The sequence below is a fragment of the Hirsutella rhossiliensis genome, assembly GCF_020360975.1.
Source record: "Hirsutella rhossiliensis strain HR02 chromosome Unknown scaffold00006, whole genome shotgun sequence".
NCBI lineage: Eukaryota > Fungi > Ascomycota > Sordariomycetes > Hypocreales > Ophiocordycipitaceae > Hirsutella > Hirsutella rhossiliensis.
In genome coordinates this window covers 1,077,971-1,150,059 of record NW_025408672.1, presented here as the reverse complement: position 1 = coordinate 1,150,059, position 72,089 = coordinate 1,077,971, and the positions used below count along the sequence as shown (strand labels likewise).

General features: G+C 39.5%; 4 protein-coding genes across 4 annotated transcripts; 3 read left to right on the top strand and 1 right to left on the bottom strand.

The window, feature by feature from the left end:
• Positions 1 to 28,468: 28,468 nt before the first annotated feature.
• On the bottom strand, positions 28,469 to 28,975 carry HRG_06324 (haloacid dehalogenase-like hydrolase domain-containing protein; the record flags this gene model as incomplete). The annotated part of the gene is made up of 1 exon (XM_044864795.1): positions 28,469 to 28,975. One exon carries the CDS (start codon positions 28,973 to 28,975, stop codon positions 28,469 to 28,471), a length of 507 nt encoding a protein of 168 aa, XP_044719735.1.
• Positions 28,976 to 35,246: 6,271 nt separating this feature from the next.
• On the top strand, positions 35,247 to 35,943 carry HRG_06323 (uncharacterized protein; the record flags this gene model as incomplete). Its single annotated transcript, XM_044864794.1, has 2 exons — positions 35,247 to 35,735; positions 35,785 to 35,943. 2 exons carry the CDS (start codon positions 35,247 to 35,249, stop codon positions 35,941 to 35,943), a joined length of 648 nt encoding a protein of 215 aa, XP_044719734.1.
• A 5,733-nt stretch (positions 35,944 to 41,676) lies between these two features.
• On the top strand, positions 41,677 to 42,626 carry HRG_06322 (tc5 transposase DNA-binding domain-containing protein; the record flags this gene model as incomplete). Its single annotated transcript, XM_044864793.1, has 5 exons — positions 41,677 to 42,219; positions 42,265 to 42,368; positions 42,411 to 42,449; positions 42,531 to 42,559; positions 42,619 to 42,626. The coding sequence occupies 5 exons, from the start codon at positions 41,677 to 41,679 to the stop codon at positions 42,624 to 42,626; spliced, it is 723 nt and encodes a 240-aa protein (XP_044719733.1).
• A 1,216-nt stretch (positions 42,627 to 43,842) lies between these two features.
• On the top strand, positions 43,843 to 45,734 carry HRG_06321 (FAD binding domain-containing protein; the record flags this gene model as incomplete). Its single annotated transcript, XM_044864792.1, has 5 exons — positions 43,843 to 44,069; positions 44,201 to 44,358; positions 44,417 to 44,521; positions 44,693 to 45,149; positions 45,233 to 45,734. 5 exons carry the CDS (start codon positions 43,843 to 43,845, stop codon positions 45,732 to 45,734), a joined length of 1,449 nt encoding a protein of 482 aa, XP_044719732.1.
• Positions 45,735 to 72,089: the final 26,355 nt, after the last annotated feature.

Here is a 72,089-nt window from a genome sequence, read left to right as displayed (position 1 = left end):
AATAAACCCTAAGGGGACGCTATCTAGGCCCGCTGCTTTCTAGCTTACTATCCTACTTAGCGCCGCTATAACGTTAGCTAGCTAGATCTATTAGTTAACTATAAAGGTCGCCTTAGCTATAGGCTAAGGTAGCCCTTAGGTCGTGCCGGCCTTTAGTAAGAAGAACTTAGCTATTAATATCTAGGCCTTTTTATTAAAGGTTTCTATTAGTCGGTCCTTACCATCCTTAACTAGCGGCGGGATATAGGTCGGTTTTAGTAGTAGCTTACTATAGAGTCTAGCCTACCTTTCTACGTTTTAAAGCTTAGTATTTTCGGCGCTAAATTCCTCTAAGAACTCGCGCTAGTAGGCCCTCCTTACCTCGCGGACGGTCTACTTTTAAGCCGCTATCGCTTTATATAGGTCTTCTTAGTTCGCCTCGCTCCTTTCCTACCTATACTTCCTCCTTACCTTCTTAGCTTCCCTCGTCGCCCTTTTTACCTTTAAGGTAAACTATACGTTGCCTTTAGGTAATACTCGCCCTTAGCGTAGAACTATAGCTATCGCGATCTACGCTAAAGTAGCGAAGATATAGTCTAGGTCTTAGTCGATATCCTTTAATATTTAAAGTATTAGCTAATATAGTCCTAGCTAAGATATAGTCTTAGCTTTAACTAGCTTAGCTATTACTTCTTTCTACCTTAAGGCTAGCTTAAGCGCTTAGGCCTAGGAGTCGACCTATAAGGTAATAGTCTAAGGGATATAGTCTAACCTAGTTAGGTCTAGGTCGGGCCTAGTATACTATATCTTAGTCTCTAGCGTTACTTAAGCTAGGTTAATAGTACTATCCTTTTAGCTATAAAAGAATCTTATATACTCCCCTTTTAAGGTAGTAAGTTTAAGTTATAGTTTTATTACCTCTTATATAAGTTATATTATACTATCTAAGGTTTTATTATATTTATCTTAGAGTAGGTAATAGATATTAAAGTCCCTTACTATTACTATAGGGTACTTTAGTTTAATTAAACTTAGGTCCTATAACGCTCTAGCCCTCGCGGCCCTTAGTAATAAGTAAATCGTTTATAGTTTAGTACTATCCCCGAAAATTACCTTACTTTAGTTTAGTCTAAACTAAGGCAACTAAGTCCTTAGCCTAAGCCTTTTATATATATATAGCGCATACCTTCCCTCCCTATAAACTAAGCTATAGGGCGCCGCTCTAAGGGGCAGGGCTATACCTCTTAGTATAGCTTTTACTTCCTATAATACTATTAAGTTAAAGCTAGCCTAGTAGTAAAGCGCTAACTAAGCTAGCTCGTATTTCTTTTATATATTCTAGAATAGTACTCTTAGTTATATATAGGTAAGGTTAAGGTAAAAGGGGTCGACTATATAAGGAGGGAGGCGCTTTATCTCCTAGTACTTTTCTATCTACTATACCTATTAATTATCGTTTATACTTAGTTCGGCCTCCCTAGCCCTACTAGCTAGCGGGTATCTTAAGCTCGACCTCTTATCTTAGCGCGGTTTACCTAGTCCCTATTTCTAGACCGCGGTTAAGTTAAGAACGCCTTAGGTTTCGATAGTAAGTAGCACCTATTACTTAGCGTAAGTCTAAGTATTCGCGAACTATTAAGGTTATTATAAGTAGTTTTCCCTTACCTTTTCCTAGGCTTTATTCGCTATAGGGTAAGTTTAGGTCTATAATAGGTAGTCCCTTTAGTATAAGATATAGTTATAAGGGATTTCGCCCTTCTTAGCCTTATAATCGTCCTTACCCTTATTATATATTATACTCCTATATTAGCTATAAAGTTACATTAATATATACCGCTTAGTAATATAGCTATACCTATAATAATTATAGTATCTCTATAGTTAAACTAACTTATTATAGGGTTTATATTAAAAGATTTATACTTTAAGGACTAAGCTTAGGTTATAAAGCTTATTAGCCTCCTTTAAGGTACCGACCTTAATAAGTATAGTTATCGCCGTTAATATCTTAGATTAAGGGTATAGCGCCTAAGCTTAAAGGACCTTAACTTTATTTACCTCTATAATCTTATAGAGTAATTGCTCCCTATCTACTATCGCTACCCTTAAGGGGATATTCTTAGCGACTACTATATACGCGCGGTAGGTAATCGTAGCCTTTAAACTAAATATAGCCTTAACCTAGCCTTAGTCCTTTTAATAGGCTCTCGCTAAGGTATTAAATATAACCGCGATATCTTTACTTTAAAGGCGCCTCGCTACTATAGCGCTTATAGCTTTTAGGGCTATATTTACCGCCTTTACTATATCCTTTAGTTTATAGCTTAGGATTTTAGGCGGTGCCCTAGTAAGGACTACGATAATCTCGCGTTTATAGCGCGGTAGGACCTATTTTACTATAGCTTTATATTAAGTTAGTCCCTTAGTCTTAGCTATAACCGCGGCCTAAGTTCGCTTTAGGCCCCCTAGGCCTAAAGTAATACTTAGGCGGAGTTCTTCCTTAATTGCCTCCTTAATTACTTCCTAGATTATTATCTTAAAGCTCTTATCTACGTAGAGCACCGCCGACGACGCGCTACTAACGCGGCTCTTTGCCTTAAAGAGCCGTTCGACTACTACCTATACCTTACCGAACTATATACTTAAGATAAAGCCTATAAGTTTATCGTATACTACTTTTTCTATAGGGTCGCTCGGCGCCTAGGTAGGTATTATATCGCTACTTTAGGTTTATTAACTCGCCTTATTAAGGTATATAAATTTAAGTAGCGTCTCTTCGCGCTACGCGCTCTAGTTAAGCTTAGTACGTTAAGGGCCGCTACTATATCTACCTACCCCTTAGCCTCGGCGTAGTATTATTACTAAGGGTAATTAATACCGCTAAATTAATTCCTAGTATTAGTTAGTATTTTAGTTACGATACGTACCTACTATAAGCGTTTATTAGTTTCGCGAGAAGTTTTTCTTAATAGAAGTATATAAAATAGTATATAGCTAGCTTTAGTAAGCTTATAGTATCCGCCCCCTTTATATTAGTATATAATAGTAGCTTTTAGTATTATAATATAAAGGATAGTACTTTAGTATATAAAGCTTAACTCCCTTTTATATAAGGCTATATAAGTACTTTCTTTCGCTATAGTTATATTATATTAATAGCCTTCTTATATCTTAGCTACCTTTTTAATTACTATAGGTATATATCCTATCTATATAGTAGCTACTATTATATATAAGGGAATACTAACGAAGCCTATAAAGGTATTACTAAGATTATATATTACTAAAGTCGCTATCGTTAAACCTAACCTCCTTTCTATCTTAGCGTATACGCCCCTCTATTACTTAAAGTATATTTACTTATACTTCTTAGCGTAGGTACTTTAAAAACTAATAGGATTTACTACTATAGCCTATATAGCGACCCTCTTCTTACTACCTCTTTCTATCCTTAGTCCTTAAAGTAAAGATAGAAATATCTATAGTATTACTAATATTATCCTCTTTTTATACTATAAAAGAAGATAAAAAAAGAAACTTATTACTACTAAGCTTATAAAGAAGGTAAACGAGATTAGTATATATATCTAATAATATAGATCTTTTACTTAAATAAGTATATTAATCTATATTAATTTATATTAAAGCTTATAATAAGGTAATTATTCTTTACTATATTAAGCTAGCTATATATATTTACTTAATATAGTACCTTTTTAAACTATATAAAGTAAGCTAGAATTACTTTACTTTACTTTTAATAAAGCGTTATAAGCTCTTAGCTTATTAACTTAGCTATATTAAGTTTACTATAATTAGTATAAAGTTTTATAAGGAGGTTAACTAGTTTATTTATATTAATATATATAAATAGTAAAAGATACCTTTATAAGTATAAGGATAGGCTTATATAAAGATAGTTAAATTAAGCGCGGATATCCCTTATTAGAGCGCTATTAATATAAAGTTTTACTTTTATATAAAGTAGCTATAGCTTAAGCTCTATAAAAGAGCTATTAAACTTACTAAAGTATAGTAGTACTACTCTTAGTTATATAGAGCCCTACTATTATAAGAGGCTCTTAATTACTTAAGCGAACTAAGTATCGCGTTCGCTTTAATTTTATAACTATAAGAGTATAGATATTTTATATATATATATACTAGCGCGGGCGGTTTAACTAAACTAAGTAATTAAATAAAGTACTACTATTTATATAATAGTATATTACTATTTATATACTTACCTTATTTTTAAGATATATACTAACGCTAGCCTACCTTACTTATTTATACCGCGCGCGCTTAGTAAGTACTTATACCGCTTAAATGCCCGCGCCTATATATATAACGTACTTTTAGTTATATAACCCCGACTTAATAATCCTTCTAACGCTTAACGAAGCTAGTAGCGCGCCCCTCCTACCGCGTTCTCCTCTTAATCTACTTCCCCTTATATTTCCTCGGGCTAACGATCCTTATTATAACGCTATAAGAGACCGCGGGCTATAGCTAAGTTTATCGATTACGGCGTTAGTAATAGCTTTAAATTTAGTATATATATTTATATAGGCGGGCGCGGGCGCGGGCATTTAGGCGGTATAGGTACTTACTAAGCGCGCGCGATATAAATAAATAGGGCGGGCTAGCATTAGTATATATCTTAAAAAATAAGGTAAGTATATAAATAAGAATATACTATTATATAAATAGTAATACTTATTAAATATTAACTTTAAAAGTAGCTAAAAATAGCTATTTTATATAAAGGGATATAAAGAGGATAAAATAAAAGGTAGATTATACTTTTATAAAGTAAATAAAGGTATAAGCTTAAGTATAGTTTATTAAAAGAAAGTTAATAATCTATAAATAAAAAAAGAAAAAGAAGTATAAGCTTAGCTTATATAAGTATAAAGGCCGCTTATATATAGACTTAGCCTAGACCTTAGTTTAGGCCTATATAAGGTAAAAGCCATTATAGACCTTAGCTAATAGCGTTATAAGGTAAGGTAGGCTATATATATAAATATATATTTAATAGTAGTAAGCGTAGTATAGAGTTAGATCCTATATAGCTTATTATTATAATATAATAAAAGATACTTATAGTAAGTCCCTTTACTTACTTTATAATAGTATAAGCTATTAATATATTAGACTTAATATTAAAACCTTAGTAGTATTAGCTATAAGGGCTTTTACCTTATATAGGCTTAAACTAAGGTTTAGGCTAAGTCTATATATAAGCGGCCTTTACGCTTATATAGGCTAAGACTATACTTCTCTTCTTTTTCCCTTTTATAGATTATTAACCTTCTTTTAATAGACTATACTTAAGCCTATATACCTACTTACTGTATAATAATATAATCTACTTTTTATTTTATCTTCTTTATATCCCTATATATAAAATAGCTATTTTTAGCTACCTTTAAAGCTAATATTTAATTACTTAGTTTAGTTAAACCGACTACGCTAATATTCTCGTATAAAGAGATATAAGAAGTATATATAAAATATATAAAGGTAAAAGTAAAAGTAAGGGGTTAGATAGGTAAGGGAGAGATATTTAATTCTTATAAGGGCAGTAATTATAGTAGGGGAGTAATTATTATATTACCTTAATTATCCTTCTTTCCTCTATTTAACGCCCCTTTTTATACCTATCTAGTATCTTAATTAATAAAGAAGATCCTACTTAAAGAAGCTACTAATATCCTCTTAACTACTAAGCTTTTTACTAGTTTTTCCCCTCCTTTCTAGCCGTTACTAGCTTATCCGTCTTATCTCTTACTACTTTTATAAGAAGCTATCGCTACTTATACTTCCCCTTATACCCCTACCCTCCTCTCTATACCTTATTTTAGCTCTTTCTTTTAAACCGGTTTTTTTAGCTTCCTAGGTCCCTTATACTAAGGGATATCTCTAAGAACTACGAAATTAAGCTATACTTCGCGATATACCCCCTTAGCTATAGCCTGCCCTTATAGAAAGAGTAAAGCTAAATAATTAGGCCGGTAAGCGTATAGAGGAGGTCTTAGTTTATACTTATCCCTTACTTAAGAAATCTAGGTTTTAGCCCTAGGATCCTTTAGGCCTACTTTAGGAAAAGGGGCCTAAAGAGGAAATTAAGTCTTATAAGAAAAGGGGTCTTCCTTTTTTAAGAAGAATAAGCCCTAATTAAGATAGGGGCCCTCCTTTAAGATAAGTCTTAGTTCCTTTCTTTAGCTATAGATATCTCCTTCCTCTTACGTACTATTAGCTCCTTTTATAGACTCTTAAGGCAAGCTTTTAAGATAGCTTCTCTTAAACGTCTTCTAGCCTAATTTACTATAAAAAGATAGCTAGCTTTTACTTTAGTAAGGGCTTTATAAGACTATCGGCTTTTATTATTGCTATTAAAACCTAATAGATAGAAATAAGTCCCCTTTAGACCTCTTAGCGTAACTAATACTAATAGATATCGATATACTATAGCTAGGTTAATAGCTTACTATTTTCCTATATAAGAATCTATATAGTCTATATATTATTATATTCTATAGCTAATAGGGTTAGAATTTATAGTTATAGAGATATTAGTAGCTAGCTAAGGAAAATCGCTTCTTTTAACGCTTTTAAAAAAGCTAGTAGCTCTACTTCTATACTTAAAGTCGTAATAGTAGCTAAATTTAAAGCTCTCTAAGTAATAGTTCCTTTAAAAAGGGATATAATATACCCCTATAAGCTCTTTCTATTTAAGGAATTATCTATAAAGGACGAATTACTTAAATAAAGGAAGATTTCGGTAGCTGGTTTCCTTCCCTGCCCTCCTAGGCGTAGACTATATAATCTCGTTAAATAGAGATAAAGGATAGCTTAGTCTACTACTTCTTAGTACCTAGGGCTAGGATTCTAGTTATGCCTAGCTAGCTAGGAGACTATAAAAGAGATATCCGGTCTAATAGAAATAGCTAAAAAAAGTAAGGAGCCTACCTTCTATTAATATCGGTGTTTCTCTTACTCCCTAGCTTAAAAGGACGGATTAAATAAAAGCTCTTTATCTAATATAGGCATAGAGGGTAGCTTCCTATCTAGGGAATTAAGGAGGAATTTATAAGCGACCTTATCGATATAGGCGTCCTAGGTAAGCTAGATAGTCTATTAGGACCTATTCTAAAGGATTCGAATCCCTAGGAGCTACTTTAGCTCCCCTAGCCTAGTTATCTTATACCTTTATTATAGGCCTTTTATAGCCTCCCTAATAGTTACTTCTTCCTCTTTTAGGTAGGCCTAGATAATATTATCGACCTAAAAGAAGACCGTAATTTTACCCTTCTATATTATATACGGTTCCTAAGGGACTTTCTTAAAGCCTAGGGCTTCGAGGGAACCTATTAAATACTATTACTAAAGAAGGGGTAATCTTCGTAGTCTATATAAAGCTTTCCTAAGCCATAGAAATTTTCCTAGCTATTAGAAGCCTAATAAAAGGCGTATATAGATAACTTCTTCTTCCTTAAGGGGGTAGTTAACGAAGGCGTTAACGGTATCTATTTAATTAAGTTCGAGGTCGAATTCTACTACTATAGCTATAAGGGTCCGAAAAGACATCCCTACTAAGGTAGTTGCCTTAGTAAGTAGATCCCCCTTTTCCTACTAGTTCCTATAAATAACTAGCTAGGCTTTATACTTCTAAAGGAAGCTATATTTATTAGTCTTATAGATAAAGACCTACTTATAGCTAAGGACTTATTTTCCTCTTACTTTTTCCTAAAGGACCTCTTCGAAAGACCCTATCTCCTTATATAAGGCTAGGTAGTTATTCTAGGCCTAGAAAAACTAGTCTTTAAAGGGGTGTTTTTCTAGCTACGTTTAGTTTACTAGTAGGTCTAGGAGGTCTCTTTTATATACCTTCCTTGCTAATAGAGGCTTAAAAAGCCGGCCTACTATAAATGCTCTATAGGAACCGTCTTCTATAAGCGTTAGATAGAAGTCGGAAAAACGATCGAAATAGGGGAGAGGTTAGTCTTCTTTAGTAACCGTATCGGGCCTTATACCTTCCTTTACTTCTCGAAGTAGGGATAAAAAGGTAGCCGGGTAATCCTTTAAGAGAGAAAGAGGTGCCTTTCCTACCCCCTTAAGGGTCGAGATAGGAAGACTAATAGAAAAAACTGCTTTTAGATCTTCTTCTTACGTAGGAGGAGGCATAGGGAGGTAGGCGTATTCTAGCTCTACCGCTTTCCTATAGTCTCCTTCTTCGTTTAGATTATCTAATTTAGTAGCTTCCTCTTTTTCTTTAAAGTTAGCGTTATCCTCGACTACTTCGACGTCGGTTTCTTCTTCCGTTTCCTTTTCTAGGACCTCTTCTTAAGACTATTAAGAAGGGGGGATTTAGATCTTCTAAATTATCTAACGTTAAGAGAGTAAGAGGGGCTATTAATTTCTCTTTCTATTAAAGAAGCTAGATTCGTCGAAAATTATATCCCTAGTCGAAATAACCTTCTATAAAAGAGGAATCTAGATCCGGAAGATATTAGTAGAATTATAACTAATAAGGTAACTAATAAAGGCTCTAGGATTAAGCTTTCTTTTCTTTTTCCTTTTTAGCTATATATCGGTAGTTATAGTATATACTTTATAGCTATAGGCATAAAGGTAGTCTAGTAAGGCCCTCTTTTTTATAAAGAGCTTAAGGGGGGATTTTTAGTTTATTCCTTAGTTTAGTTCCCTAGGGTCCTTAAGGTCCCTAGGGGTCTAGTTATAAAGGTAATAGGCGGTCTTAACGACTTCCCTTTAAAGGTTATAGGGAAGCCTTATAGTAAGTCTTATTATACAGGCCCTTTTTATTATAGCACCCCTTAATCTTTCTACCCCTCCGTTTTAGGCCTAGGTATTCGGTGCTAACGGGAGGGGTAAAATACCCCTTTTTCGAAGCTAATTTAAGATATCTTTTATAATTAGCTCTCTATTAGACTATATCTTCTTTACCTTATAGCCGAAGTAGGATTTTATTTAGTTAATAAAGTCTTAAAGGGTAGACTAGTTATACTTACTTAGGTAGGTCTATAAGAAATAGGGGAAAACTATCCCTAAAAAAGCGTCTATAAAAACATTACCCTAACGAAGCTTTCCTAGTCCCTAGAAACGTCGGTCTAGTCGACCTAAATTTCCTTATATAGCTAGTCCGGCCATAAAAGGGTTCGTTTAGAAATTTGTCTCCTAGTCTTTCCTTAGCTATAGTATTCGTATTCGACGGTCTTTAGGCCCCTTATTTATACGCCCTATTATTAGCCTAGCTTATATAAAGCTTAGGGGCCTAGGTAACTAAGTCGTGCGTACTAAAGAAGGCCGTCTCCTTAGGCTGCTAAAAGAGGGTCCTTTATAGTAGACCTATTCCTCCTAGTAAGGAAAGCTAACTTCTTAAGAGATTCCTTCTTAAGGATAGGTCGGAATTCGAGAATAAATTAAGCGAATTTCTCCTCGATAAGCCTAATCGTCTAATTCTTCTAGACTAGCCTCGTAGGCTTAGACGTTATATCCTAGAAGATTCCTTCCTCTTAAAGAAAGCGGAAGGAAATTAAGCTCGTTAAAAATCGAGGGCAAAAAGCTACCCTTTTTCGCCGTAGAATTTATATAGCTCCGTTAGGTAATTTTATCGTGAAATTCACCCTTCTATACCTCTTAATCCGTACGGTTAATTCCCCGGCTATAAGGTATTCCCTCTATACCTTCTTAAAGGACCGGAATTATAAGAGGGTATTATAGATATCGAGGGAAGTACTAGAGTTAAGGATAGCTGATTTTTATAGGGGGTAATCGGAGGGCTCTAACGGTTAGTCCTAGCCTTATTAATCCGTAGGGAAGACGAAGGCCGGATTTACTATACTAATAACTTTTCCTCGAATTTACGGCTCGAATAAGAGCAGCGGCGTTAGTTACTATTTCTTAGTAACCCGAATCTTATCTATCTTCTTCTATAATAAGGGGTCCTCCTTAAGAGACTATTATATCGTTTCTTATAGCCTCTTTAAAGGGTTAAATCCTTTAGGTCGGTTTTCCTTAAAGACCTACTAGTATTATAATAACCGATAGCCTAGGGATTTATAGGCTAGGTAGCTATTTTATTTAGTCTTTCGTTTCTTCGAGGAATCTTTGTCTTAGTCTAGAAGGTCTACTTAAAAACCCCCTCTTTTTACCTCTTATTACTAATTTTAACGAGGTTCGATTTCGACTAGTTTTTTAATTTTTCGACTAACGGACTAAAAGGTCTATTAGGGGACTAGTCGGGCCGGTCGGACTAACGGGACCGGGCCCGGAGCAGTAGGCGGAGCTAGGGCGGGGACCGGGGCAGCCGTTAAAGACGGGATCGAGGCTCTCGAGGGAGGAGGAGCCGGAGGGGCAGCTATAGCAGCAGTAGCAGCGGGGGCCGTAGTAAGAGGGGCTGCAGCATATTACGACCACGGTCAGCGGGCCGTAGGAGAGCCGGCCACGTTCACGTAATAAGGCGGCTCGGAATAATAGTCGGGACGAGAAGTTACTTAGGCTTAGCTTACCTAGAGTATACGTAAGCTAAGTAAGCCTTATATAGATAGATCACTACTTAGGAGCATAGCTTACGAGTAAGCTATAGTAAGCTACGAAGGGGATCACGGCTAGGACCGTAATCTAAGGATAGTCTCTACGGGTATATATAGCTACCTACTTTTACTCCTTTAGATAGATAGCTCGATAGCTTTTAATATAGATCTTTATTACGATCCTATCTCTAATTCTAATTACCTAGTTATAGTCTACGGTCTACGACCTCCGACTTATTACTAATATAATATACTTATTATTGCTTAGACCACGCCCTATTATATCTACTAATATAAACCCCTCGATAGGTTTATCCCTTAAGAATAACACCGGTCGTTATACGTTAAAAGCTCTTATTTAGTGCAATACCGCGTTACTCTAAGTAATATCGCAACTATTAATATACCTATATAGTAAGCTAGATTAACTAACTCTAGAGCTACTATATCGCCTTAGGATATAATACGCGAAATTATCGCCCTTTAATATAAGGTATAGTTACTTAGGAATAGAGGAGGCAACGGATAAGTTAGGGACCTCGGAGAAGCAGTTAAACTAAAATAGCTAGGACTATTCGACGGTACTTATAGCACGCTTCGAGACTTTCTTACCTAACTTAAGGCCTACTACCGGTTTTACCCTACTAAACTCTCGGACCCAGTCGAAAAGGTACTCCACGCAGGAAATTATTTATCTAGAACGGTACTCGCTTAGTTTAGACCTATTATAAGGGACTTTCTCGATAACTAACTAGCGCGACGAGATAACGAGATAGACGAAGTCTTTACTAGTTTCTAAGGATTCGAAGAAGCTATTATAAAGGTATTTAGAATAACTAACGAGGAATAAGAAGCTAAATAGAAACTTTAAGAACTCCGATAAAGGATCTTAGTATCGGATTATACTACGAAGTTCCGATAAGTTACCTTAAAGCTTAATTAGGACAACGAACCTCTTATATTACGATTCTACGACGGGCTTAAAGAAGAAGTTAAGGATGAACTTTATAAGGAAAATCGACTTAATAACCTCTTAGACTATATTACTATAGCGGTATAAATTAACGATAGATAGTATACGCGACGCTAAGAAAAGAAATAAGGAAGAGGAAACTAGAACCCTTCCTATAGGAATAACTTTAACTAACGCGCTAACTATAAAAAGAAGCGCGAAACTCTTATTACTTACGCCTATATAACTAACCTAGGTAAGATAGACCTAGATATAATATAAAAAAGTAAAGGAAAGTGTTTTAACTACGGGAAACTTAGATATTACTCTAAAAAATATAGATAACCTTATAAGGAGAAGAAAACCTACTAGGTACTAGCCCTAGAAGGTAAGAAACACCTAAACGCTACTAATAGATAGGAACTAAAGTATAAACTCCTTAGTTAGACTATATACTACGACAACGAATATATAGTATACTTAAGCGATAAGAACGGTACCGGATAGTTCTTAAAGCTACTAAAGAAAACCCTTATAATAATATAACGAAGGGACCTTAAAATATAGAAATAAGTTAAATTCGTAGAACCGGAATACCCTTATCTTAAAGGAGTCTCCTAAGACTAGATTAGGAAGAACGGCAAACGATTCTAGGAAGATATATAAAATAAAAATCGATAATAACGACGGGTAGTCTATAAATAATATAATAAAGAAGATATAGACGTAGCCCTTATACTTACGAAACTTAGATAATAACTTAAAGAGGAATAACGAAGTATCGACGATATAAGCTCTAAAGAATAAGAACTACCTAGAGAAACGGAAGACGAGAATAAACTTATACTACTACCCTTGCTACTAAGGGAAAACGCTACGATTAGAGAACACGCTCTATACTTCGAAGAATTTAAAGAAATACTTAAAATTAGAACCTAATAGATACCTTAAATTCTCACGGAAAACTAATAAGCTATATTAATTCGATATTAACCGGTACTATATAAAGGAGACTATACTATAGCTATTGCCGTAGTCGATACCTTTATAGCTCTATAATAAGAATAGTAACTACGAGGGGAATTTAAAGATAATCTATAAATACTACTTACTTATAAGTACTATAAGTATATTTTATAGATATTATACGTCTACCTAGATTATATAATATACTTCTAAATAAAGGCATAATACGACGCCTTCCCGGTTAGGTTCGAAGGATAAGTACTTTCGAAACCCTACCTAAGTATAGAACTAGACTACTAGAAAATCGATTAACGCTACCCGAACGACTAAGTTATATTATTAGAACTCGATTATAGTATACTACTTAAATACCGCGATAATTACGGTTTATTAACGAGATATCTTTTAGAGATATATAAAATCTATAAACTTACTAAAATAAAAGAATAGTATAACGCTACTTACTCTAAGGTATCCGAACCCTTAATCTTCTAAAGACTTACGTAATAGGTTAAATATAACGAGGAATATTATAACGAATATATATACCTAAACTATAGAGTTTATAAATATAAAAAAGCACGAGTATAGTATAAACGATATAATAGTATACTAAAAGATTATTAGTAATACGTATAAAGGCTATAAGCCGTATTCGACTAAGGAAGAATCGATAAGGAAATACTACGCGAAAAATAGAAAGACGCTAAACGAAAACTTAACCTTTAGTACGAAATTAAATAGAATTATAAAGTATAGTACGTAATTAACTACGAAGTAGTATAATATAAATAATATAGCGTTAAGAAATAAGAAATCTTCGATTAGCTATAAGAAATTAGTCTCTTAAGCCCCGATATAATACTACGCGATAAAAATATAAAGAAACGATATTAATAATAAATCGAAGAAGAATACCTAAATAAGATAAATAAGGACTAGGTAAAAAATAAGGTACGCTATCTATAAAAGGGCTATAGACTAGCACGATATAATAAGATCTAAGGACCCTATATATAGTAACGGTAAGCTATAGCGACTAAATAGTATTAGATATCTAAATCGCGGGATATTACGTATATATACTTTTAGACTATAGCGCGATAGGCAATTACGTTTTACCTAAAGTCGTTAATTATTACCGACTTATATAGAGATATAAGAAAGATCTATATAAACTTATAAATATCGAAGGAGAGGCCTTTAACTATAATAATAGAATTATTAATATAGAGATTAATTACCTCGATATTAATATCTAGGGCTACGATAAATAAGTTAACTTCGATATTATAGATATTAAAGAATACGACCTTATATTAGGGCTTCTATAGCTATAGGAGAGCAACCTACTAATTAACTAGAGAACTAGCTAGCTATGTTAGAATAAAGACGTAAGTTTCTAGGACTAGTAGATTTAAAAGAAAGCAAAATTTTACGATAATTTAGCTACTAAATAGGATAAAAGGGATAACCGTTTAAGTAAATTATTACGGGCTTTAGCGATATAAACGAAAATAGTAACTAAACCGGCGGATATAAAATCGACTAATAAGACCTACGTACTAACTAATACGGCTATATAACCTAGCATCCGATATAAATAGAATAAAGGATATAATATAAAGATCCGAAGAGTTATTGCTACTTTAAGGAAAGACCTTAAATAAATTAATAAAGAGCTTAAGTTAAGAGAAACTAGCTCTTAAAAGAAAGAATAAAGCCTATAAGATAGAATAAAGAATATCCCCTAGGAATACCAGAAATACGATAAACTCTTTAAGGAAGAACTCGAGATAGGGTTACCCGAATATAGTTAATAGGACTACGAAATTTATCTTAAGGATAGAATAACGCTAACGTTCTATAAGATCTATAACCTAAACGAAAAGCAACTATAAACGCTACGCGACTACCTCGACGAGAATCTATAAAAGGGATATATATAAACGTTAATATCTAAAGTAGGCTACCTAGTTATATTTATTCTAAAGAAAAACGGTAAGCTACGACTAGTTATTAACTATAGACGCTTAAACGATATTATAATAAAGGACCGAATACTATTACCGCTTATATCGGAACTACGAGATCGACTATACGGTAAAAAATAGTTTATAGCCTTCGACCTTAAAGGCGCCTATAACTTAATACGTATAAAAAAAGGACACGAATAGATAATAGCCTTTAAAACGAAATTCGGACTATTCGAATATCTAGTAATACTATTTAGACTTATAAATATACTAGCTACCTTCTAATAGATAATTAATAATATCCTATACGAATACTTAGATATCTTTATAGTAGTATACCTAGATAATATCCTAATCTTCTCGGATACCTTAGAAGAATATAAGGAATATATCTATAAGGTACTCCGCGTACTTTAGAATACGAAGTTACTAGTTAAACTAAAGAAAAGTAAGTTCTATATATAGGAAGTAGACTTCCTTAAATATACGATCTTACTAAGAGAGATACGAATATAATAAGATAAAATTAACTTAGTTAAAGAATAGCTAACGCTAAAGAATATTAAGGACGTATAAAGTTTCCTAGGATTTATAAATTACTACCGACGATTTATTAAAGATTTTAGAAAGATCGTAGTACTACTATACGACTTAACGAAGAAGGAAAAAGAATTTATATAGGACGATAAAGCTAACGAAGCTTTCGAATATATTAAGACTACGATTACGTAAGAACTAGTCTTAACTACCTTCGATCTAAAATAATAAATCGAACTTAAAACTAATATATTAGACTTTGCTCTAAGAGTATAAATCGGATAAAAGGATAATAAAGGAAGACTACGACTAATTGCATTCTACTCGAAAAAGCTATATAGCGTAGAACTTAATTACCCTATCTACGATAAAGAATTCCTTATAATTATTTAAGCTTTTAAGGAATTTCGATACTACCTTCTTAAAAGTAAGTATAAAGTTAAGGTCTATATAGATTATAAAAATATCTTATACTTTATAACTATATAATAGTTAAATAGATAATAGATCCGATAGGCCGAATATTTATTAGAATTCGACTACGAAATAATCTATAGAAAAGGAATAGAAAACGGTCGAGCTAATGCCCTTAGTTAACGAAGTAACTACGATATAGGAGCACCTATAGCGAAAGGACAGCTCCTAAAAATCAACGAAAACGGTAACTACTAGTAACGATAGCTAAATATAATATTTAAAGTATAACCTAACGACTTAATATACTAGAAGATCCTAAAATAGATAAAAAAACATAAAGTACTAAACGGATACGATATAGAATATTTAGAAGTTCTAATATATAAAAATAAAATCTAGATACTACTAAAATTACGAGATAAAGTTATATAAGATATATACGAATATCTAATATATAGATACTAAGGAATCCGAAGAATAACAGAACGGATTAAACGATAATATAACTTCCTATAGCTTAAGGAAGTAGTACGATAAGTTATTAAAGAATATAAACTTTATATATAAAGTAAAGCTAAACGATATAAACTATACGGAGAATTATAACCGCTACTAGTACTAGAGAAACTATAGGATTTAATAGCTTTCGACTATATTATAAAGCTACTACCGTCGAAAGAACCTATAACTAATATTAAGTACGATAGTATATTCGTTATTACCGATAGACTAACGAAGTATAGGTATTTTTTACTATATAAAGAAGTAAGTAATATAGAAGAGCTAGTATATATATTCCTACGAATAATTATTAGTAATTATAAACTACTAAACGAGATTATCTCTAATAGAGGAAGTATATTTATAGCTAAGTTTTAGTAAGCTCTTATAGTATAATTAGGTACGAAATATAAGCTTAGTATAGCTTATTACCTATAAATAGATAGATAAATAGAACGACTTAACTAAACGCTTAAATAATATTTACGATACTATATTAGCTACGAATAAAACAATTAAGTTAAATAGCTACTAATAGCGTAACTAGCTTATAATAGCTTAGTTACGGAAATAACTAAGCTCTTACTAATATACGCTAATTACGGATATAACCTAGAAGTATTTAAGGTTACTCGATAAGGACTATAAGCGGAACGAGCGATACTATAAGTAGATTAGCTACGAAAATTATATAAAGAAATATAATAAGAACTTTAATTCGTTAGAGAACGAATATCTACTTACTATAATCGGAAAAGATTATAGGGACTAATCTTTCGAGAGGGAGATATAGTCTACCTTATATAACGAAATATTAAAATAAAACGACTAAGCAATAAATTAGATTTTAAGAAACTTAGACCGTTTAAAGTTAAGAAAATTATTTTAAAATTAACTACGAACTTTCGCTACTAACGATAATACGGATATACCCGATATTTTATATCTTATTATTAGAACTAGCACTATAAAACGCTAAACTATAGGAAAAAATCGAAGTTAATAATAATTAGGAATATAAAGCCGAATAAATACTAGATATAAGAAAATAAGGTTAGTAATAAGAATACCTTATTAAGTAGAAGGGATACGGACTAGAAGAAAATACCTAGGAACTACTTAAGCACTTAACTTACTACGGTTCTCTACTTCGATAGTTCTACTAGTAAAATCTACCTTAGGTATCGTAAAATCGCTTAACGAACTAATAGTATTCTAATTAATTATATTAAATCTACCTATAGACTAAACATCGACCACCGCTTTAGATTCTTAGCGCTTAGCCTCGTTAAGGTTATCTAAGGAACGAAGGCCCCGATAGACTATCTCGGTACCCTTCGTCTTTAGCTAGCGCTTTTAACGGCGAAGCCGCGCTAAATAAGCTAAGGCTTCGTTTAGGTCGGCTTAAGCTTTTAATATTCGCTCCTTAGCAATTTCTTCTTCTTTATCTAACTAATCGGACTCTAGATTTATTCGGGATACTAGGATATACGTTAGCTATAAATAATAGGTAGGACAACGAAGTTACCTATAAGAGCTAATCGCTACGCCCGACGTATCGTAGGAACGACCCCGCCGTATATATTCGGTATACTTAGAAGATTTCTCTAGTATTTTATAGCAGAAGCCGCGCGACGAATAGAAAGAATACGGCATAACGTCGAAACTAAGACGATTAATAGACTTAGCTAAACGAATACGCTTAAGGGTCTTACGAGAACGATCCTTCGATACGCGACTAGATATACTATTAGTAGTATATCCTAAGGGATAGAAAGAACGAACAGGGAATATATATACGCGCGATAAGGGTATATTTATATACGGCGGCTAAGGCAGTAGTAGGTCTTACGGATAAGACTAAAAGGAGGGGAGACATCGTATTACGACCACGGTTAGCGGGCCGTAGGAGAGCCGGCCACGTTTACGTAATAAGGCGGCTCGGAACAATAGTCGGGACGAGAAGTTACTTAGGCTTAGCTCACCTAGAGCGTACGTAAGCTAAGTAAGCCTTATATAGATAGATTACTACTTAGGAGCATAGCTTACGAGTAAGCTATAGTAAGCTACGAAGGGGATTACGGCTAGGACCGTGATCTAAGGATAGTCTCTATAAGTATATATAGCTACCTACTTTTACTCCTTTAGATAGATAGCTCGATAGCTTTTAATATAGATCTTTATTACGATCCTATCTCTAATTCTAATTACTTAGTTATAGTCTACGGTCTATAACCTCCGACTTATTACTAACGTAATATACTTATTATTACTTAGACCACGCCTTATTATATCTGCTAATATAAACCCCTCGATAGGTTTATCCCTTAGGAATAACACCGGTCGTTACACCGTAGTAAGAGGGGCTATAGTAGCTATAGGGGCAGTAGGTCGAGCCGTCTAGGTCGAGTGCTAGCTACGAAGGAATAAGACTACTTATTATTATACTTTAGTAGCCTCTTCGTTTAGTTCCTAGCTAGACTCTTAAAAGATAATCGAGTAACCGTTACTAATAGGCTTTATTAGTAGAGATATATCCTATAGCTACTAGCTAGAAAGAGCTTCTATTAAGAAGTATTAGTTAGCTTCCTTAAGGATTTCTTCCTACTTAGCTAGCTATAAAAAGGCTAAAAGGTTCTTAGTAGAAAAGGCTCCTAGGTATATTATATAGGTCTTCTTAATATAGTAAATTATATAGCCCTTTAAGGGAGCTATTAAGGTCTTAAGATTTAAAAGCTACTACCTAAGGGTCTCTTCCTCTTAAAGAAAGATTAGCTTTATAGTACTAACGGATTCCGTTATTACTATATATATAGTAGTTAGTAGCTTCGTATTATAAAGGTATTCCTTATAGTAACTCTCGTAGTTACCTAAGGTAGTAGAAAAAGCTCTCTACTATATAGAGGTTAGCTTAGTGAAGAGGGAAGCTCCCTTTATAAATTCCGTTGCCCTAGGATAAAGAGGGGGCTTAAGAGGGTCCTACCTATTAGAGAAGACTAAATTATAAATAGTTTTATCTATATAAGCCTATAGCTCCTTTACCTACTTATCTTAATCTTAGGGCTCTATAAGAATCGTCCTATAGACTATAGGGGCGGTAGAGTTATTTTTCGATATTATTATAAAAGAGGGTAGAAAAGTTAGTTAAAAATCGGCTTTTCTAGTAAGAGGGATAAAAGAAAGCTATAAGGGATATACGAAAGGTGCCTTTTATAGTAGCTAGAAGGTATAGGAATTCTATTCCTCCTAGGCTTATAACTCTTATAAAGAGGGATATAAGAAGTATATATAAAATATATAAAGGTAAAATTAAAAGTAAGGGGTTAGATAGGTAGGGCAAAGATATTTAATTCTTATAGGGGTAGTAATTATAGTAGGGGAGTAATTATTATATTTCCTTAATTCTCCTTCTTTCCTCTATCTAACGCCCCTCTTTATACCCGTTTAGTATCTCGATTAATAAAGAAGATTCTACTTAAAGAAGCTACTAATATCCTCTTAACTATTAAGCTTTTTACTAGTTTTTCCCCTCCTTTCTAGCCGTTGCCGGCTTATCTGTCTTATCTCTTACTACTTTTATAGGAAGCTATCGCTACTTCTACTTCCCCTTATACCCCTACCCTCCTCTCTATACCTCTTTTTAGCTCCTTCTTCTAAACCGGGTTTTTAGCTTCCTAGGTCCCTCTTACTATAGGATATCTCCGAGAACTACGAAATTAAGCTACGCTTCGCGATAATAATAGATTAAAGTAATTATAGTAATATTCCTATTCTACTACTACTTAATAAACTTAATAGCTATAAAACTACCCTTAGGTAACTTAATTAATATTTACATAGATTATAATATAACCTATAAATTATAGTCGGTACGATAATATAAAAGATAAACTTCTCGCGAAACCGACACACGCCCGCAGCGGGTGCGCATCGCGACTAAAACACTAACCAATACTAGGAATTAATTTAGCAGCATTAATTACCCTTAGTAACGATGCTACGCCGAGGCCGAGGGGTAGGTGGACGTGGTAGCGGCCCTCGACGCACCGGGCTCGATTAGAGCGCGTAGCGCGAAGAGACGCTACCCGAATTTATGCACCCCGATAGAGCGAGTCAATAAACCCGAAGCAGCGATGCGATACCGGCCCGGGCGCCGAGCGACCCCGTGGAAAAAGCAGCATACGACGAACTCGCGGGCTTTATCCTAAGCGTATAGTTCGGCAGGGTATAGGCAGTAGTCGAACGGCTCTCTAGGGCGAAGAGCCGCGCCGGCAGCGCGTCGTCGGCGGTGCTCCGCGCGGACGAGAGCTTTAAGACGACAATCCGGGATGCAATTAAGGAGGCAGTCAAGGAAGAACTCCGCCTAGGCATCGCTTCGGGCCTAGGGGGCCCTAAGCGAACCTAGGCCGCGGTCGTGGCCGAGACTAGGGGACCGACCCGATATAAAGCTACGGTAAAATAGGTCCTACTACGCTATAAACGCGAGATTATCGTGGTCCCTACCGGGGCACCGCCCGAAATCCTAAGCCGCGAACCGAAGGATATAGTAAAGGCGGTAAATACGGCCCTAAAAGCCACGAGCGCTATAGCGGCGAGGCGCCTCTAAAGCGGAGACATCGCGGTTATATTTAATACCGCGGCGAGAGCCTATTAGAGGGACTAAGGCTAGGTTAAGGCCGTGTTCGGACCGGAGGCTACGATCTCCCGCCGCGCGTATACGGTAGTCGCAAAGAACGTCCCCTTAGGGGTAGCGACGGTAGATAGGGAGCGATTACTCTATAAGATTATAGAGGCGAATAAAGTTAAGGTCCTCCGGGCCTAGGCGCTACGCCCCCGATCTAAGACATCGACGGCGACGACTATACTTATTAGGGTCGGTAGCCTAGAGGAGGCTAATAGGCTCTGCGACCTAGGCCTAGTCCTCGAAGCATAGATCTTCCGATATAAACCCTACGACGAGTCGGTCCGACTATAAAGGTACTATAACTACTATAGATATAGCTATATCACTAGGCGATATATATCGATATAACTCTACGGCCGATATAGGAGCACGGCATACGATAGAGGCGAGGACGAATATAGGGCTAAGAAGGGCGAAATCCCCTATAACTATATCTTATACTAAGGGGACTACCTATCGTAGACCTAGACCTACCCCGTAGCGAATAAAGCCTAGGAAAAGGCGAGGGAAAACTACCTACGACGACCCTAACGGTTCGCGAATACCTAGACGTACGCCGAGTAACGGGTACTCCCTACCGTCGAAACCTAGGGCGTTCCTAAATCGACCGTAGTCCGGAAGCGGGGACTAGGTAGACCGCGCCGGGATAAGAGGTCGAGCTCGAGACACCCGCCGGCTAGTAGGGCTAGGGAGGCCGAACCGAGTACGAACGACATTCGTAGGTACGGTAGACAGAGAAGCGCTAGGAGATAGAGCGCCTCCCTCCCTATATAGACGACCCCTTTTACCCCGACCCCACCTATATATAACTAGAAGTACTATTCTAGAATATATAGAAGAGACACGAGCTAGCTTGGTTAGCGCTTTGCTACTAGGCCGGCTTCGACCTAATAGCACTATAGGAAGTAGAAGCTATACCGGGAGGCGGCCCCCCCCCCCCCGGAGCGGCGCCCTATAGCCTGGTCTATAGGGAGGGGAGGTGCGCGCTATATATATATAAAAGGCTCGGGCCGGGGACTTGGTCGCCCCGGTCCGGACTAGACTAGAGCGAGGTAATTTTCGGGGATAGTACTAGACTACGGGCGATTTACTTACTACCGGGGGCCGCGAGGGCAGGAGCGCTACGCGACCTAAGCGTAATTAAACCGGAGCACCCTATAGTAATAGTAGGGGACTTTAATATCTATTACCCGCTCTAGGACGGACACGATAGAACCTCGGATAGCGCGATATAACTTATATAGGAGGCGATAAGGCTATAACTCGAACTCGCTACCCCGAGAGGGGAGTATATAAGATTCTTCTACGGCTAAAGGGATAGTACTATCGACCTAGCTTAGGCAACGCCGGAGACCGGAACATAGTACACCGGGCCCGACCTAGACCTAACCGGGTTAGACTATATCCCCTAAACTATTATACTATAGGTCGACACCTAGGCCCGGGCACCCGAACCGGCCCTAAGGTAGAAAGAAGCGGAAGTAAAGCTAGTCGAAGCCGAGACTACGTCCCGGCTAGGACTATACTAGCTAATACTCTAGACGCCTAAGGATATCGATAAGGACCTAGACTACGTCTTCGCTACTCTAGCGTAGATCGCGATAGCTACGGTTCCGCGCTAAGGGCGAGCATTACCTAGGGGCAACGCATAGTTTACCCTAGAGGTAGGGAGGGCGACGAGGGAGGCTAAGAGGGCGAGGAGGAAGTATAGGCGGGAAAGGAACGAGGCGAACTAGGAAGACCTATACGAGGCGTCTACGGCTTAGAAGCAGACCGTCCGCGAGGCGAGGAGGGCCTATTAGCGCGAGTTCTTAGAGGAATTTAGCGCCGATAATACTAAGCTCTAGAACGTAGAGAGGTAGGTAAGACTCCGTAGTAGGCTACTACCGGAACCGACCTATATCCTACCGCTAGTTAAGGAAGGCGAGGACTAACTAACGGAAACCTTTAAAGGGAAGGCCTAGCTACTAGCCGCTAAGTTCTTCCTACTAGAGGCCGGCACGACCTAAGGGCCACCCCGGCCTATAGCTAAGGCGACCCTTATAGTTAACTAATAGATCCGGCTAGCCGACGTTATAGGGGCGCTAGGCAAGATAGTAAGCTAGAAAGCGGCGGGTCTAGACGGCGTCCCCTTAGGGTTTATTAAGAAGTACGGCCTAGCCCTAGTCTAGCGACTAGCTACGATCTTTAACGCCTATACCCGACTCTTATATTTCCCGGGTCGGTTCTATAGCGCGAATATAGTAGTTATTTAGAAGCTAGGCAAGAGGCCGGACGCCTACCGTATAGTAGGGGGTTAGAGACCAATCTCCCTCCTACCTACGGTAGGAAAAGTACTCGAGTAGATACTAGCCTAGAGGATCGCGGGAGTAGCGGAGGCGAACGGCATCTTACTAGACGGATAAATAGGGAATAGGAGGGAACGCTCTATAGAGGCGGCGATCCTACTAGTAACGGAACTAGTGCGCGCGACGTAGGCCTAAAGGGGCATCGCATTATTCCTATAGCTAGATATTAAGGGCGCATTCGATACGGTTAACTATAATAAGCTTATAAGGGATCTAGAGCTTAGGGGATACCCTAGGTAGCTTACGAGCCTAATATAGAGCTTTGTAAGCAATAGGAGATCGACCCTTTACTTTGATAAGAGGACCTTAGAGCTAACTTAAGTACTAACGGGAGTCCCCTAGGGCTCCCCCCTATCCCCGATCCTATTTCTATACTATATAAGCCCCCTATACGAAAGGCTTAGCACGATATATAGTATTTATACCGTTAGCTTCGCCGACGATATAAATATAGTTAGTATCGGACCTAACGAGGCTACTACGGTAGCACGCCTAGAGAAAGCCTAGAGGGTATACGCGGAATAGGCGACTAAGTTCGCGGTTACTTTCGAACCGTCGAAGAGCGAATTAATATACTTTATATAAAGGAGATAAGCGATAACGACGCCGGTCCGCCTCGGGGCCGACGTGGTAACCCCGGTCTAAGAGGCCCGCCTACTAGGGGTTTAGGTGCACCGGAAACTACGCTAGAAGGCGCACCTAAAATAACTCCGAGCGAAGTTAAAGCGCTAGACTATAGCCCTAACCGGGCTCGCGGCGTCTACGTAGGGCTACACCCTACTACGCGCTAGGGAAGTCTATAGTAAGGTAATCCGGTCCTTAATCTCCTACGCTATGGTTATATTCTACGAGATAACGCCTATAGGGGGGAAACTACGCGGAATCGCGCGGGACCTTACCCGGGACTAGTTAGCCTGCCTCCGGGTAGTAACGGGTGCCTACCGCGCGACCCTAGTCTACTAAGTTAAAGCGGAGGCGTAGGTGCCCCTAATCGACCTCTACCTAAACTAAAGAATAACGGATACCCTCTAGAGGCTAGAAGACTTAGGGCTCCTAGGCTAAATCCGACGCGCGTCTAACGCGGTCGCGGGTATACTTAAGAGGAGGCGATGCTAGAGAGAGGGCAGACCCCCGGCGGCACTACCTCCGGGTAGACCCCCCCTCGCGGAGGAGATAAGGGGGGTCTAGAGCTAGATAGGAACGGACGACCTCCCGGATAAAGCTAAGTTGCTCGAAAGGCTAAATAAGGAATAGGCCGCCCGATAGAACGCTAGGGAAGACGCGATCCGATAATACTAGACCACCCTTTACCCCGCCGACTTCCCGCCTCGGTTTAATAAGGCGATAACGCTAGACCGTTACGAGGGCCTCCCTAAGTATATTAGTACGGCAATTACCTAGATATATATAGGAAAGATCGGGCTTAACGACTTCCTCTTCGACCGATAGGTCCCCGGCGTGGTTTCGCTAATATATACCTACGGACAAAGATAAGATACTATCTACTATACGATAATCGACTATCTATTAATAGTAGAGGCGAGGGAGTCCCTCCTAATATAGGCCCGGGACGTAGGTAACGTAAGAGCGGGCCTCTAAGGGAAAAGGACTATAGCGCCGCTAGCGCAATAGTTCCTCCGCTTAGGCAGGCTCCGCTAGTTCGACCTAGCTCGGAGGCTATACGTAGATATACCGGATAATAGAACCGGGGTCGCGCTAGGGACGGAGCGGCCCCGACTAGGACCACCCTAGCTAACTACCTCCCCTACTAAGGCGACCTAGAAAGGGAGAGGACTTACGATTATAGGACTATAGCTTCGACTAAACCTAACCTAGACTAGGCGTAAACCTCGCTAATTAAACTATAGACCGAATAGAACTAATATAACCTAACCGAACCGACCTTAATAGCTATAGAATAAGACCTACTACTAAAAGACCGTAACCGAATAAAACCTAACCTAGAACCGAACTAAGACGGAGCCGATAACTAGCCCCCCCCTAAACCACGACCTTAGCCTAGCTCGTCGGTAGCAACGTCCGCCTCGTTATCGCGGCGGGAATAACGAGACCCCCCTAGGGTAGTACGCGGAGCACGGGAGGGAGTAACCTAAGGCTTACGAGGAGTGCGGGGACCACTACCGCTACGAGAACCCTAACAACGACTAAATAGACCCGACCCTAAACCTAAACCGGAGCTAGCCTAGACGGCTAGCTTACGAGATAGAGTAACGACTAGGGTCTCTACTAAGGTAGGACCTATACCGGCGGCGGTACGGAGGCGTTCGCCACGGCCTATACTATAACTATAGATCTAATCGAGGTTAAGACTAGTAATAATCTCGGCTAGGACCGAACCGCGACGGCTATAAAGACGCTACTAGACGAAGTCGGGAGCGTTAGTAGGATCGGTAAGCGACGTAAGACGGGGACGCTTTAGGGCGGGCTCGGCGCTAAGAGAACTGCTAGGCTACGGCTCGGCGTTAGAGGGAGACGCGGTTAGCTCCTAAGCCGGCTCCGCGACGGCCGCGGGTATAGACACCTTAGCCTTAGCCTTAGATAGGGCCTTAGACGCGGCTACCGCCTTACCCTTGCCTTTGCCCTTCCCCTTATCGACGGGGATTAGGGCTAGAATAGGCCTAGTAAGACTAGTAAGATTAAAGCCGCTATCCTCCGCGTCGGGGCCGTCGCTAGCAATAGGATAGAAATAGTTAGCGAGATTATTAACCGCTATAAGAGTCTTCCGGGCGACTAAGAGCGACTTAGGCCCGACCTAGGCTAGGGTCTTAATAGCGTCGCTAAACTTACCTAGGTACTTCTCTAGGGACTCGTATATATAGCGGGTATCGTCTACGAAACGGGTAAAGGCCGACGCGAGCGTCTCTATATTCTTAGCGACTATAGCCGGACCGGGGGCAAACTCGCCCGACGCGCCCTTACCCTTAGCGGCGGGGGCCTTCTAACTAGCGCGAACACGAGTTTCTAGAGCAGCACGATAAAGGCGCTCCTATACTAAACCCTTAATAAGGGAAGGGCTATCGACCTCGGACTATACCTAGTAGAGGGCACTAGCGGCCTCCTCGCTTTCGGAGGTAATCTAGAACTCGGATTAGCACTAAACTCGGATAGCACTATAGCGGGAAGGGGTTACTTACTCGGTAATAAGACTAGTTAGAGTTAGCGTAAGCGATATACGCTTTAGCCTTTACGGCTATTAAAGTTAGTAAAAATACTAAAGGTAAGACCGACCTAAGATAAAGCCGGGATTAATACGTATAAGACTAGTTCTAATAGCCGGCGAAGGACTCGTAGGTAAGCTTACTAGTAAGACGCCCGATACACGTAAAACATAGGATAGAGCGCTCCGATCCCGCTACTATAGCGACTTTCTTACGAGGAGGGGGTTTTAGAGGAGGCGAGCCGCTACTACCCGAGTTAGCTTCCTAGTTAGACATTGCGACGCGACGACGAGCGAACTAGATACGGTGTTAAGGAGACCTAGAGTTATAGAAACGAGGCGGGCGAGGTAGTAGCTAGGCCTATAAAAGAGATAGATAATAGAGGGATAGGAGGAGGCACGTACGGAACCGGGGGGGGAGGGCAGGTATATATAGGCGCGAGCTAGGCGCGCGTAATTAGTAACTACGAGATAGAGGGTAAATATAGGCCGCCGCGCCCCCGATCGGGAAGTCGCGTGGCCGGACGGGAACCGATTTACGATTAGCGGAGCCGGCCGACCGAATTTCGATTAGCCGGCCCTACCTAGGAGCGACCTATACTAGCGCCCGGCCCGGCAACCGGACATTACCTGCCCTACTAACTAACGGACCGATAAGCCGACGCAACCGCGGCCACGCGGCTGCGACGCGGGAGCCAGGGTAAATAGAGGCGCCCGCGAGTCGGGCCCCCGGAGAGAGACTACTACCCATAACCCTAGGCCCGGGCTAGCGAGCCCGGGCCGCGGCCGCTCGGGATAGTAGCGGCCACGGCCCGAGAGGGCCCGCGCCGAGACGCGATTTCGCAGGAGTAGCCCGCGGTAGCCGGCGCAAATTTCCTACGTACTACTACCACGACCTCGTTCGAGGCGGACCCGCACTAAAAGAGGGGAGGGTTTTCCCCTAGGCACTCTGGTTTTTCCCTCTTATTTAACATTAAAGTTCTAGATACCTCTAGCTAGGTCCCTAGCGTAATCTTAATAATAATAATATAGTCGGTACGATAGTTCTAACTAGCCTTAGTATAATATATAAAGCTAAGAAATCTTATAAGGCGGGCAATTAAGGAGTAAGGACGCTATTAAATATAACTATAACCTATTACCTAGCGGATAAAAGCTAATATAGAGATTTACCTTACTTAGCCTAGCTTAGATTATAAGTAGGAAAACTTATTATAATCGCTATTATAAAATAATTAGCGTTATTATTAAAGGCAAAATTACTTCTATTTATTTATAAGCTTGCTATTATTGCTAGACTAGCTCTAGCGAGTCTAGTAATAGATATAAAATCGGGCTTAAAGCTAGAGAAACGGGTGAGTAATATGGTTAACGATGTTCCTTGTCTGCTGGCAGCGTGCTGATAGGCTTAGCGACTTTAGGATGTAAGTGTTTATCGCGCGACTGGCGACGTTGACTGCTGGCAGTGCTTCCACTTGATAGCGCCGCTCAAAGAGGGTTGGGGGTGGTATGAGCTCTCTAGAACTTCACCGCCTTTCGCAGCAGCTCCCAGTGCAGTCCCAATCGCTTTCACTGCCATAGCGGTTGTTACTCCCCGGTTCCCAATTTTAACAGGCACGCTCCCATACTTTAAAGTCCAGCAGAGTTCCCAACCTCCGTCGATCTGCTGTGTCTCGAGCAAAGTAGCTAAATCGGCGGTATTGCTCAGGAATAGGGACTGGGAAGCAAGTACCCTCATTGCAGCTCCCATCACATCTTTGTCAATCCCCATACGCTGTTTAAGCCGCGCTACGACCAAATCCCGCAGTCTATTTAGTTCCGGGTCTTGGACTTTCGCACAGAGATCAGCCAGATAGTAAAAGATCCAGTCGGGTTGGCAGTAATATCTCGAGCCGATCTCGTAAGCTTTTGTTTCCAAAACGTGTTGCAAATACTGAACTGCGTTATGCAGTCTGTAGCCTTGCCCATTCAAAAAGAAGAAACGTAGTACGTTGGCACAGACAAAGGGGCATATTCGAGGCCGCATAGGGTCAAGGTAGACCTGATACCGATGGGTCAGCTTCTTGAAGATATTGACGATCGCACGCTGAATCAGGCAAGATGAGGCAGATTACCATCGGAAGGCCATCCGGATTCATATTCACGGCAATTTCCTCCATGGCTATCTTCTTCTGGTCATCTGTAACATCTAAAGTAACAAGAGCGAGTGAGGTTGTGTCGGCGTCTTTGGGAAACAAGTCGTCTGTGAAGAAATGTTGGCCGATGAAATAATGCCAAGTACATCCTTCATTTTTTAGGTCCACGAGATCTCTAAATCTATCATCAACATGAATGCACAGTTGCACTTCCTCGGGTATATTTGGATTTCCTACCTGTCTCCGATACACTGGAGAATCAACAACTGAGAAAAGTTGTCCTTGATAGTTATGCCTTTGTCGGTTTCGCAGAACAAGTTTTTGGACCTCTTCTTTAAAAATTTCATGCCCCGTGAAACAGGATCGCCAACGAGATTATGAATGCGTTTGATAGCAGTGGCTGTATCATCAAACAAAAAACCTTGAATCCCGAAGAGAAAAGCCGTCACGACATTCTCTGGGGTATCATCGACGAAAATAGCAGCACTAGGAGAAATTTCGGCACATTCTAGGACGCGTCTAAACGAGTCGAATTCGGGCTTTCGGTGGCCAATGCTTCCTGACCCGATAACATTGTCGAAAAGTTCCCAGGTATCGATGGTGTGCTTTAGGCGGTTCATGTCTGGAGCGGAAATGTTACTGAACGCGTGAACACGTAATGATGGATACTTCTTCTTTAAGTCTTTAATGGCCATGATGAAGTCCGTGTTTGGCCTCAGAGTCGACCATAACTGACGCATTGTATCGGCCCATGCTCCTGGGGCGAGGCCGAATTCCTTAGTAACGCAATCATAGCACTCCTCTTCCGTGATCTCTCCTCTCTCGTATCGATGCCATAGCAGTGAGTTGAAGATGGTTTTTACCGTGCGCGGGGGGACAATAGCTCGTTCAGGTAGAGAATAAAACATCAAAACTCCGCCAAGGTCTAGGATCAAGTCCGTGAAGCGAGATGGAGATTCTGTTCCCATATTAAAGAAAATCAGACGAGAGTTTTTGTGACGACTAAGGTAGAGCAAGGGGGTGCGTAGGCGACTAATGATTCTGTCAGTCAAACAATCTTGCACCACATAAATGGCAGTTATGAGAATATCTAAAGAAACGAGTGCTTATGCATGGAGCTGCATGGCTCTTTATACCTACACAAATACAAAGCTGGAGGCTACCGCCTACATGCTTCTGCCCCACATGCAGCATTCGTCGTATCTTCGTGGGCGGGCAAAGAATGCACACTCCAACAAGTGCGCTGCAACTGACGACTATCTGACGACCGTGTACCGTGTCTTTCCGACACCTCCCGCCTTTTGCCAAGTGGCCCAGATTCATAAGGTATGTTGCACTATGCAGACAGGAAAAAGCGGATCGGCCTCGAAAGGGCGCTACGCAAGTGGACGTTATGTCTGTATGGATGGTGTGTGACAAGGTTGGTTAGGACGCAGCACACGTCTCACGCAGGATGAGCAAAGAAGGCAACCTAAAAACCCTAAAAACCCCTTTTCACTCCCTCCTTAGATTTTAACCACTTACTCTAGCCCTCAACTACTTTACTATCCACCCTGGAGTCTTCTCTTCCTTACCTTCTTTTCTTCCCCCTTCCTGTCTAGACTTAGCTAGCCAGTTGTCACAATACGAAGACGTGCAGGGATGGATATGTGTATTAAGCGGAGGCGTAATGTAGCTATTCCGAGCCCGCACTTTGGGGCGCGGGACCGCATTGTGAAAGGCTGGCCCGGAGTTTATTCAACAAGCAGGTGCCTAGATGTTGTCTATCTAGAGCTAAGGAGGAAAAGAAGCTGAACTCGAGGCGTAGCCTCGAGTGCGAGCTTATATTGCCCTTCTCGGAATGTTCTCGCAGCTTCTGGGTCCGCGGAGCGGGGCCGGTGTTGCCACCGGAGCACGACCCACCGGACCCGGTACAACCGGGTCCACCAGCCGGGCACAGCCCGTGACACGCATTAGGAAAACGGTGGCTGGGATTAGCCTTGACTAAGGGAAATATTCTTCAGTCACATTTGTATGTAGAATTGTTTCTACAGCTAACTGGCTTCGGTATCTACAAAAGGTCCAGGCTACACCCTTTCTAGATGGAGGTGGAGAGTGTTTTACGCGCACCAAGACTCCAATGCATGCATCCACATAACCGTGACAGATAGCGAGGATGGCAGGAGATTCAGACGTGGTGGTTTGAAGTCTCCTTGTTTGCAAGCCTAAAGCTTGCAAGAGGAGAAACACACATTGGCCCAAATACCGGGAGCCAATAGATCCACGGGTCCGTACAATTCGTCAGCAACGTCCACTGTAAATTTCTTGCGGCGCTGCTGCGGCGCTGCTATCTACGGGCTGCTACTATTCTTCATAGGACAACACTTGCGCCTCCTCTATGGCCCTCTCTATGGCATTTGCTACATATCGGCAACTTCTTTCAAAGCGGCTGGTCCGCTGGCTGGTCCGCCGGTTGGTCTGCTGGCTGGTCTTGCGGCGGGCTTGTCTCTTAGCTCGTCCGATTCGTTTTCTGGTAGGTCTGACGGTTCGTGATTATGTTAAGAAAATCGGGCATCAATACGGTGTTTAAGATGCTAAAGGCCAGACTGTTCTTCCTTGGCTAATATGGAGAATTGGCAGCCAGGACGGAAGCAATTGCAAGCATATATAGTTGTCATCCGACTAGCTTTATCGAGAGTTAACCTTCGGATAATAAATTTATAGCCTCTAGAAAATAACCATACGTCAATGACCAAGCGTACTTCTTCGTGCGATTGATAGTATCTTTGAGGCGGAAGGCTGCAACTGCATTGAATGGCAAGAGGCGGTGAGCGCCGTAATTAGCGCCGAGGGAAGAAATTTGTAGTGGACTTTGCTGATTCATCGAGGGACCCGCGAGTGTACGGACTATCTTTTAGCGTAATCGAATTACCCCCTACCTGTGCAGACCTTCTCCACCCGCACCTTTTGACGACGACAAATAATGTCTGCGACACCAAGCCAATCAATTCCGCGCGAAGAACGGGTCCTGCGCGCCGTGCATGCCTACCAACAGGGCCAATTTATAAGCATCTGGAAGACTGCTATTGCGTACGACATCTCTCCATCGACGATATCTGATCGACTACGAGGTGTACTACCCCGGCGCGACGCTTGGATGAACAACCAGAAACTTATGGCGACGGAAGAGACGGCTCTTATATAATGGATATTGTTACTAGACGAACGAGGGATGCCGCCGACCGTGGCATATACTCGCCGGATAGCCAATTTACTACTTTACTCTAAGCGAGGCAAAGATCCTATCGGCGAAAACTAGGTGCGGAATTTCGTTGGCCGCCACGGCGAAATCAAGGCGAAGTGCTCTCGCTGATACGATTATCAACATGCCAAGTAGGAGTACCTATAAGAGATCTAATATTAGTACGATCGAGTGGCAGCGATAAAGTAGAAATAGGGGATCCTCGACGAGGACGTCTATAACTTTGATAAGACGGGCTTTCAAATAGGAGTCATTGCAACGGCAAGAGTCCTTACTCGGTCTAACCGGCGAGGTCGGCCTAAACCTACGTAGCCTGGAAATCGCGAATGGGTAACTGACTCACAGTCCAAGCTGGCTTAAACACTGCGATCATCACTCGGTAAAACGGACGGTTGGATCGAAGGGACTGCTGTTGATGGATGAGTACAGTTCGCACACGACAAGGGGGTTCGTACAATACTGCCATGATCACGAGATTATCCCGTTTGGCTATCCACCGCATTCGACACATCTTGTCTAGCCGTTGGACGTCGTGGTCTTTCGACCATGCCAACATTACCACGCCAAGCCCTTGGACCTCGTAGTACGAGATGGAGTTTACCAAGCTTGAATCCGGCTTTAACTCAAGGCGTTCGCGCCCAGTCATTCCGCGAGACGACTACAAAAGCCGCTTTTCGAGAGACAGGAATCATTCCGCTCAATCTACTCAAGGTCCTTGACAAAGTCACCCATCCACGACAGCTCCGCCGCCTAATCCTCCTCCAAACGTATACACCGGTCACATTACGGGAGCTGAATGGTCCTTACCGATTCACTAAAGCCTTCTGGTATCCTTGATAATAAGGTAGAACAGACTTCCCTGTCGAACTTCTTTGTAGCCACTGATGTGAGCTTTAGCAAATCATCCTGTGAGTCACAGCAGTGCGACTCTTCCGTCCAATGGCATGTATCTGCCCGGTTAACTCATGCGACATCCTCCTCTTTCGGAACTGTGATCTACTAGTGCTTGGTGATGCCTGCGAGCCGCCCTTGAGAGGGAATGCCTAGCGGTTGGCGCTAATCTTTGGCCAAGGTTCGGAATTGATCGAATCGACCGATTCCAGAGCCTTTATCGATCGATATACAACGATCATAACCTTCGGTCAATCGATATTAATCGATCGTAAGTCGAAATCGATTCGATCGACGATCGATTCGATCACTAGTGGATCCCGCCCGCCAGTTGAAGAACTTATCTCCAATTATCCACTTTAAGGAGTGCCAGAGGAAGAGTTGACTCATATATGCCGGCCTGGCTCCATGAACGAAGGCACTGAGCTATAGCCACTATATGACGCCGTAGGCGAGATCTGAGTGGTATTATTATCCTACTGCAGGTGCTGTAATCTCTTTCCGTTTCGGCGGTGGATGACGCTATAGTGAGAAAGTCAATAGCTAAATAAAATAGCCGATGAAAACGCATAACGCCAACGTCTCTCTACTAAGCAATAGGGTCAGCTTTATATAGAGTGTTGTCTACTGGTGGTTTTAATAGGTTTTGATCAAGCTCTTCCTGTGTTGGCAATGGGGGTCGTTCATTTTGTCGTCCTTAGGAGATATGATAGAGTAATGATCGAATAAATGCTAATCGGCGCTTAATATAGTCTAAGACCCTATTGCTCCTAGATGCTGAAACGGCATTCCAGGCCACCTTATGAGTTATTTTCCTTGTACCTTTCTCCCCCGGAGTCTCTCCAGGTTTCCCTTATAAGTCTTGTTCCATTCTAAGGTCTAGCGAGATAGCAACTGCTTCCAAATCTGCTCTAGAGCTCGCCGTTTCTTGCACGGGTGGAAAACAATCGCCGTTACGTAAGTGGTTAAGGTCAGCTTGTCATAGTAGCCGTTTAGCTTTTTTCATCCGAGTTTAATGTAAATCTTTATAAGTTTTTAGGTCTTCGCATCCTTAAAATTGAACAGGCGGACCTCTTTTATTGTCTGGTTGTCATTCTCTTCGATTATTACCCATTAAACGGCCAGCTTAAGGTAATCAAGAAATATCTCGACCACCTGGAAATATTCATCGAACCCTCCTAAGACGAGCGTTTACCAGGAATGGCCTCGCCTTGCAATTGCTTCGAGGCGATCCTGAATGGCTGAAGATGTAACGGGCTAGGCCTGTGGAAGCCTCGGTTACGCACTCGACAACTGGTCAGCCCCCAACTACGGTGGGCGATAGGGGTCACTGTTGCAAAACTCCCTGTCATTTTCTTTTGGGTTTAGGCGCCCAGCCCCCTGGTCATCCGGATACTTCAGGTCAGCATGAGAGTATGTACTGCGGACTAGCAGCGGGCCCGCACGGTCATCCCTCTGCCAGTCTAATTGCCAGTTTGCCGCACCAGTCGTAAAATGGTATCCGGCTCGCAAACCACTTACACACGTATGGATGCGCATGATGCTGTACCCAAAATTCGTTCCTGAAAAGCTGATCGATATTTTTCCAAGTGAAATCGAGCGAGCGGCGCGGTGTTTTCGCCAACAACTTTACTTTGGTATTGTCGCGGCCCGAAGACAGCGACAATACCAAAGACAAAGACGGCGAATATCGCCAAGTCCCCTCCCCTGGATGACGCTGGGAACTTGTGAAAGCCGGGCCCCTACAGACAAAGAATGCAAATACACACGAGAGTTTGAGGTCTTCTGCTATACGGTGCCGAGTTGAAACTTTGGACTTTAATGTTTCCACTTCCCCTCCTGGCCACCACAGCTGTGTTCAGTTTTCATCCTAACGTTCATAGGAGTAACTGGGACGAGGAGCGGCGCCATGAGGCAGCAGAGGATTACCGCAGTAATCCCGCTACTGGTCAGCACCGGACTAGCGTTGAAGTCTCTTGCTAAGCCTGGCGATCTTCATTCGCCATGGCAAGGGGATATTGTTCTGTAACTATTCTGCTTATATTAAAATCCCGTTTCCGAGTCCGATCCTATTTGTCCTCCTTTTCCCCTGGTTCTACCTCTTCTCCTCAACCGAAATGGGCCCTCCACAGATTCCCCCTGAGCATGTCTACTGCGTCCAAGCCGGACAGAAGCACTATGACCTCTTCACTACCATATACGTTGGCGCGAACTATTGCGGCCGTTGCGGCTTGGCCAACCCCTTTCGGCCGCAGCGTCGGGCCAGGTCTAAAACTCCGGCACTTCCTGGCCCATATGATGAGGTGGTCGAGGTCGAGGACTCTCCGCCACGGCCAGTCAGTCCAGCAAGTCAGCTGCTGCGTGACAGACTGAAACCAGTGTCATCCATCGGCGTTGGACACGCCGCCCAACTACTCCCCAATGAAGTTGCTGGTACCGGTGCGATGAATACACGGGCACGCATACCTCCCTTCGAGGCGTCAAGCAATCCCCAGTTCATGACCGTCGCATCAACGGCCAGTCGAGCCATTCAAAACTCCAAAGGCAGCACCAGGAAGCCTGCGAGGCAACGAACTGGCTACCAGTGGGTCCATGTAAGCCTGCTGCTTGTGAGTTTGGAGACCAGGTACTTCAACGGGCTTGCAGTGGAGGTTCCAGAGACGGTGCTGCCTCTGAAGGATACGGTGATCAAGTTTCCCTCGGCAGATCTACTGACTTGGCCCTCGTTCACCGAGACTTTATTCGATCACCTCCGTCCGCTTCCGCCCACGATCGATCCTGCCAATAAAGATCTCTGGAACCTTTCTTACGCTTCGACCTTCTCTGGCAAGAAAATCGTTACCGTTCCAAACACCGACAAGTACACGACACCGTCAAGCATGCTCGCATCGGGGCACTTTTCGAACAACCAAGCAGGGCAGTTGAAGGTGCTAGTCGTTCTGACATCCACGGATGTGGTTGATAAGCAGGAGCCGGTCACACCGTTGAGGCCAGATCAATGCTCGACGCCAGTCAAGGAAGACAAGAAACGGAGGGTCAAGCAAGAAGACATAAGCCCAGCCTCTAGACGCAAGAAGCGCGTTAAGCAAGAGGAGCAAGTCAAGGAAGAGATACGCGTCAAGATTAAGCACGAAGAGCCCGTTTCAACTTCATCCTGCCAGAGCCCGACACGCGACGAGCTTGGATATACTGCCAAAGAAATTGTTGGACATGGGGATGCGGTAGGCCTTGGTGAGCTGGAAGATCCACTATGCGATTTAGTGTTTGGCAGTGACCCTAGTGGAAAGGTGTATAAAGGCGTGGTGGCCGAAGGAGTCGAAGTGGACGAAGAAGATAGAGAGGAGGAGACCAGTTTTGTTCCGGAGTTCGTAAGAAACCGAACCAACTCATCAACGAGCCGAGCGCTAACTTCAACAGGTAAACCCGGAGTCAATTTCCCAAGCCTTCAGGGAAACTCAAACTCGACTGTCCGACACTAACGCTGCTAAAGCGCTTCCTCCAGCTCACTCTACACGCTTCAAGGGTGCAAAGATCCCTACAACGTTTGCTATTCGATATAGGAAAAGGAAGTATTGACTACTCAGGCTCCCCATTCGAACCATCGCTATCCTCCCCGTCATCACTTACCGGTATTTTCTCCATGTCGCTTCCCTGCTCGTCCTCAAACCCAAGCTCAACAAGTGGCTGCTCTGCTGGTTCCCCATCTCCAAATTCACCTTCTCGGGCTTGGTTTGCTTGCTCAAGTAATGCTTGCTATACGCGCTTAGATTGGTCGACTCGCAAATAAATAGTATGTCTTACATATTCAGCAACGCCTCCAGTTGGCGCTTTACGGTATGCCAGCGTAGGCTGTCGGCCACTTTCGATATGTTGAATTATCTTATCTCGAAGACCAAGGTAAAAACGCTTGAAAGGTCGCAACTTGTCCGGCTCCTGGTGAGTTCCAAGGACTACGTGATCGTAGCCCATTTCAAGGAGAACTTGGCGGCACCAGTTCTTTGTCTCCGGCTCCAAACTCGTGCTAATGTCAATATCAGCCAACGGCCGCTCCATTTCGTCTAGAATGGAGCGGTCAATCGGATACCCCAATTGCATGCCTTGTCTGGGTCGGGGTAATGGTAGTTCATCCAGGGCTGGCCGTGGACCACATGGGGACGGTTCTTTTGGAGGCGTATCCGATGAAGATTCCACGCCTCCACGAAGTCGAAGAGTTCTCGGCGTAGTAAGTCTTCGAAGACGGCGTAGATGGAAATCTGATCTTCCAGCATATCGCCGTCGAAGTCCCCGTCCCTGGCGAGTTCTCCAAAGTAGTCTACCCACTGCCGGGACGAGACATGCAGCATGCGCTCCCACCAACTCTCGATCTTAACGTTCTTCGTACTTGGAGCCGCCTTGTACGAATCCTTTAGTCGATTTCCTTGTTGGAAAACTTGCCCATGCCATTCCACTCGCCCGTCTGTTGCCAAGACAAAGTTCCAGTGTGCTGCTGCGACCAATGGCGTTTCGCTCCCCCTGTCTGCTTGCAAATACCATGGCCGAAAGCCGTAGGCGCCACACGCGGCCAAGTACTGCTTCAATACGCTCAAAGCAGTTGTAGCGGAGTGGCCAATATAAAACCAGATAATGTTGCGCGAGTATGCATCGATTGCTGCATATATCTCGAATCCATACGCCTTGAGCTTGTCGTGACCGTCAATGCACCACTGGTAGTTTGGTCCTGGGACAAGAAACTGTCCCTTCTTCCTCCGAAACATCCTTTTTCGGAGTTCGACCTCATTTGGGAACATGATTTTGTACATCGCAAAGAGGGGGTCTCTCGGGACCCAGAGCTGCTTTTGCTGACGAAGATAAGGCTGGAGAAGGCTTTGCCATATCCCGAAATGGCATTGGACCGTCGCGTCATCTCGATGATAACCTGTTCTGTCTTTTCCAGCAACACAAGGCGCTCCTCGTCACTATTGAGCCTGCGTACCCAGCGGCGGTCCGGGTGAAGTCTGATGCGCTTTAGACCTCGTTTCGTGATCGGCCAGCCTTGTCTTTGTAGCACGCTCAGCGTCTGCTTCTCGGTAAGCCCAACGCGAAATATCAGGTCACGGATGGTTTCTATCAGCTCTGGAGTTTCTTTGGTACGGGCTTGCTGGCGCGGGAGACCCCAGTTTGCGATTCGGCGAGAGAGTGTACTGAGATTGACGGCGACATGGTAATGCTTCCGAAGCTTATACTTAATCTTGCTTCGCGAGACACCGTTGAGGTATAGATGAGTGATATAGGTACGGTATTGATCGATTGGATTGGGCGGACGTGCCATTGTTGCCGGTAACGTCGAAGGGATGGTGATTTTCTTAGTCCTCATGCCAGGAAAAAGGGGGACAGCGATATAAATTGACTTACCGCGTTTTCCCGCAGCGGTGGTGCCGCTGGCCCGCAGCGGCTTAGTGCCAGGGGGCTGTTCGTGGAACGGTTACCAAACCAGGCACAGATCGACGCTGCTCACCCGCAAATATTTACAGAACCCAGATCCTCCAACCCTAGTTCCTACCTTTCCCTTCTGTATCATCATTGCCGTGGAAAGCCAATGGTCAGCAGCGTTGTCATGTCTACAGCAGATTCCGCTATCGTAAGTGAAACTGCAGTCGCTGGCCCGATGGATGGGGACTCGCCTAGCAGGAATAAAATAGTCAAGGGTAGAGGATTGGTCCGACCCAACGCCCGCAAATCCACGGCCAAGATTACCGTACAATCCAATAAGTTCTTCTATGAAGAAGAGGCGGCTGCTAACTTGCTCGCCCGAGCAGAAGAAGAAGCAGACAAAAAGGCCCTCCCGTCGGCTCGGTGCGAGACTTCCCATGCCGTCCTTGCGTCACACGCGCCACCAAGACTCCCGGCCATGAATGTGCCTCCCAGGACAGTACGTTGATTGTCCCCTGTAGTATACGTCTGCCTCACTAATTTGCCGGGATAGATACCGGTGCTGCGTGCTGGGACTGCGCAAAGAACGCTCACACGTGCAGGCCAGTATGAGACCTTTGTTTGCTCCAAAGAAGCGAGAAATTAATCGAGTTGAATGTTCTAGGTCCCTGCTGGGGCTGTTGCTGCCGTGCGTGCCTTTTGGGACGTGAATCGGCATCTCAAGCTTGCAGATGCCGAACCCGATGACACCTGGCGCATCGCTGCGCAGCGAGCAGCACAACAGCTACGTGCTTGCGGTGGTAGTGCGGCTCCTTCTACCGCTTCAGGACCAGCTCCGCTTTGGCCCCGAAGAGCGGAAGCTTATGGCGTTAGAAACCATCGCTGAGGCTGCTCGGCTCTGGATTGTGAGCGAACTGAAGTTGTGAGTTGCATTTCGGCTGCTAACTGAATATAGCAGCTTAACAAGCCGGAGGATGAGGACGAGGAGAATGTATAGATAGAATAAGGGAACACATTAAAGCGTTGGAATTACCGTGCGGTATTTTCGCCATAGGCGACTGATATGTTTGTGACGAGAGACGCGCTGCTGGTCCGCAGCGGCCCCGTAGCTGTGACTACACCTGCCGTAACGCCAAATTTTCCAACGAAGTTGGGCCGAGATACATAGACCAATGTACCGTGGGGCGGGCCGTTCATGCCGCTAACCCATTTTGACTCTCGCGCGGTGACTTTTTGGGTTTTGCAACAGTGACCCCTATAGCCTGCCGTACCCAACCCCTGCCTGACCCCTGTCAGGGGCAGCAAGGTGATTGTACGACGGCAGCTCTCTTCGTTCTTTCCTTCCGTTCTCTCTAGCTTTAGAATATTCGTTACACCCGGGTAGCTTGTTGTAATTAAACCTACTGAACCGTTAAATAAGCTGTAGCTAACTGTATTTAGCCTTAAGTTATATATAGTTATGTATATTAATTATACATCTCGTATATGCATGTGTAATATATGTGTCTATGCTATACCTTTATAGTATATTGTTTCTAAATATATATTACTTAAAATAATATATACATAGAATAATATATATAGAATATTCTTATAGTTTATAGGCACCTAGACTCGAATGCATGCATCCACATAACTGTGACAGTATGCCATGTTCAAGTAGCAAAAGAGACAACCCAGCCGGCGAGTGAGACAAGCCAGCGAGTGAGACAGGCAGTAAGTTAGGAATTGTTAAAGCTCCCTTGAAAAGAAAATGATAGTAGCAACTAGCGCGCTAACTGCAGCTACTACCCGTGCCACGCCCCACTTTATTTGGAATTCGCAAGCTCCCACCTCCTAAAGTTGGTGCTCACCACCAGTATCCCCACACCACCGGAATACCCAGAATTTCGACTCCCCGACTTCAGCATCCCTATATCTTAACCAATTCACGATCTCGTCGATAGCCGAAATGGAAGCACGTGTACAAAACGCTCTTCGATATATTGAAAATTTTCCGGTGCTAAAGTCGCAACCGTAGCGCGAGAATTCGGTGTAACACGTGATCGATTGCGATACCGTCTTCAAGGCCGACCTCCTAAAACTGGCCAGCGAGCTAGAAATACGAGGCTTTCCGAACCAGAAGAGAAGGCCCTATGTCGCTATATCGATCGTTTGGATAATATAAACCTTGCGGTACGCGTCGAGTTCGTTACTGACGCGGCAAACTGTATCTTGCGCGAGCGGTCTAGCCAGCGCGACGCTCCTACCGTGGGGCCAAACTGGACTTCTCGCTTCTTAAAGCGTCACGGCTACTTCAAAAAGCGCCAAAAAAGGCTTCAAGCAGAGCGCCAAGTCTCCGAGAATCTTACACGAGTTAACCAGTATTTCCAGCATCTTCGGCAGGTTATCCAAGACAATGGTATACCTCCTGAGGATATCTGGAATATGGACGAGACTGGTTTTCGCATCGGGGTTGGAAAAGACCAGCTGATTGTGACAAAACGGAGGAGAGCTCATTATTTTGGCATTCCTGAGAATAGGGAATCCGCTACTGCGATCGAAGCTATCTCGGCGAATGGGGAGGTTGTTCCGGCTTTTTTGATACTCGCTGGCCAGATGCACATGGCTTCATGGTATCAAATACCTGAGCTAGATCCTGACACAGTTATTCGACCCACGCCTACTGGTTACTCAAACGACGTGATTAGTCTGGAGTGGCTCCAGCATTTTGACAAGCACTCGGAAAAAAGCTCAAGAAGCTCGAAGCGACTTCTAATTCTTGATGGTCATGGCTCTCACCATACCAGGCAGTTCATTGAATACTGCGACAACCACAATATTATTCCCTTCGGCATGCCGCCTAATCTCACGCATGCACTTCAGCCTTTGGACGTTGTCGTTTTCCAGCCCCTAAAGCACTATCACGCCAAGGCTTTAGATGTCATGGTTCGAGATGGCCTCGTCAACATAACCAAGCTTGAGTTTCTCTCCTGCATTCAACAAGTACGATTGCATGCTTTCAAGGAGAGTACTATACGCTCCGCATTTCGCAAGACAGGAATCTTCCCATTCAATCCACAAGTAGTACTTCAATGTTTGGAAGCTCGTCAAGCCACGACACCCACACCTCCTCCCAATTCAGGACCACACTCCTCACCTTTCGAGACACCATTGACTCTACGACAAATAAACAAGGTAGCGGACAAATTAGATCTCGTCCTTGAAGACGATAAAGCCTGGATCCCGACTTTTCTCACGATCTCAGTCGATTTATTCGAGGATCGCTATCTCTGGCGACTGAGCTCGTGCAGACTAAAAGGGACTTGGGACGAACCAAAATGGCGGAGCGGATCCAAAAACAACGTAAGGCTATGAAGAATATACAGTTACAATCAGGAGGAGTATTGTCAGTGGCCCAAGGACGGGAAATGGTGCAACAAAGGGAGATGATCAGATTGCTAAAGCAAGGAAGGTAGTAGAAGACGCGGAGAAAAGGCGCATAACGCACGCAAGCGATGGTTTGAGGAAGCAGCAAAAAAGGCACGCCAATGGAGGGGTTCAGGAAGGTTAGAACGAGTGGAAGTACGCGATTCTGAGCGTGGTACGCGGTGGTTGAAGCGATTCTAGGTCGGGGAGTCGAAATTCTGGGTATTCCGGTGGTGTGGGGATACTGGTGGTGAGCACCAACTTTAGGAGGTGGGAGCTTGCGAATTCCAAATAAAGTGGGGCGTGGCACGGGTAGCTTTTCTCTTAAACTACAGAGGAATTAATAGTTACGTAATTCCGAGTCTAATTATTTTAGCTTGATTTTCAAGCTACTTTTAACGTAATCCACCCCCTTCCCGGTCAGACCCCCTACTCGGTCAGAAAAAGTCTCCACGCGGCGACCCACACTTATGGCAAGACAAACCGAGCACTATGACGGCAACGGGAGACCAATCGGTTCCACGCGAAGAACGGGTCCTGCTCGCCGTCAGGGCCTATCAGCAGGGCCAATTCAAAAGTACCCGCAAGGCTGCGGCCGCATACGACGTCCCTCAATCGACAGTATCTGATCGACTGCGCGGTGTCATTCGCCGACGCGACGCTCAGATGAACAACCTGAAGTTGACGGCGACGGAAGAGACTGCCCTGGTACAATGGATCTTGTCGATGGACGAGCGAGGGATGCCGCCGACAGTGGCTTACACTCGTCGGATGGCCAACTTATTGCTTTCCGAGCGAGGCAAAGATCCTGTCGGGGAAAACTGGGTGCGGAAGTTTGTTGGCCGCCACGGCGAAATCAAGGCAAAGTACTCTCGCCGATACGACTACCAACGAGCCAAATGCGAAGACCCCCAAAAGATCCAAGGATGGTACGATCGAGTCGCGGCGACGAAACAGAAATGGGGGATTCTTGACGAGGATGTCTATAACTTTGATGAGACGGGGTTTCAAATGGGAGTCGCTGCAACGGCGAGAGTCCTTACCCGGTCTGACCGGCGAGGTCGGGCAGTACTCACGCAGCCTGGAAATCGAGAATGGGTTACTGTGATCGAGTCTATCAACTGCCAAGGTTGGGCTTTACCGGCGAAGGTTATCTTCCAGGGCAAGTTACACCAAGCAAGCTGGTACGAATCAGGAGTGCCCGATGACTGGCATATCGCCGTTAGTGAGAATGGCTGGACTTCCGACGACCTTGCTTTGAATTGGTTAAAGGAAGTCTTTGATCCGAATACACGGCGCCGTACGGTTGGTACGCATCGACTTCTTATTCTCGACGGGCACGGCAGTCACGTCACGCCGGAATTTGACAAGTACTGTACGGCCAATTCCATCGTAGTACTCCAAATGCCTGCACATTCCTCACATCTCTTGCAGCCTCTTGATGTCGGGTGCTTTTCGCCGTTGAAAACCATATACGGCCGAAAGGTTCAAGAGAAAATGCTCGCTGGGATCCATCATATCGACAAGCAGGACTTCCTTCCCATGTACTTAGACGCTCGCCGACAAGCACTTTCGCCGTCGAATATCCGAAGCGGATTTATGGCAACAGGCCTTTTTCCGTTTGACCCAAACAGAGTATTATCGCGGTTACAAGTTCAGGTTGACAAAGTCGGTAACGATCACGGCGACAAGAATACTCCAAGTCCCAACAAGAGCCTGGAAGCAGCCAAGACTCCGCATAACGTCAACCAGCTTACCACTCACGCCGAAAGGCTTCTTCAACGCCGGCCACAAAATACAGACTCGCCAGTTTCACAAGCTATCAACCAGCTTATCAAAGGATGTCAAATGGCCATGCACAGCGCCGCCCTCCTTGCCGACGAAAACCGGCAACTTCGGTCAGAAAACCAGCGGCGAAAGCAGAGAAAGAACAGCGCCGTGAATACATTGGCGACGGCGGTACTCTATCGGTTGCAGAGGGCACGGTTAGGATAAAGCAACGGAGAGAAGAAGAAGAAGAGCGGGTTAAGCGACGGAGAGTGGAAGAAGAGGAGAGGACTAAGCGCCGGCGAGAGAAGGACGAGGAGCGGGCCAAGCGACGACAAGAAGGAGAAGAGCGGGCCGAGCGACGGCGACAAGAGAACGAGGAATGGTTCAAGCTACGGCGAGAAAAGGAAGAGGAGCGGGTCAAGAAACAGAGAGCAAAGGAAGATGAGCGGGCCAAGCGACGGCGGGAAGAAGGGAGCGGGACCAACGACTTATAGAAGAGCTGAGTGTCCCAAGACAGCGTGCACCACCACGGTGTAGTAAGTGCAGGTCTTTTGAACACACTGCCCGTACGTGTAATAGATAGTCCTAATCGAGTTACTTGTCTCTTGGAGTAAATATGTCGTGGTATTGTGCTCCGTTTGTCTCGCGTAAGGTGCGGGTCTAGTCGGTGGGGAATTTTTGACCGAGTAGGGGGTCTGACCGGGAAGGGGGTGGATTACGTTAGACCCCCTAGTGGACCACCACTGTCGTGATATATATCAGCTAGTCGAGTTCCTATAATTTATAAAAAGTCCCCTCCCGCTTTCATCCACCTCAACCAGATTATGCTTGACCTAGACGTGGCAAACTTGGGTATATCGTCATCCCGCTGGCAGAGAATATTCAGAGATGGCTAGTGTCGCAGAGTCAGCCCTCACGAACCTCAAAGCAGCTGGTTTGGATCGTGCCCTCCTCACACCGAGCCAGGAATCCTACGATTCCCGAAATGCGTCGTACTTTTCGCGGACGGCGCAATTGAAGCCATGGGCCATTGTCCAGCCACGAAACGCGGAAGAGGTTTCCAAGACACTGAAAGCTCTAGTGAGAACGCCAGGCTGTAAGTTTGCCGTGCGTAGGTCAGTAAATGCACCTTCATTTCGTTAAATGAAGCGCCTGTCATCCATGACATCCGCCTAGATTATGGCTTCAGACTTAACCCTTGCAATTTGCTAACCACTAGTCGCATTGACTCGTGATCGTGTCACAGTGGCGGTCACATGCAATGGGCTGGCGCCAACAATATCCAGAACGGCATAACCATCGACCTCGGGCAAATGACCAAGACTACCTATAACCCGGAAACACAAATTGCATCGCTGCTTCCTGGAGGTACATGGGCGGACGCGTACAAAGAGCTGGAGAAGCGTATGTGATTGACAAAACCTAACAAGATCGAACCACACTAATAGAGGACTGATTTCAGATGACAGAATGGTCGCTGGTGGCCGTGAAGGTTCGGTTGGCATCGGCGGTTTGTTGGCTGGTGGCGGTAAAACCTTTTACACTTGCCGCACTGGCTTTGCCTGTGGTAAGTTATGAGTTAATACTCCTCGTCTCCCCTTGCTCTCTTGCAGATACGTGCACTGCGTTTGAGAACGAATAGCGTTACGATATTGCAATATAACCCTTAAGGGGCCACTATAGTGTCCACTACCGGGCCAGCATAGATTTTGAGCCTGAAAATTGACGCTGTCATTAGATCAGGTTGTCAACTACGAAATTGTTTTAGCGGATGGCACTATCGTCGAAGCCAATGACCAAATGAACTCAGACCTCTTTCGTGTTCTGAAGGGCGGAGGGAACAATTTCGGCATTATCACACGCTTTGATATGGTAACATTTCCATCAAAAGATATTTGGGACGGCAACATTTTGTGCGCCAAGGACTCCACGTCGCAGCTCGTTGAGTCGCTCGTGGATTTTATTAAAAATCTCGCTGAAAACCCCGACAGCCACGTCGTTGCGGTATGGACGTACTTACCGAAGACCGAAGATCACTTTATCAATATGTCCTTGACGAGCCTGGATGGCGAAAAGGAGACCCAGTCTTTGAACAAGTTCTTGGCAATTCCTGGTCAAAGAGACATGAAAATGACCACAGTAGCGACCAAAGTAGCGTCGTTCGCCTTGGATGTAGGCCTACCCGCAGGCAAAGAGTAAGTCGAGGTTTTACCCCGTTTTGTCCTCGATCTACATACCGGTTATACTCGGACGACAGCTAATTTTGCCAAACTGACAGAAATATATGGTTCTCTTTGACCTTCAAAGCCGACTCGCGCATCGTCCACAGAGCCGCAGAAGTTTTCGAGACCTCGGTCGGTAATTTAAAAGCGAAGATCCCGGGCCATGACTTCGTCTTTATGATGGTCCTACAACCGCTCCCTATGTCATTTGGGCTGCACTCGACGGCGCGTGGCGGCAACATGCTCGGGCTGGAACGCATCAAAAGCGATTGTTTCTTGCTGTTGTTTATACTCGAAGTGGAGACACCAGAACTCCGCACAACCGTTGGGTTTCCGACCCTCAAAAGGGCTACAGACGAAATCGAAGCCTTTGCCGAGTCGATCAGTGGCAATGTCCATTTTCGCTACTTGAACTATTGCGACGGCTCGCAAGACCCTTTACGCAGCTCCGGTGAGGACAATGTTAGGAAGATGCGTGCCGCTGCCGCGAAATACGACCCTACCGGGGTGTTCCAGACTCGAGTCCCTGGTGGCTTTAAGATCTCAGAGGTAAAATAAGAGGGTTTTTGTCACAGTTATATAGGGTCGAGCCACCCTATTATGTCTACTAGTTATAGCTATTAATTGCCTACTACTTATTAGAGCGCGCGTTCTAGTTTTAGTGCAATAGTTAAAGAGTATTACTATAAGTCTTACTATTTATATAGATAAAATTCTCTATTTATATAGAGTTATAGTTATAGAGCACCTAAACTTAAAGTTCCTTAAAGTTACTTTAAGGTACTACCTATACTTCCCCTAGCTGCCTTACCTACCTAGGTACCTACTAAGAAGGCCTCGATTATAAATAAGTATACCTAAGCACCCGAGCTAGTAAGGGAGGGTCCCCTTTAGGGAGGGGCCCTACTCTAGGGGTTTATCCCCCGCGTAAGGTAAGTGCGACGTATAAGATCGCGACTTTTAAGGGACTTAAAAAATATATAAGGTCGAGTACTAATTATTTTTTTATATTATTACTTATATATAGCCTCTAAGGCTATAGTAAGGCTAATAGGGGCCTAGGCCCTTATTAGTAGTCCTAGCTAGCTATAAAGCCTAGGGGCTTATAACTAATTAAGGAAGGGGCAGCTATAAAGGTAAAAATAAAGGAAAGGTTAGTTTAGTTCCTTTTACGTGGTGTTTTTCCCCTTTAAGGGCCCTAGGGCCCTTAGGTTACTCCCTTTTAAGCTACTTAGCCGTTCCTATTATTATAGAGTAAGTAAAGGCGTATATATAGGTGCTATCTATAAGATAATATTAATAAGCTATATAGAGCTCTTTTATACGCGGCTAGCCTATATATATATATATATAGGATCCGGCCCTTTATATATAACTATATAGCTTAGGCTATAGCTTAAGCCTATAACCTATAATTATTAAAGACTCTTATACCTATTTTTATTTTAGCTAATAAGGTTAAAAGGGCTTCCTTTCTTTTCTTAAAGCTATAAAGAAAAGGTAAGCTAAGGGCCTTCCTTTATCTCTTAAAGGTTTAGTAAAGGACCTTTCTTTCCCTCTTATAATTTAAGAACCTTAGGATAAGTAGTATACTTCTCGCGAAGAGAGATATAAGAAGTATATAAAATATATAAAGGTAAAATTAAAAGTAAGGGGTTAGATAAGTAGGGCAAAGATATTTAATTCTTATAGGGGTAGTAATTATAGTAGGGGAGTAATTATTATATTGCTTTAATTCTCCTTCTTTCCTCTATCTAACGCCCCTTTTTATACCCGTTTAGTATCTTAATTAATAAAGAAGATCCTACTTAAAGAAGCTACTAATATCCTTTTAAATACCGAGCTTTTTACTAGGTTTTCCCCTCTTTTCTAGCCGTTACCGGTATATCTATCTTATCTCTCGCTACCTCTATAGGAAGTTATTACTACTTTTACTTCCCCTTATATCCCTACCCTCTTCTCTATACCTCTTTTTAGCTCCTTCTTTTAAACCGGTTTTTTTAGCTTCCTCGGTCCCTATTACTAAGGGATATCTCTAAGAATATAAATTAAACTACGCTTTACGATATACCCCTTTAGCTATAGCCTACCCCTTAAGGGTAAAGCTAAATAATTAGGCCGGTAAGCGTATAGAGGAGGTCTTAGTTTATACTTATCCCTTACTTAAGAAATCTAGTTTTACTAGGCTTTTTTAGACCTAATTTAGGAAAAGGGGCCTAAGAAGGAATTAAGTCCTATAAGAAAGGGGGTATTCTCTAAGAATAAGTCTTTAAAAAGGGGGCCTTTAAGAAGAATAAGTCCTAATTAAGCTAAGGGCCCTCCTTTAAGATAAGTCCTAGTTCCTCTCTTCGGCTATAAACGTCTCCTTCCTTATATATACTATTAGCTCTTCTTATAGACTCTTAAGGCGGGTTTCTAAGGATAGCTTCTCTTAAACGTCTTCTAGCTTAATTTACTATAAAAAGATAGCTAGCTTTTACTTTAGTAAGGGCTTTTTAAGACCGTTAGCTTTTATCGTTACTATTAGAACTTAACGGACAGAAATAAGTCCCCTTTAAACCTCTTAGCGTAACTAATACTAGTAGATATTAATATACTATAGCTAGGTTAATAGCTTACTATTTTCCTCTATAAGAATTTATATAGTCTATATATTATCGTATTATATAGCTAATAGGGTTAGAATTTATAGTTATAGAGATATTTATAGCTAGCTAAGGAAAATCGCTTCTTTTAACGCTTTTAAAAGAGCTTATAGCTTTACCTCTATACTTAAAGTTATAATAGTAGCTTACTTTAAAGCTTTCTAAGTAATAGTTCCTTTAAAAAGGGATATAATATACCCTTATAAGCTCTTTCTATCTAAGGAATTATCTATAAAGAATAAATCGCTTAAATAAAGAAAGATTTTAGCAGCTAGTTTCCTTCCTTGCCCTCCTAAGTATAGACTATATAATCTCGTTAAATAGAGATAAAAGATAGCTATATCTACTACTTCTTAGTACTTAGGGCTAGGATTCTAGTTATACCTAGCTAGCTAGGAGACCGTAAAAGAGATATCCGGTTTAGTAAAGATAGCTAGAAAAAGCAAGGAGCCTACCTTTTATTAATATATATATTTCTCTTACTCCCTAGCTTAAAAGGACGGATTAAGTAAAAGCTCTTTATTTAATATAGGCGTAGAGGAAAGCTTCTTATTAAGGAAATTAAGGAGGAATTTATAAGTAACCTTATTAATATAAGCGTCCTAGGTAAGCTAGATAGTCTATTAGGACCTATTTTAAAGGATTCGAATCCCTAGGAACTACTTTAGCTTCCCTAGCCTATTTATCTTATACCTTTATTATAGGCCTTTTATAGCCTCCCTAATAGTTACTTCTTCCTCTTTTAAGTAGGCCTAGATAATATTATCGATATAAAAGAAGACCGTGATTTTATCCTTCTATATTATATATAGTTCCTAAGGGACTTTCTTAAAGCCTAGGGCTTTAAGGGAACCTATTAAATACTATTACTAAAGAAGGGGTAATCTTTATAGTCTATATAAAGCTTTCCTAAGCTATAAAACCTTTCCTAGCTATTAAAAGCTTAGTAGAAGGCGTATATAAATAACTTCTTCTTCCTTAAAGGGGTAGTTAATAAAGGCGTTAATAGTATTTATTTAGTTTAGTTCGAGGTCGAATTCTACTACTATAGCTATAAGGGTCTAAAAAGATATTCTTACTAAGGTAGTTACCTTAGTAGGAAGATCCCCCTTTTCTTACTAGTTCCTATAAATAACTAGCTAGGCTTTATACTTTTAAAGGAAGCTATATTTATTAGTCTTATAGATAAAGACCTACTTATAGCTAAGGACCTATTTTCCTTTTACCTTTTCCTTAAGGACCTCTTTAAAAGACCCTATCTCTTTATATAAGGCTAAGTAGTCTTTCTAGGCCTAGAAAAACTAGTCTTTAAAAGGGTAACCTTATAGCTACGTTTACGTTACTAATAGGTCTAGGAGGTCTCTTTTATATACCTTCCTTACTAATAAAGGCTTAAAAGGCTAGCTTACTATAGAGGCTCTATAAGAACCGTCTTTTATATATATAGGATAGAAGTTAGAAAAATAATCGAAATAAAAAAAAGATTAGTCTTTTTTTATATTAAGCCCTAAACCTTCCTTTACTTCTTAAAGTAGGGATAAAAAGGCAGCTAGGTAATCCTTTAAGAGAGGAGGTACCTTTCCTACCCCCTTAAGGGTTAAAATAAGAAGACTAATAAAAAAGCTACTTTTAAATATTCTTTTTATTCTATAAGAGGAAGTATAAGAAGGTAGGTATATTCTAGCTCTATTACTTTCCTATAGTCTCTTTCTTTGTTTAGATTATTTAATTTAATAGCTTTCTTTTTTTCTTTTTTTCTTTTAAGTTAATATTATCCTTAACTACTTTAACGTTAGTTTCTTCTTTTATTTCCTTATCTAGGACCTCTTCTTAAGCCTATTAAGAAGGGGAGATTTAGATCTTTTAAATTAGCTAATATTAAGAGAGTAAAATAGGCTATTAATCCCTCTTTCTATTAAAGAAGCTAGATTTATCGAAAATTACGTCCTTAGTTAAAATAACCTTTTATAAAAGAGGAATCTAAATATAAAAGATATTCGTAGAATTATAGCTAATAAAGTATTTAATAAAGGCTTTAAGATTAAGCTTTCTTTTCTTCTTTCTTTTTAGCTATATATTAATAGTTATAGTAAATGCCTTATAGCTATAAGTATTAAGGTAAGCTAGTAAGGCCCTTTTCTTTATAAAGAGCTTAAGGGGTCTTTATAAAGAGCTTAAGGGAGGATTTCTAGTTTATTCCTTAGGTAGTCCTTATAAGGTTCTAAGGGTCCTTAAGGGTTTAGTTTTATAAGTAATAAGCGGTTTTAATAACTTCCCTTTAATAGTTATAGGGAAGCCTTATAATAAGTCTTATTATATAGGCTCTTTTTATTATAGTACCCCTTAATCCTTTTACCCCTTTGTTTTAGGCCTAGGTATTTAATACTAATAGGAAGGGTAAAATACCCCTTTTTTAAAGCTAATTTAATATATCCTTTATAAATAGCTCTTTATTAAAATATATCTTCTTAACCTTATAGCTAAAGTAGGATTTTATTTAGTTAATAAAGTCTTAGAGGGTAGGACCTAATTATAATATAAAAAGAAGGAAAGCTAGCTAGGAGCCCTTATAGGCCTTAGAGCCTAAGGCCTTTATTATAATAATAAAGGCCCTTAAGCTTTTAGCTAAGAAGTAGTACTAACGCCTCTTAGCTAGCCTAGCTAGATTAAAAGACTTTAAGCTATAGCCCCTAGCCTTTTATACTAATAGCTCTAAGGGGTGCCTTAAAGGGTCCCTTATAGAAACTAACCCTTACTCTTTCTATAAAATAAGCCTAGAAAATAAGCTTATTAAGGCGTACTATAAGAACCTAGGGCCCTTAATCGAGGTAGCTAATATAGAGCTATTCGCGATATTAAGGGTCCTAAAAGACTTAGCTAAGAAGCCTTAGTACTTAAAGCTTAGCCCCCTTAACCCCCTTATAGATACCTATATCTTTATAAATAGCTAAGCCGCTATAAGGAAGGTTATAGGTTTCTTAGACCTAGCTCTATATATTAAAAGGCTTTTATTTAGCTTAAAAGCCTTTTATAATATATAGCTATACTAGTGCCCTAGCTACCTAGGGATCTTTAGTAATAAGCTAGCTAACTAGCTAGCTAAAAGAGGCTTAAGGGCCCCTACCTAAGGGACCCCTTTAGTCTTTATTAGCTACTTATAAAGAAAGGTCTAGTAAGCTACTAAGGACTATTAGAAGGGCCTTTAAGCTACCGAGGCGGCTAAAGGCCCTAGGGCTAAGGGCCTAGGTAAGTACTATATATCTATTTAAAAGACCCCTCGCCTAGCTTTTAGCTTAGATTAGGACCTTATAAGGAGGCCTAGGCCGTCCCTTTTAGCCTTTTACTAGCTCTTCTTTAAGGCTAGCTTTTTATTTTCCTTTTTAAAAAGGACTAATAAGGTAGACCGAGATAACTACCGCTATAGCTAAGGAAGGTATATAGTTAGGTACCTTATCCTAAGGTACCTAAACTATAGGAGGGAAAGAGAGGTCCTTTATAGGACCTTTAAGAGTTAGAAGGGGGCCCTTAGCCTACTTATTTTCTATAGCTCTAAGAAAGGAAGGGAAGCCCTTTTAACCTTCTTAGCTAAAATAAAGATAGGGATAGCTAAGTAGCTCGAAAAGGAGTAACCTAGGGGCCCTAGGGCCCTTAAAGGGGATAAATACCGCGTAGGAGGAACTAAACTAACCTTTCCTTTATTATTGCCTTTATAGCTACCCTTTCCTTAATTAGTTATAAGCCCCTAAGCTTTATAGCTAGCTAGGTCTACTAATAAGGGCCTTAGCCCTTACTAGCCTCGCTATAGCTATAGAGGCTATATATAAGTAATAATATAAAGAAAACGGTCTTAGAAGGTAAACTAGTTAAACTTACTTAGGTAGGTTTATAAGAAATAAGGGAAAACTATCCTTAAAAAAGCGTCTATAAAAAGTATTACCTTAATAAAGCTTTCTTAGTCCTTAGAGATATTAGTTTAGTCGACTTAAATTTCCTTATATAGCTAGTCTAGCTATAGAAGGGTTCGTTTAGAAATTTATCTCTTAGTCTTTCCTTAGCTATAGTATTTATATTTAATAGTCTTAAGGCCCTTAATTTAAATGCCCTATTACTAGCCTAGCTTATATAAAGCTAGGGAGCCTAGGTAACTAAGTTATATATACTAAAGAAGACCGTTTCCTTAAGCTATTAAAAGAGGGTCCTTTATAATAGACCTATTCCTCTTAGTAAGGAAAGCTAACTTCTTAAGTAGTTCCTTCTTAAGGATAGGTTAGAATTTAAGAATAAATTAACCGAACTTTTCCTTAATAAGCTTAATCGTTTAATTCTTTTATACTAGCCTTATAGGCTTAGAAGTTATATCCTAGAAGATTCCTTTCTCTTAAAGAAAGTAAAAGGAAATTAAGCTCGTTAAAAATTAAGGGTAAAAAGCTATCCTTTTTCGTCGAAGAATTTATATAGACCTATTAAGTAATTATATTATAAAATTTACCCTTCTATACCCCTCTATCTATATAGTTAATTCCTTAGTAATAAGGTATTCTATCTATACCTTTTTAAAGGACTAGAATTATAAGAGGGTATTATAAATACTAAGGGAAGTATTAAAATTAAGGATAGCTAATTTTTATAAGGGATAATTAAAGGGTCCTAATAAGTAGTCTTACTAATCTATAAGGAAGATAAAGGCTAGATTTACTATACTAATAATATTTCCTTAAATTTATAGCTCGAATAAAAGTAATAATATTAGTTACTATTTCTTAGTAACCTAAATTTTATTTATCTTCTTTTATAATAAAGGGTCCTCCTTAAGAAACTATTATATTTTTATTATTTTTATTATTTTTTTATTATTACTTATATATAGCCTCTAAGCCTATAGCGAGGATAATAACGGCCTAGGCCCTTATTAATAGTTCTAGCTAGCTATAAAGACTAGGGGCTTATAACTAATTAAGGAAGGGGTAGCTATAAAAGTAAAAATAAAGGAAATATTAGTTTAGTTCTTCTTATATAGTGCTTTTCCCCTTTAAGGGCCCTAGGGCCCTTAGGTTACTCCCGTTTAAGCTACTTAGCCGTTCTTATCTTTATCTTAGCTAAGAAGGTTAAAAGGGCTTCCCTTCCTTCCTTAAAGCTATAGAGAAAAGGTAGGCTAAGGGCCCCCTTCTATCTCTTAAAGGTCTAGTAAAGGACCTCTATTTCCCTCCTATATTTTAGGCACCTTAGGATAAAGTGTCTAGCTATATACCTTCCTTAGCTATAGCGGTAGTCGTCTTAGTCTACCTTATTGGTCCTTTTTAAGAAGGAAAATAAAAAGCTAGCCTTAAAGAAGAGCTAGTAAAAGGCTAAAAGGGACGGCCTAGGCCTCCTTATAAGGTCTTAATCTAGGCTAAAAGCTAGGCAAGGGGTCTTTTAAATATATATATAGTACTTACCTAGGCTCTTAGCCCTAAGGCCTTTAGCTACCTTAATAGACTAAAGGCCCTTTAAGTAGTTCTTAGTAGCTTACTAGACCTTTCTTTATAAGTAGCTAATAAAGACTAAAGTAGTCCCTTAGGTAAGGGCCCTTAAGCCCTTCTTAGCTAGCTAGCTAGCTAGCCTATTACTAAAATTCCTTAGTTAGCTAGGGCACTAATATAGCTATATATTATAAAAGGCTTCTAAGCTAAAAAGGAGCTTTTTAATATATAGAGCTAGTCTAAGAAACCTATAACCTTCCTTATAGTAGCTTAGCTATTTATAAAGATATAGGCCTCTATAAAAGGGTTAAAGGGGCTAAGCTTTAAAGGCTAGGGCCTCTTAGTTAAGTCTTTTAAGACCCTTAGTATTATAAATAGCTCTATATTAGCTACTTTAATTAAATGCCCTAGGTTCTTATAATATACTTAAATAAGCTTATTTTCTAAGCTTATTTTATAAAAGAAGTAAGTATTAGTTTTTATAAGGGACCTTTTAAGGCATCCTTTAAAGCTATTAGTATAAAAGGCAAAGGGCTATAGCCTAAAGTCTTTTAGGTTAGCTAAGCTAGCTAAGAGGCGTTAGTATTACTTATTAGCTAAGGGCTTAAAGGCCTTTATTATTATAATAAAGGCCTTAGGCTCTAAGGCCTATAAGGGCTCCGAGCTAGCTTTACTTCTTTCTAAGTTATAATTAAGCCCTATAATAGCTACTAGGCCTTTAAGGAGGTAGAAGAGCTATATATAAAGCCTAATATAGCTTAAGGCTCTTAAGTTAAAGCCTAAGCTAGCGAAGTTATCTTATATAGCTAGGTTATAAGCTTACTTTATAAAGTAACTAAGTAGGAAGTATAAGGTTTAAAGGGTATAGGAGAGGTATACCCTTTTAAATTATACCTTTAGTAATAGTAGGGCTACTTTAGCTTTTAAAGCTTTAATAAGGGATCCTTTAAAGGCCCTTAAGACCTTTAAAAGAGCTTAGTTTTAAAGCCTTTAAAAAGCCTTTATAAGGCTCTTAGGGGTCTTAGGCCCCCTATATTAAAGTTAGGCACTATAGTTTACTATAAAGGTTATATAGGCTTAATAGAGCTACTTAAAAGCTCTAAATAATAAGCCTTTTTATTTAAAGGTTAAGTAGGATAGCCTTTTAAAGATAGCTTATATAAAAGCTACCTTCTTTTTACTATATTATTTAAATAAAAGCTTAGAATTAAAGAAGACCCCTAGCTACTATACTAAGAGCTTTACCTTAAAAATAAGCCTCTTATTATTATACCCTTTAAAATAAGCTGCCTTTACTTACTAATGTAAATAAGTTCTATCTTAAAAGGGTTAAAGTAAACCCTATAGTCCTTAGCTTATTTAAATATATTAGTAGCTATAGTTCCTACCTATTAAACGTTCTTCTTAGCTAAGGTTAAGATTATAGAGATACTAAAGTTATCTATATAAGATAGCTAGTACCCCTTAGCTACTAGTATCTTTCTTATATATAAGAGGAATAAAATAAGGCTAATAAGGGACCTTTAAAGTACCCTTATTAATAGGTCTATAAGAGGCTAAACCTACCCTTTAAAGGCTAGCTAGATCTTCCTTTTAATAAGGAAGTAGTTTAATAAATAAGATCGTACTTTTATAAATATTAGCCCGTTAAAGGGATAAGACCCCTAGCGCTTCCTATCTACCCCCCCCCCCCTAAGTATACTTAAAGGCTTTATAAAAGCGCGGATTATTTAATTAGATATCCTCTTTAATTATAGTTAATTTAAACGTTTATTTTCCCCCTTTAAAGTAAAGCCTATTAGTTACGCGACTTTAATAGAAATAAAGAGGTATAGAGTAAAGAAATCTCTAAGACTTATATTAATAACCTAAGACCCTTAGAGCTATATATAAGACCGATAATTAAATAATTACGCGGTTAATTATATTACTAATCCTTAGCTATATACTACGCTTACTTTAAGTATATACCTTTATTTCTATTAAAACTCGTCTCTAAGGCGTAAACTTATTATTCCGTTTTCTTTATATAGCGATAAATAGCTCTATAAAGCTAAGAATACTTAGAGGATAACGGTATTATTTAGAAAAAAATAAAATCTAAGAATTTAATAATTAAAGTAGTAACTACCTTAATAGCTAAAGTTAGGATCTTAATAAAGCGTTAGGCTTACTAGGAAATAAATAATTAAATAATACCTTTACTAATAGTAAAGAAAAAGTAATAAGCTAATACTAAAAAACCTTAAGCTCTTATTATCGGCCCTATAACCCTTAATACTAGCGACTTAGTTAAGAAACTATAATCCTTATATAATAGTTTAAAAGATATAAATAATAATAATAGTATAATCTAAACTATTCTAGAACCCTACTAAGACCGCTTACTTATATATATACTAATAATACTAATATAGATACTAATAAGAGATACCTTAATAACCTTAACCTTAGCTCTCCTCTATATAATAGCTTATAAAGAACGCTTACCTCCCTTTAATAAATAAGAAAGTAAATAATAAGATAGTTATAATAAGATAGTTATAATAAGATATCCTTTAACTCTAAAAGCTTTAACTTTAAATTTTATAACCTTATAATCTATAGGTATACTATATCTAGACACGCTAGCTATTAAGAGGGATTATTTAATCTTATTACTAGTAATACTAAAAGAATTAAGGTAGATATTAAAAAGATTATTAATAGACTTAAAGATATACTTACTAAAAGCTAAGATAACCTTATAAGAAGACTTTATTAACTATAACTCCTACTTATTAGTAAATTTAACGGTAAAAATATAACTAAATTCCTTAAGAAGTTTAAATAAGAGATATATATTAACTATATCTACGATAAAGATAAAATAGACTAGCTTAAAGTCTATATCTTCTCTATATAAGCCCCTACTATTAAAATCCTTATAGATAGACTTACTTAAGAGGAAGTAAAAAAGAGACTCCTTTAGTACTACTATATATATAATATTAAATAACTAGAAACTACTAACGACCGCTTAGACTATTATAATACTAAAAAACCTAAGACTATTATAGAAGTTATAAAATAGCTTAGTCTTTACTTATACCTTATAATAGGTCGGCCCTATAAGGGCTAAAGCGGTAGTTATACTATTATTTATTACTATAGGGCAGCTATTTAATTAGACTACTATATTATAACGGCGGTAGAGGGTAAAAGAAAACGAATTAACTAAGCTGCCTAGCTAGTTAATTAACCACGCCTATTAGTAGTCGGATATATAGGCGTAGCCCGGGCGTATAGCGTAGCCTAGCCTATAATACTACCTCTATTCCCCCGCCTCTCTAGGCGGGGCCCCTACCCCTCGGGGCAGGGGCCTATAAATAGGTCGTCTCCCTTAGGCAGCTCCTATAAGCCTAGGCCGTCGCCTACTAGTGCTATCGGTAGATCTCGAACCTAAGACCTTTTATTATAGCTTAGTTAACTATAATAGGTCGGCCCTATAAGGGCTAAAGCGGTAGTTATACTACTATTCGTTACTATAAGGTAGCTATTTAATTAGACTACTATATTATAACGGTAGTAGAGGGTAAAAGAAGACGAATTAACTAAGCTACCTAGCTAGTTACTTAACTATACTTATTAATAGTTAGATATATAAGCGTAGCCTAAACGTATAATATAGCCTAGCCTATAATATACCTAGAGTATAAGGTATAACTTAATAGCTAGGAAAAATCTATAGTTTAGTTATACTTTATTTACTATATAATACTAAAGGAACTTATTATTAATATTATAAAAAGAAATAAGAAGATATTTAAAGTTATTTTAAAACTCTTATATAAAAGCATTATCTATATAATTAATAACTACTTAGTACCTTACTAAGACGTTAAGTAGTAAGATATAATATCTAAAGTCTATAATTAAAAGCTTAAGAACCTAAAGAAAGATTAGCTTTTTAAGGAAACTAATAAAGTAATAGAGGAAGTTAAATTTAATAAGGGTAAATAAAAACTTCTTAAAGAGTTAAAGAAAATAAATAAGAAACCTAGATAGCCTATAAAAGAGACCTTAAACTTAATAAAAGCATTTAAAGAAATAAATATTAACCTTACTTACTAGTAAGAGTAAATATTTAACTAGCTTAATAAGGAATAAAAACATATTAATAGTAAAAGCTACTCTTTAAGTTATAAATAAAGAGGTAGTATAAATACTATTAAACTTTACTACTTATCTAATTAATATATATAGTTTTAGGTTAATACTTTTAACTAGCCTAAGAAATACTTTTATTATAGTAAAAAAGTATATTACTTTAAAAAGTATAAGGTATACTCTTAAGACTATAAGATCGGATTTATAATATATAAAGTAGTAAATAGGACTTTTTACCTTAAAAGAAAAGATAATAAAAGCGTAATTCCCTTAGTACTTACTAAAAGGTTCTCTTAAATAGGTATATATATTTAATAGCTTATTATATACTAAGTAAATATATAGCTAGACTCCTTTATATTACTACTTATAAAATAGGTTAAAGCTATAGTTATACTATCTTACTTAAATTAAGCTATTAGTAAAAGAGAATCTAGTTTCTTAAACTAGGTCTAAAGGTATAAAAGCCTATATAAGTAGAAGCTAAGGAATTTAAAAGTAAGCGATATAAAAAAAGAAATAAGAAGGATATTAGTTATTATAATTATAAATAATACATAATAAAGCAATATATATAATTAGATAATCTATATAACTATAATAGGGATTAATACTTATAAGGGAAAAAGATAAAGAGTTAAAGAGGATATAGAGGAAATTAAGATAACGAGAATAATAAAAACTAGCTTAAAGATTATTCCTATATACTATAGATATAGAGTAGATCTATATAAGAAGTTTTATAGACTTATAAATAAAATTATTAGAGAAATTATATATAAAAGAATCCCGATCCTTTTAAATTACTTAATTAACTTTATTTCCTAACTAAGTAAGAGACTTAGTATAAGATATATAGATATAGCCTAAGGTATAGAAAATACTAAATTCTAAACCTTAGAGAAAGTAAAGAGTAATATAAGACCCTCTAAAGCTATAATAATAGTTATAAAAGTAGCTAAAGATAATATAAAAAGTAGTTTACTCCTCCTTAAATATCTATAAAGAAATCTTATAGTAGATTTAATATAAGTTAAAGAATAAGACGTAAAATACTAAGTTAAACTAGTTAAGCTTACTTACCTTACTTATAAAGAATCGGATTATAAGTACCTTAAAGTCTAATAAGTATTAAAGGAAGTTTAGTTTATAACTAATATAATTAGTATAATATAACTAGCCTAAGGACTATTTAATTAGTAAACTTTAAAGGTAATAAGACTAAGGAAAGATAAATTCGTTATATAAAAAGTAGTACTCTTAATAAGATATTAAGAGATAACTCTAAAAGACCTTATAGCGATTCCTATAATATATATAAATATAGTCCTTATCCCTTCCGCTCGCTTAAGTATAAATAAGACCTACCTTATATTTAAGTATAGCTTAGTAGCTAGAAAGCTAAAGTTCTAAGCGCTTTAATCGATACTAAGTTTAAAGGAAACCTTATTACTAAAGGATATATAAATATATATAGGCTTAAAATCCTATTAATAAGAGTAATAACGATAGCGTATACTAGGTCCCTTATAAATATAGTTAAGGAGGTAGAAACTATTTTCTATTTAAGTATAGCCTAGATATTAATCTATCTTTATATTACGCTAAATAAAGTCTTAGTCCCTTTTATCCTAGGTATACTATTTACTAGAGCTATATATATATTATTTAATTATTCCTTAAGGAACGGCGATATATAAGTTAAATATTAAATCGGTACTATCTAAGTAGTTACCTTAGTAGTAGGAGCTATTAAATAGGAGCTTTTAAATAAGGTTAATATAGTAAAATCCTTTTAGACTATAACCTTAATAGTTAATAAAGATATATATAAAAGACTAAAGCTTAAGGTCTCGTAAAGAGAGATACGAGAAGTATATATAAAATATATAAAGGTAAAATTAAAAGTAAGGGGTCGGATAGGTAGGGCAGAGATATTTAATTCTTATAGGGGCAGTAATTGCGGTAAGGGAGTAATTATTATATTGCCTTAATTATCCTTCTTTCCTCTATCTAACGCCCCTCTTTATACCCGTCTAGCATCTTAATTAATAAAGAAGATCCTGCTTAAAGAAGCTACTAATATCCTCTCGACTACCGAGCTTTTTACTAGTTTTTCCCCTCCTTTCTAGCCGTTGCCGGCATATCCGTCTTATCTTTCGCTACCTCTATAGGAAGCTATCGCTACTTCTACTTCCCTTCTTGCCCCTACCCTCCTCTCTATACCTCCTTTTAGCTCCTTCTTTAATACCGGTTTTTTAGCTTCCTAGGTCCCTCGTGCTATAGGATATCTCTAAGAATACGAATTAGGCTACGCTTCGCGATACACCCCCTTAGCTATAGCCTGCCCTTATAGAAAGGGTAAAGCTAAATACCTAGGCCGGTAAGCGTATAGAGGAGGTCTTAGTCTATACTTATCCCTTACTTAAGAAATCCGGGTTTTAGCCCCGGGCTCTTTTAGACCTACTTTAGGAAAAAGGGGCCTAAGGAGGAAATTAAGTCCTATAAGAAAGGGGGGCTTCTCTAAGGATAAGTCCCTAAAAGGGGGGCCTTTAAGAAGAATAAGTCCTAATTAAGCTAGGGGCCCTCCTTTAGGATAAGTCCTAGTTCCTCTCTTTAGCTATAGACGTCTCCTTCCTCCTACGTGCTATTAGCTCCTCTTATAGACTCTTAAGGCGGGCTTCTAAGGATAGCTTCTCTCGAACGTCTTCTAGCCTAATTTACTATAAAAAGATAGCTAGCTTCTGCTTTAGTAGGGGCTTCGTAAGACCGCCGGCTTTTATCGTTACTATTTGAACCTAATAAACGGAAATAAGTCCCCTTTAGACTTCTTAGCGTAACTAATACTAGTAGATATCGATATACTATAGCTAGGTCGATAGCTTACTATTTTCCTCTATAAGAATCCGTATAGTTTATATATTATTGTATTCTATAGCTAACGGGGTCGGAATTTATAGTCGTAGAGATATTAGTAGCTAGCTAAGGAAAATCGCTTCTTTTAACGCTTCTAAAAGAGCTAGTAGCTCTGCCTCCGTGCTTAAAGTCGTAATAGTAGCTTACTTCGAAGCTCTCTAAGCAATAGTTCCTCTAAAAAGGGATATAATATACCCCTATAAGCTCTTTCTATCTAAGGAATTATCTATAAAGGACGAATCGCTCGAATAAAAGAAGATTTCGGTAGCTAGTTTCCTTCCCTACCCTCCTAGGCGTAAACTATATAATCTCGTTAAATAGAGATAAAGGATTGCTTAGTCTACTACTTCTTAGTGCCTAGGGCTAGGATTCTAGTTATGCCTAGCTAGCCGGGAGACCGTAAAAGAGATATCCGGTCTAGTAGAAATAGCTAAAAAAAGCAGGGAGCTTACCTTCTATTAGTATAGGTGTTTCTCTTACTCCCTAGCTTAAAAGGATAGATTAGGTAAAAGCTCTTCGATCGAAATAGGGGAGAGGTTAGTCTTCTTTTATATCGGGCCCTATACCTTCCTTTGCTTCTCGAAGTAGGGATAAAAAGGCAGCCGGGTAATCCTTCGAGAGAGGTGCCTTTCCTACCCCCTTAGGGGTTAAGACGGGAAGACTAATAGAGAAAGCTGCTTCTAGATCTTCTTCGAAGTCGGCGTTATCCTCGACTACTTCGACGTCGGTTTAGCCGTAGGCACGAAGGTAGGCTAGTAAGACCCTCTTCTTCGTAAAGCGCTCGAGGGGGGATTTCTAGTCTCTAAAGGTTATAGGGAAGCCTTATAGTAAGTCTTATCGTACGGGCCCTTTCTATTATAGCACCCCCTAATCTTTCTACCCCTCCGTTCTAGGCCTAGGTATTCGGTGCTAACGGGAGGGGTAAAATACCCCTTTTTCGAAGCTAATTTAAGATATCCTTTGTAAATAGCTCTCTATTAGACCGTATCTTCTTTACCTCGTAGCCGAAGTAGGATTTTATCTAGTTAACGAAGTCCTAGAGGGTAGACTAGTTATACTTACTTAGGTAGGTCCGTAAGAAATAGGGGAAAACCATCCCTAAAAAAGCGTCTATAAAAAACATTACCCTAACGAAGCTTTCCTAGTCCCTAGAGACATCGGTCTAGTCGACCTAAATTTCCTTATATAGCTGGTCCGGCCGTAAAGGGGTTCGTCTAGAAATTCGTCTCTTAGTCTTTCCTTAGCTATAGTGTTCGCATTCGACGGTCTTTAGGCCCCTTATTCGTACGCCCTATTATTAGCCTAGCTTATATAAAGCTAGGGGGCCTAGGTAACTAAGTCGTGCGTGCTAAAGAATGCCGTCTCCTTAGGCTGCCGGAAGAGGGTCCTTTATAGTAGACCTATTCCTCCTAGTAGGGAAAGCTAACTTCTTAAGAGATTCCTTCCTAAGAATAGGTCGGAATTCGAGAATAAATTAACCGAATTTCTCCTTAATAAGCCTAATTATCTAATTCTTTTAGACTAGCCTCGTAGGCTTAGACGTCGTATCCTAGAAGATTCCTTCCTCTTAAAGAAGGCGGAAGGAAATTAGGCTCGTTAAAAATCGAGGGCAAAAAGCTACCTTTTTTCGTCGAAGAATTTATATAGTCCCGTTAGGTAATTTTATCGTAAAATTCACCCTTCTATACCCCTCTATCCGTACGGTTAATTCCCTAGTAATAAGGTATTCCCTCCGTAACTTCTTAAAAGACTAGAATCGTAAGAGTATATTATAGATATCGAGGGAAGTACCGGAGTTAAGGATAGCTAATTTTCGTAGGGGATAGTCGGAGGGTCCTAACGGGTGGTCTTACTAATCCGTAGGGAAGACGAATGCCGGATTTACTATACTAACGATTTTTCCTTGAATTTACGGCTCGAATAAGGGCAGCGGCGTTATTAGTTACTATTTCTTAGTAACCCGAATCTCGTCTATCTTCTTCTATAACGAGGGGTCCCCCTTAAGAGACTATTATACTATTTCTTATAGCCTCTTTAAAGGGTTAAATCCTTTAGGTCGGTTTTCCTCGAAGACCTACTAGTATTGCGATAACCGATAGCCTAGGGATTTATAGGCTAGGCAGCCGTTTCGTCTTCTAGTCTTCTATTTCTTCGAGGAATCCTTATCCCGATCTAGAAGGTCTGCTTAAAAACCCCCCCTCTTTACACCTTATTGCTAATTTTAACGAGGTTCGATTTCGACTAGTTCCCTAATTTTTCGACTAACGGACTAAAAGGTCTATTAGGGGACTAGTCGGGCCGGACGGACTAACGGGGCCGGGTCCGGGCCCGGAGCAAGATACGAAGCCGGGGCCGGGACCGGGGCAGCCGTTAAAGACGGTGTTAAGGCTCTCGAGGGAGGAGGAGCCGGAGGGGTAATAGCCGTAGTAGCAGCAGCGGGGGCCGCAGCAATAGGGGCTGCAGCAGCTATAGGGGCAGCAGGTCGAGCTATCTAGGTCGAGTGCTAGCTACGAAGGAATAAGACTGCTTACTACTATACTCTAGCAGCCTCTTCGTCTAGTTCCCGGCTAGCTTCTTAAAAGATAGTCGAGTAACCGTTACTAATAGGCTTTATAAGCAGAGATATATCCTATAGCTACTAGCCGGAAAGAGCTTCTATTAGGAAGTATTAGTTAGCTTCCTCGAGGATCTCTTCCTACTTAGCTAGCTACGAAGAAGCTAGTAGGTTCCTAGTAAAAAAGGCTCCTAGGTAGGCTATATAGGTCTTCCTAATACGGTTAGTTATATATCCCCTTAAGGGAGCTATCGAGGTCTCGAGCTTTAAAAGCTACTGCCTAAGAGTCTCTTCCTCTTAAAGAGAGATTAGCTTTACGGTACTAACGGATTCCGTTATTACTATACGAGCAGTAGTTAGTAGCTTTATCTCGTAAAGGTATTCCTTACGGTAACTCTCGTAGTTACCTAAGGCAGTAGAAAAAGCTCTCTATTATACGGAGGTTAGCTCGGAGAAGAGGGAAGCTCCTTCTATAAATTCCGTTGCCCTAGGATAACGAGGGGGCTTGAGAGGGTCTTACTTATTAGAGAAGACTAAATTATAGATAGTTCTATCTATACAAGCCCGTAGCTCCTTTACCTACTTATCCTAATCTTAGGGCTCTATAAGAATCGTCTTATAGACTATAGGGACGGTAGAGGAGTCGTTTTTCGATATTATTACGGGGAAGGGTAGAAAAGTCGGTTAAAAATCGGCTTTTCTAGTAAGAGGGGTAAAAGGAAGCTACGAGGGATATAAGAAAGGTGCCTTTTATAGTAGCCGGAAGGTATAAGAATACTATTCCTCCCGGGCTTATAACTCTCGCGAAGAGAGATATAAGAAGTATATATAAAATATATAAAGGTAAAATTAAAAGTAAGAGGTCGGATAGGCAGGGCAGAGATATTTAATTCTTACGGGGGTAGTAATTACGGTAGGGGAGTAATTATTATATTGCCTTAATTATCCTTCTTTCCTCTATCTAACGCCCCTCTTTATACCCGTCTAGTATCTTAATTAATAAAGAAGATCCTGCTTAAAGAAGCTACTAATGTCCTCTTAACTACCGAGCTTTTTGCTGGTTTTTCCCCCCCTTTCTAGCCGTTGCCGGCATATCCGTCTTATTTTTCGCTACCTTTATAGGAAGCTATCGCTACTTCTACTTCCCCTTTTACCCCTACCCTCCTCTCTATACCTCCTTTTAGCTCCTTTTTTAATACCGGTTTTTTAGCTTCTTAGGTCCCTTATACTACGGGATATCTCCGAGAATGCGAATTAGGCTACGCTTCGCCATATAAGGAGACTATATAAGAAATAGCCACCTAGCTCCTAAGAAATTTATTTTAGGCTTTAGTAATAAAAGTTAAAGAAGATAACTTAAAAGCTACTTAATAATTATAAAGAAACCCCTTTTTAGATACCTTAATAGCTAAGAATTTCTTACTAAGAGGTAAGATCCTTAGTTATAAAAGGGGCGCTAACTAAGTCCTTAGCTTAGCCTACGCTAGTATAAATAAGCCCTAAATAGTACTAGTATAATAGTAATTAATTATAGATAAAGGAGATAAAGCGATTCTAGCTATTAAATCTAAAATAATAAAAGAGATTATTAAAGTTATAGTTATAGAGGCTATAAGAGAATTTAAGAAAAACATTATTAAAGCTAGAAAGAAGTTTAGAAAGATCTAGAAGGTTAAAGTTAAGATAGGGAGGAAATAACCTATTAGATTATATAATCTAAGAGTTAATACTCTCTTTAAAAGAAAAGTAAAAAAGATTAACCTTATTAATAATACTCTATTAAACGTCTTAATATTAAAAGGGGACCTTAACTAAAAGAAGACTAAATAAAATACCGTTAAAGATAAGATATAGCCTAGACCCTACCTAGAATACTTAATAGGAAAATTCTTAAGTATATAGAAAGGAAAGCGGCTAATATAAGAGAGACTTAAAGTAATTTACAAATAATTTAAGGGCTTTCTTATAAAGGTATAGATCTAGATGTTTAATAGTATTCAATTTAATAGGAAAGTAGTATTATATTAGGACTTTATAGAAAAAGGTAAAGTCGACTTAGCTATAGCCCCCTTATAAGTTATTAGGATAATAGAATAGAAGGTATAGTAAGTAGCTTTAATTTCTTTATAAAAAAGGTAAAGTCGACCTAGCTATAGCCCCCTTATAAGTTATTAAGATAATAGAATAAAAGGCATAGTAAGTAGCTTTAGTTTTAATCTTAAAAGCGATAAAGTAAAAAGGTATCGATATCCTTAAAATTAAACTAAAAATAAGAGTCTTTAAAGAAAAGTATAGCCCTTATAAGATCCCCTTTTTCCTTATAGTAAAGAAAGATAGAGGGCTACGCTTAATTAATTCTACTATATATATAAATACTATTATAATAAGAGATATAAACCTACCGCTAAATATAAATAAGTTTAGTAACTAGTTCTTAATATATAAGATCCTTTCCCTCCTAGACCTTTTTTTAGGCTATAATTAAATCTCTCTTAATATTAAAAGCTATAACTTAACGATATTCGTAATACTTATTAGCCTTTTATATATATATATACTCCTTTAAAAGGCTATAAACTTAGTTAGCTAATTTATAAGGATAATATAAGAGTCTTATAAGACCTTATATTAAATATCTATTAGAATTTCCTCGATAATATAAGCGTTAAAGGGCTTAATATAACGTATAATAATAAAGAGGTAGCGCTAAGAGTAAGGAGATTTATCTTTAAATACCTTATTAACCTTAATAAAGTCTTATTTAATATCGAACTCTTACCCTTATAGTATAGTAGTTATATACCTAGGAAGCCTACTTACTATAACGCTAGAGTCGGTTTAAATCTAGCCGGGGGCACGATTAATTTTTAGTTAGACTAGTAGACTACGCTAACCTACTTATTAATTAGCTAATTAGCGCTTCTAGAAGCGCTTATAAATATACTAGCAGTCTAGCCCCGCTATAAGTAGGCCGGCCCGGACCTCGCCTACCTAGACCTAGCGACGAATTCGTTAGGACCTCCCCCTAACCCTAGTCCGGGCCCCCCGACCGGGAAAATAAAAACCTAGGGCCGATACTAGTAACTCGATAAGTATAGCGTAAAGCCGGTGCGATAACCTAACTACCGGCCTAGCTAAAGGCCGGCATTAATAAAAATTAGCCCGCTAAGCCTTACGGCGGAAAAAAATAAGGTAGAGCCTAAGAAGATATCGTTATAGGATAAGGTCGGAGATAATTATATAATTAACTATTAACTATTAACTAAAAACGCTCGTACTACCGATTAACGCTATATACCCCGCGTATATAAAGGAGTTACTTTCTAAGGTTACTTTATAGTAGGACTAATACGATTCCGACTAACTATAATGATACCTAAGATAGCCGGCGTAAGATTCCTATATATTATAACCGCGACCTGGTATAAGGGCGGACTAGCTATAAAAGAGGGGAGGGTTTTCCTCTAGGCACTTTAGATTTTCCCTCCTATTTAACGTCGAAGTTCTAGATACCTCTAGATAGGTTACTAGTATAATCTTAATTAATTAATATCGAACTCTTAAAAAGCTTCTTATAAAACTAATATACGCTTATAGTAAGTATATATCGCGACTAAAATACTAACTAATACTAAGAATTAATTTAGTAGTATTAATTACCCTTAGTAACGATACTACGCTAAGGCTAAAGGGTAGGTAGACGTAGTAGCGGCCCTTAATATACTAGGCTTAACTAGAGCGTATAGCGTAAAGAGACGCTACCTAAATTTATATACCTTAATAGGGCGAGTTAATAAACCTAAAGTAGCGATACGATACTTATATAGGTACTAAGCGACCCTATAGAAAAAGTAGTATATAATAAACTCGCGGGCTTTATCTTAATCGTATAGTTTAATAGGGTATAGGTAATAGTTAAATAGCTCTTTAAGGTAAAGAGCCGCGCTAGTAGTATATTATTAGCGGTGCTTTATATAGATAAGAGCTTTAAGATAATAATTTAAAAAGTAATTAAGGAGGTAGTTAAAGAAGAACTCCGCTTAAGTATTACTTTAGGCCTAGGGGGCCTAAAGCAAACCTAGGCTATAGTTATAGCCGAGACTAAGGGACTAACCTAATATAAAGCCGCGGTAAAATAAGTCCTACTACGCTATAAACGCGAGATTATTATAGTCCTTACTAAGGCACCGCCCGAAATCCTAAGCCGCGAACTAAAGGATATAGTAAAGGCGGTAAATATAGCCCTAAAAGCTATAAGCGCTATAGTAGCGAGGCGCCTTTAAAGTAAAGATATCGCGGTTATATTTAATACCTTTATAAGAGCCTACTAAAGGGACTAAGGCTAGGTTAAGGCTATATTTAGACTAGAGGCTATAATATCCCTTTAAAGGTAGTAATAGTAAATAAAGAGTAATTACTTTATAAGCTTATAAAGGCGAATAAAGTTAAGGTCTTTTAGGCTTAGGCGCTATACCCTTAATCTAAGATATCGATAGTAATAACTATACTAATTAAGGTCGGTAGCTTAAAGGAAGCTAATAAGCTTTATAACCTAAGCTTAGTCCTTAAAGTATAAATCTTTTAATATAAACCTTATAATAAGTCGGTTTAACTATAAAGGTACTATAATTACTATAGGTATAGCTATATCGCTAGGTAGTATATATTAATATAACTTTATAGCCGATATAAAAGTATAATATATAATAAAGGTAAAGATAAATATAAGGCAAAGAAGGGCGAAATCCCTTATAACTATATCTTATACTAAGGGGACTACTTATTATAGACCTAAACTTATCCTATAGTAAATAAAGCCTAGGAAAAAGTAAGGGAAAACTACTTATAATAACCTTAACGGTTCGCGAATACCTAGACTTATACTAAGTAATAGGTACTACCTACTATCGAAACCTAAGGCGTTTCTAATTCGACCGCGGTTTAAAAGCGGGGACTAAGTAGACCGCGCTAAGATAAGAGGTTAAGCTTAAGATACCCGCCGGCTAGTAGGGCTAGGGAGGCTAAACTAAGTATAAATAATATTCGTAAGTATAGTAGATAAAGAAGCGCTAAGAAATAAAGCGCCTCCCTCCTTATATAAACGACCCCTTTTACCTTAACCTTACTTATATATAACTAAAAGTACTATTCTAGAATATATAAAAGAGATATAAGCTAGCTTAGCTAGCGCTTTACTACTAAGCTAGCTTTAACCTAATAGTACTATAAGAAGTAAAAGCTATACTAAGAGGCGGGGCCCCGCCCCTTAAAGTAGCGCCTTATAGCTTAGTTTATAGAGAGGGGAGGTACGCGCTATATATATATAAAAGGCTCGGGCTAGGGACTTAGTCGCCTTAGTTTAGACTAGACTAAAGCGAGGTAATTTTTAGGGATAGTACTAAACTATAAATAATTTACTTACTACTAAGGGCCGCGAAGGCTAGAGTATTATAGGACCTAAGCGTAATTAAATTAAAGTACTTTATAGTAATAGTAAGGGACTTTAATATCTATTACCCGCTTTAAGATAGATATAATAAAACCTTAGATAGTATAATATAATTTATATAGGAGGCGATAAAACTATAACTTAAACTTACTACCTTAAAAAGGAAGTATATAAGATTTTTCTATAGCTAAAAGGATAGTATTATCGACCTAGCTTAAGTAACGCTAAAGACTAAGATATAGTATACTAAGCCTAACCTAGACTTAATTAAGTTAGACTATATCCATTAAACTATTATACTATAAGTCGATACTTAAGCTTAGGCGCCTAAACTAGCCCTAAGGTAAAAAGAAGTAAAAGCTAAGCTAGTTAAAGCTAAGACTATATCTTAGCTAGGACTATACTAGCTAATACTTTAAATACTAAAGGATATTAACTAAGACTTAAACTATATCTTTATTACTTTAGTATAAATCGTAATAGCTATAGTTCCGCGCTAAGGGCGAGTATTACTTAAGGGTAACGTATAGTTTACCTTAAAGGTAGGAAGGGTAATAAGGGAGGCTAAGAGGGTAAGGAGGAAGTATAGGTAGGAAAGGAGTAAGGCGAACTAAGAAGACCTATATAAGGCGATAGCGGCTTAGAGGTAGACCGTCTATAAGGTAAGGAAGGCCTACTAACGTAAGTTCCTAAAAGAATTTAGCGCCGATAATACTAAGCTTTAAAATATAAAAAGGTAAGCTAGACTTTATAGTAAGCTACTATTAAAACTAACCTATATCCTACTATTAGTTAAGGAGGGTAAGGACTAACTAATAGAAACTTTTAAAAAGAAGGCCTAGATATTAGCCGCTAAGTTCTTTTTATTAAAGGCCGGTATAACCTAAGGGCTACCTTAGCTTATAGCTAAGGTAACCCTTATAGTCGACTAATAAATCTAGCTAGCTAATATTATAGTAGCGCTAAGTAAGATAGTAAGCTAGAAAGTAGTAGGTTTAAAAGGCGTCCCCTTAAGGTTTATTAAGAAGTATAAACTAGCCTTAGTCTAGTAACTAGCTACGATCTTTAATACTTATACTTAACTTTTATATTTTCTAAGGCGGTTTTATAGCATAAATATAATAATAATCTAAAAGTTAAGTAAGAGGCTAGAAGCTTACTATATAGTAAGGGGATAGAAACTAATTTCCCTCCTACCTATAGTAGGGAAAGTACTTAAGTAGATACTAGCTTAAAGGATTATAGGAGTAGTAAAGGTAAATAGTATCTTATTAAACAGATAAATAAAAAATAAGAGGGAGCGCTTTATAAAAGCAGCGATCTTACTAGTAATAAAACTAATATATATAACCTAAGCTTAAAGGGGCATTATATCGTTCCTATAGCTAGATATTAAGGGTGTATTTAATATAGTTAACTATAATAAGCTTATAAAGGAACTAGAGCTTTAAGAATACCTTAGATAGCTTATAAGCTTAATATAAAGCTTTATAAGTAATAGAAGATCGACCCTTTACTTTAATAAGAGGACCTTAGAGCTAACTTAAGTATTAATAGGAGTCTCTTAAGGCTCCCCCTTATCCTTAATCTTATTTCTATATTATATAACCCCTTTATATAAAAGGCTTAGTATAATATATAGTATTTATACTATTAGCTTTATTAATAATATAAATATAGTTAATATTAAACTTAAAAAGGCTACTATAGTAGTATACTTAAAGGAGGCTTAGAAGGTTTACGCGGAGTAAGCGACTAAGTTCGCGGTTACTTTTAAACTATTAAAGAGCGAGTTAATATACTTTATATAAAAGAAATAAACGATAACGATACTAGTCCGCCTTAAAGCTAATATAGTAATACTAGTCTAAGAGGCCCGCTTACTAAAGGTATAGGTATACTAGAAATTATATTAAAAGGTATACTTAAAATAGCTTTAAGTAAAGATAAAGCGCTAAACTATAGCCTTAACTAAGCTTATAATATCTATATAGGGCTATACCTTACTATACGCTAAGGAAGTCTATAGTAAGGTAATCTAGTCCTTAATCTCCTACGCTATAGTTATATTCTATAAGATAACGCTTATAAAAGGGAAACTATATAAGATCGCGTAAGACTTAGTATAAGACTAGTTAGCCTACCTCTAAGTAGTAATAGGCGCCTACCGCGCGACCTTAGTCTACTAAGTTAAAGTAAAGGTATAGGTACCTTTAATCGACCTTTACTTAAACTAAAGAATAATAAATACCCTTTAAAGGTTAAAGGACTTAAGGCTCTTAAGCTAAATTTAACGCGCGTTTAACGCGGTCGCGGGTATACTTAAAAGGAGGCGACGCTAGAGAGAGAGTAGGCCCTTAGCGGCGCTACTACCTAGTAGGCCCCCCCTTATAAAGAAGATAAGGGGGGTCTAGAGCTAGATAGGATTAAACGACCTCTTAGATAAAGCTAAGTTACTTAAAAGGCTAAATAAAGAATAGGCCGCTTAATAGAACGCTAAGGAAGACGCGATTTAATAATACTAAACTACTTTCTACCTTATTAACTTCTTATTATAGTTTAATAAAGCGATAATATTAAACTATTATAAAGGCCTTCTTAAGTATATTAGTATAGTAATTACTTAGATATATATAAGAAAGATCGGGCTTAATAACTTCCTTTTTAACTAATATATCCTTAGTATAGTCTTATTAAAATATACCTATAGATAAAAATAAGATACTATCTACTATATAATAATTAACTATCTATTAATAGTAAAAGTAAGGGATACCCTCTTAATATAGGCTTAGGATATAGGTAATATAAGAGCGGGCCTTTAAAGGAAAAAGATAGCGGCGCTGCTAGCGTAATAGTTCCTCCGCTTAGGTAGGCTCCGCTAGTTTAACTTAGCTTAGAGGCTATATATAAATACGCCGGATAATAAGACCGGGGTCGCGCTAAAGATAGAGCGGCCTTAACTAAGACTACCTTAGTTAACTACTTCCCTTACTAAAGCGACCTAAGAAAGAGAGAGGACTTATAATAATAGGACGATAGTATTAACTAAACTAAACCTAAACTAAGTATAAACCTCGCTACTTAAACTATAGACTAAATAAAACTAAAGAGACCTAACTAAGCTAGCTTTAATAGCTATAAAATAAGACCTACTACTAAAAGACTATAACTAAATAAGACTTAACCTAAAACTAAACTAAGATAGTATTAATAACTAGCCCTTAAACTATAACCTTAGCCTAACTTATTAATAGTAACGTCTGCCTTAATATTATAGCGGGAATAATAAGACCCCCTTAAGGTAGTATATAGAGTATATAAGGGAGTAACCTAAGACTTATAAAGAGTATAGGGACTACTACTACTATAAGAAGCCTAACGATAGCCGGCCGGGCCTAACCCTAAACCTAAACTAAATCTAGCTTAAATAGCTAGCTTATAAGATAGAGTAATAACTAAGGACTATATTAAGGTAGGACCTATATTAGTAGCGGCGTAAAGGCGTTCGCTATAGCTTATACTATAATATTAAATTTAATCGAGGTTAAGACTAGCGATAATCTTAGCTAAGACTAAACCGCGATAGCTATAAAGATACTACTAAATAAAGTTAAGAGTAATAGTAAGGTTAGTAGGTAATATAAGGTAAGGACGCTTTAAAGTAAGCTTAGCGATAAGAAAACTACTAAGCTATAGCTTAGCGTTAAAGCTAATAGAGGGTAACGTAGTAGGATCTTA